Source organism: Tauraco erythrolophus, chromosome 6 (genome assembly GCF_009769465.1).
Source record: "Tauraco erythrolophus isolate bTauEry1 chromosome 6, bTauEry1.pri, whole genome shotgun sequence".
NCBI lineage: Eukaryota > Metazoa > Chordata > Aves > Musophagiformes > Musophagidae > Tauraco > Tauraco erythrolophus.
The window spans coordinates 7,543,738-7,609,102 of NC_141470.1; the positions used below are offsets into that span (position 1 = coordinate 7,543,738).

A 65,365-nucleotide genomic window follows, 5' to 3' on the forward strand; every position below is an offset into this window, starting at 1 on the left:
CTATGCCATTCTATGATTCTATGATGCAGTTGTTCCTATGGTGCAATCCCAGGCAAAAGCAGGCTGGGTGATGAGTGGCAGAAGATGCTGAGCTAGGGTGCAGGAAAGCCGTGTCTCAAGTCTTTCTCCATTTAAGTGAGCTGAGATACACCTCTCCAGGTTCTGTTCTCCACCATGGTTTTGATGTGATGAGAAGTACGGTGGGGAGGAAGGGAACCCTGTCCTAGCATTTGCCTCCGTTTTCAGCTTGCGTGGTGAAGCAGAGCGCAGTGCTGGTGCGTGGCAGCACCGAGGGACTTGCTTGGCTGCTCTTCACAAGCATCTCCCCATGGCGTTATGGTGGGAGCCCTGGTCTGCAGGACACTCAGCTTTGTGCTGAGGTGGGTTGGTTTATTTGAAAGTTTGGCACAAGGCAGAGGTGCTTAGGGTAGTGGTTTTATTACTATGGAATTTGTAATACTGGGTTAAGGACGCATCCCTGCAAACACAGGAGCAGGAGGGCTATTTGTTCTGGTTACTCTCCCTGCTGCCAGAAGCCCAGCTGGTAGGAGGTGAGAGAAGAAATGAGAGGAAGGGTTGTTTTAGCTGGATGCCAAATGTAAAGAGCAGGTACAATATGCCCACAGGCTGCATTGTCGGCATGTGGATCTAGTGAACAGGAGAGGGGACAGACTGCTTGTATTGGCACTGCTGTCAGCTCTCATTTTCTCACAGCTGGGGGACCATGAATACACAGACCCCATTGATGTGATGTCCTGGTTTTAACCTTCTCAGTGAAGGGATTTGTCTGCCCTGAAGCATAACACATTTCTGCATGTGCCTTTCCGATAGCAAAGGGTTTCACGTCCCTTCGCTGAACGGTCCCTGCCAGCCCCGCAGGTGGCTAGTGCCATGTCGCTTATCTTCACCTGTCTGTGGAGCGAGAGATGCTTGGCCCAGACGTCTTAATTGTGATCATCACTGTCATTATTCTGTCCGTAATGTCCATAGAGCTTAGAGTCTTTTATTTAACCAGCAACTGGTGATATAAAATTTTAGTAACCTGTCATTTTAATACCTTAAAAGTCTTGGCTCATTGTGTTGAGGAGTAACCTGGTGTGAGAGTGCCTGGTTGCTCGTAGTGTGCATGAATGCTTGAAGCAGCTGTTGAGAGTGGGAGGTACAGGAGGAGTGCAGAGAAACAGGAAGATTTGGTCAGCCTGCTTGGAAAGTAGCTGCTGCAGGAGCGAGCAAACGCTTCCTCTGATGCGCACACGTGATTTCTGACGTTGGGGCAGAAGGCTGACAAGGTGCCTTGACTTGGAGGACAAGGTGAATGATCTGTGTAAAGTCCTTATGATTTCTCTTCTCGAGGCAGAAGTGGCTAAAAACCTTCAGAAGAAGAAGAGACCTCCGCCTGGTTTCTGTTGCTGCTAATCTGTGCTGGATAGTTGGTTGCCGCAAGGGGAAGGATTGCTGATGTCTCAGCTCTGTGTTACTGCTGGTGCATCTGCTCCTGGTTCAAGGGAGACGGACATGTCCTCTGCGTGAGCCATTAACCCATTTCATGGGTCTTGCTGCGTTCGTGCATCCTCTGACAGAGCAACCCTGAAGTGGGGCTGATCAGCTTCCTCCCTGCCACAAAGGTTTCCGCTGTTAACGAGAGGCGCTTTCGTTTTGGAGGAAAAACACACCCAAAGCTGCCCTGGCAAGTTTGCGTGTGCCAGGGTTCGACTTGGACACTTGGTCAAACAGAGGAACAGCTTGGAAACAGTGCTGTGGTCCTTCAACTGCCAGAGGACAAGTGCAGGAATAAAGTGGCTTAAAAATCCCCTTTATTCATCAGTATGACACAGCACCATCTTCCTGTTCTCTGTGTGTGTACTGGTTTTTACAGCCATCCAGCGTCATCCACCAGTTAAATGGTTTTGGTAAGTGTTTGCTGCGGAAAAAGCTGTGGTGTAAAGAGGAGATCCTGACGTGTCTTCCTGGAAGCTGTCTGGTGGCCCAAGAGTTTTGTAACCATGATCTGCTTGTTGCAGCATCTAAGATTGGCAGTGGTCAATGTGACAGGGATGTCCAGGGCAGATGGACATGCCTCTTGCCCTCAGATTTCCTCCGTGAAGCTTGTGGCCTGTTAATTGTGAAAGCTGATGCCTTTTGTAATGGACTGATGGTTCTGGATGCTGGATAAATTTTGTGCAACTCATTGGGGATCTCAATACTGGCGTCTGAGCTGCCTTTGAGCTGATGAAGGGTTACTGCACGTGTTCTTGTCCATTTGAATGCTTGGTTTCTGTTCCAGAGGGACGCACTGTGGAGAAGACAGGACATGCTGTGTCTCGCTGCTTGGGGCTCTGCACCAGAGAAAACGACATTTCCCTTCTGAATCCTCTGCCCAAGAAAAAGCAGGTGGTGGTTCTCTGCAGGGACAGTTAGAAGTACCTGTGATCCCTCCTTGGTCTGCTCATATTGCAGAGATGATGTGTCCCCTGGCAGAGACGATCTCTCAAGATGCCAGGACAGAGGGAAGGAGAAGGAGTTGCTGGGTTTAACAGCTGCAGACCAGTCTTGTTATCCTGCTGTTTTGCATGTTACTTTGCAGACACTTTCTATACCTTGCTCTGGGTAGCAGAACGTGCCACAGCCCAATTGTGGGGTCACTTGAAAGAAGTATTTCCTCCTTCTGTTTGAGTTTTTTAATCTGCTGTCTCATGGTCTTTCACTGTGAACAGTTGTTCGTTGTTCCTAATACGATTTGCATGACACCAGTGGCTCTTGCAGGTTGTTTTGTTTCTTGTGTTGGTACATCGATGCCTTTTTTGTGATGCCTGTGGCTTAATATTTCATGACAATACACTGTCTGCCTTGACTGCGCTGCTCTGGAGTCTGTGTTTTAGGCAAACGCTTTATGGATACTTTGAAGAAGATTAGAACTGGCCTTCTAATTGGAGAGAAAATAGAGTAATTGCAGACTTAGTTAAAAAAGTGTTCAGTGCTTCATTGCTTTGGACTTTCTTGTTGGAGGAGTTGTTGGTTGTGCTGAAGAGAAGGAATTTGGAAACATGCCCACATGACCCCACATCTATTACTCAGCAGGTATTTTTGTTGCACATCTTGCATTTATTCTCGTGCTGAAATGTGCAGCAATTTATCAGTCTTTCCATTCTGTAGCTGGACACCCTTTGCTCTGTCTGTCTTTCCAGCTAAAATGAAGTGAGAGTGATGCTTACTAACAGCATGATCTCAGCGGTTCATCTAGAGGAAGACAAAAGTTGGCTGCTCTCTTCCATTTAATCACTCAATTACAAGTACTGAAAGCTGCAAACGAACTCGTTTCAGTTTTCCAAATGCTGTGATAAGAAAATAACCAACCCTGTTTCCTCAAAATGCCAGAGTTGAAGTCCACACACATAAAAATCCAACACATCCAAAGCCCATCTTACAGTTTGCTATGCAAGAGCACAACTGCTTCACATGGCTTGATGGAAATGATAATGCATCCAGTGGGATCCTCATGCCCCACAGTAGATAGTATGCTTTATAGCAGCTTAATTTTACTGTCGTGTGTGGGGAGAACAGGTCTGTGTTGACTGTGGGTTTTTCTGGGCTTCCCTCAGCACGGAGTTTTCTTTGCATGTCTGTGGATTTCTGCCTTGTGCATATAGAGGTATTACTTGGTATGGACTTAGGAGGCAAAGGGGAAGCTGTGCCAGTTACCATGAATAGTGATGGCTCTTGCTCGAGGTGACTGATGAAGGGAGCAGGCTAGAAGTTAAGCCTACAAATCTCTACTACTGTGCCAAGCCTTGTGTTCCTCTGTTAGAGGATTGGAGATCCATCAACAGGGTAGAAAATGAGTGGTGACTGGTTGAAACTTTCTAGTGTGTCTTGGGTTTCTCTTTCCAATGGGATTTCCTTAAAACTCTCCCCTCTTCCCCATCTGCTGGTGGCTGGTGCTGGATCAGATTGAGAAGGGCCTTTGTCCATGGCAAGGACTCCCAAACACTAAGATGACTAATTTAATTGACGATGGATCCGAGCAGAGGAAATCTTGGCTGCCTGGCTGAGTGCTGATGGTTTGGTGGGATTTCTCTCCTCTTGCTTTTTGGGTCGTCCCACAGTACCTGTCATGGTTTTCTGTGAGGTTGTATTTGCTGTGTGTATGGGATTTGTTCTTCACCTGTGACCAGAACGTGACTGTGTTACTTTAGGAATAGCAGCAGCAAAATCAGGCTGCTGTCATCTGCTCTCCAAAAAGCTTCTGATTGCTGTTTTCCCCTATGCCACAACAGTGCACTGCAGACTTCTCCATCTCTTGCTCCAAATGCAAGCAGCTTTCTTGGTCTTTCATGTTCCTGAAGAACGTTTGTGGCAACACAACATCAAAATTCTACTGTACAGGTTGAGTTGTGCCATGGATGTCCTTTCCCTGAAGGGAGGAGGAGAGCATGGACCAAAGATGACAGATGTTATGTGTTAAACAAGATGACTTGCCACAGTGTAGTTGGCATTAATGGTCCTGGGAGCTAAACTTCCATGAGGCTTGGTGTGCCCGTGTGTCCTTTCCACTGTGAACACGGAACAGTCTGGCTTTGCAAAGCAGAGCCAAACCGCTGTTGGAAAGTTTTCTCCTGACCTGCTGGGCCAGCTTTAGGCCAATGTGAGGTCAAGGGGCTGGTGTCCCGCGACGTGCATGGCAGAGGGGATGGAGAAGCCTTGCGGCAGGTTGGGAGCTGTGAGCATCTGCGGTTGTGCCAGGCGTGTTGCGTACCCATGTGCCAGAGAGCGTGTCTCAAGGCTTGGGTTTACAAACAGAGGATCTCTTTAGTTAGTGCAGCCGGATGACGTGGCAGGGGGCCCAGGTTTGAGTAAGCTTTTGAGCAGCTGCTTGAAGAAGGAGGCAGTTGCTGAACTGAAGCATTCATGAACCTGATGGTGAGTAGACTCTTCCCAGTTGCTTCATCCACGGAGGATATGAGGGAGCGCAGCCAGAGCTGCCATACTCATCCCAGGGGAGGTGGCAGGGAGCAGCCCCTCTGCGTTAATTCTCTTCATTAATTCCCATCGTAAATTTCTGCCTTCAAAAGCCTAATGAGCAGAGGTCTGCCAGAGCAATGCCAGGAGAGACAGCTTTTCTATTTTATTTTTTTTCCCTCCCTCCTGTAAGGTTCATATGAAGGAGAGTGCTTTTACAGTTTCAAGAAAAATAGCAACAAAACAATGCTAAATATTGGCTATAAAAAACTTACTTGTTTGCTGCCTGCATGTTGCAGTGGCAATGGGGCGTCTCATGTGAGCCCCTGGTTATTTTAGCTTTTTTCTTTCCTGCTTACATAAGTCTAAGACTCTTTTTAATATTATTCCACTATATTTAGAAAGAAGGGCACAATAGTTCAGCCTGTGAACACTACCAGTCTTTGCACGTCTCACGAGATGGCTGGGAGCCGTGCTGGTACCTGGTTTTACAGCCCCATGTCCAACACGAGCTAGGCTGACCCATCTGGTCGTGAGCATTTCCCACGTGTTGTTGTTTTCCTTTATAAGCTTGCTCCTGTTTTCCTCCTGAAAAATAATACAGTGGATGGCGGCAGGAATGGATTCGGGGAATTCCAAGTTAACTGCTGAGCTTGTCCTCACTTCGCCCCTCTCGTGTCCCTCGCCGCAGCAGGCTGCGCTGGCAAGGATGACCTTGTGTTAGCTGGAAGAAATAAATTTTCTGCTGCGTGAGGAATTGGCTAATCGTTACGTGCCTTGTCTTCCCCGTTTAAGAATATGTGCTTTAAATCTTATAACTACCTGTCTTCTCCTAAGCTTGCATCTCCGTCAAACAGGCATGAATTTTCTTACAAAGTCCTCTGCAGCAGTGCTATCGCGAGTCTGATGCTGCTTCCTACAGACAGGGGCAAAGTGTCTTTCTGTGCATCGTTAGGGGAATAGCCTCCGTAACAGGATACCACTTGTTGTTTTCCTTTTTTAATTTTTTTTTTTTTTTGCAGGGTATTTTTGCAGATATTGCGGTTAAAGGCTTCTATTTTTAAAACCTTAAATCTGGAAGTGGCTCTGTAACAGTATGTAGTGGAATTTAGAAAAAAGTCTGCTAAAATTCTATGTAAAGTATAGTACAACAGTTAGGTCATTTAAGGTTTTAGTCTTCTGCTGCTGCTGCATGTGATTTTTTTTTTTAAATTGTATTTTTTAAGGAACACAGAGCTATGAGTGTTTTTATTGTTTATAAAAAACAAATAATGGCCTTCCATTTTAGACAAACGTCCCTTTTTTATGACGGTTGTTTTTTCTCCAGTTAATGGCGTTTTAGCGGGAGCTGCCCTGTTCTTTCCATCTGATGTCTGTGCCTGCACCCCTGAATGTTTCCATTTCAGAAAGGAGAAGGTCACCAGTGCCAGCAGATGGACTCAAAAGCTGCCATGCAGGAAAGTGTCACAGTTCTGAGCATTAGGAATGAGCAAGAAAAAAGAACCGCCTTAAACTTTTAGTGCCATGCAGAGGTAACAGAGAACTTCCTGCTTGGGTTCCTCTGATCCTTGCCACGTTAAAATACTGGAACTGAATAACCCCATCACCCCCTAAAGAGAATTGGAGAAATTTAGGAGCACTCAATAGTTTTTAAAGAAAACATGATGTTTTAAACCGATTTATTGAATGCTGCAGTTGCGCTGTCACCTCGGTGAATTCAAACGGGACTTTTGGGTGCTGCTTAGCTGCAGTTGGGGTACAGGCTCACTTTCTCCACATGCCATCATATTGCTGGTGTTTGTCACACCGCAGGCCCAAGTATCACGCTTGCCCCATCCCGAGTGCCCAACTCAGCCGTCCTGGTGGAGCCGAGTTTGAATTAGGCAATGTGTTTCTGTCCAAGCCTCCCAAGAGCCTATTGAGAGGGAAGGGGGATGGCTTTTTTTCAAGAGCAGCTGAAATGCATGCCCCCTCGTTACCATGGTTTTTAAATGGAGTACTTCAGAGCATGTACAAAAGCATCTTTAGCACTTGCAGCACAAGGAGAATGAAAGGACCTGGATTATGTCAGCACTGCAGAGGAGGCTTAAATGAGTGTCATTCATTTATTGTTAAGAGATGACCCAATTTGGATTGTATTTATGGAGTGGGAGGGGAGAATGGACCTGTTTCAGATGAACTTTTGAGCATTAAATGTGCTGACAGACGTTGTGTAGGGATGGCATTGGCTCCTGCTGGGTAAACAGAGCCCTTTGGAGGGTGTTCCGCATGTACTGGCGCGATGACGCATCCTGCCCTTCCCTGGCTAGACGTGTGCTGCCATAATGGGTTGATTCATGCCACGTCTCTCCGCGTGGCATTGCATTGCATGGGGAAAAAATGAGTTGCCAGACAGACCTGCCCAGCTGATTCGTATTTATTTTATTGCATTTTCTTGCAAGGCTTTAAAGCCTCCAGTTACTGTATAATTTGCAGACTGGTTCCAGCCAAGCAGATCCTTAGCTGAAGGCTGCGATCTTGGCAAAGCAGTGGTGAAGGTAATAGGTCCATTAAGTCTGCACACAGTGGGATGCTTGTCTTTTTGCCCTGCAGCAGCCCCCCCCGCCCCCCCAAATTACAGGCAGTCTGTTTTAAAGGCCACCTGTGTCACAGCCTGCTGTCCTCCTCTTTTCCTCCTGGCTGAATGCAATGAAGGTCTTCCTTTTCATCTTAAAGGGCTTTGAGAGCTCCTTTCTCAAAGATTTCTCCATCTCAGTTTGTTTGTTTTTTTTTTGCTTCCCTCAACCCCGGCCCTTGCAAGGGTTCCTGTAGTCATTACAGCAAGCTCAACCTTGATGATGCAAACTGCTTTGAGAAGCGTCTAGAGCAGAAGCTGCTGTGGGCTTAAGGTCCATCTGCAAATTTGGGAGGGGGAAAGGAAGACGATAGCAGGAAAAACTCATGAGGAACCAGAGCCTTGAGAAGCTCAGCCTTTCCAGCAAACACTCCTTTCTAGTTCATATGGGCCTTGTGTGAAGACTAGTGGGAAATCTGGGCTTCATTGTAGATTCATTAGCAGCATCCCCATTCATTTCAGTGACCTCCAGCTAAACCAACGCTGTAAAGCCCATGCTTCTTCCTGGAGAGTCATGTGTGCCTTGCATCCTCTGCAGCCATCCTTTTAAAGGAAGCTCTTTCCCCATAAAGAGGGGAGGAAGGCATTCATCCCTTCCTGCAGCCCATCCTCAGCAAGCCACAGGCTGGACTGCTCCAGGGGAGCTGCACACCCAGCTTCGGTGGGGTTCAGCAGGCTGGTCACCAGAGCACCTCGCCAGAGGAAGAGAGGGCTGCAAGGGCTTGGAGGGCTGTCTGGATTTACTCCTTTGGAGATGCCATCAGCTGCAAAGCCTGAATGTGTCCAATTGTGGATGCATCCAAGCCCAGGCTATGCTGGCACTGGCTGACTTCTGCATTAAGGGAGGTTGTTGCTCCGTAGGAATCGGCATCTGATGCTTTTAGGTTTGCAGAGAACCTGCTGGCTGGGAAACCTTTCTTGTTTGTGGACTAAAGTATCAAAATCATATTAAATGCAGGTGTACTGCAGAGCTGGAGGCAAGGGTGGGTGGATGGGCTCGGTGGGGCAGGGTTCTTGGGGTCTGCCGGCACACCAAGGGCAGAGTGGCACCACGTCGCCTGCAGCACTGCAGAGTTTGAACATGTCGGGGCAAACTGGCATTTCCTCCTTGCCCTGGCTTTTGCAGGGGTACAAATGGGCAGCCTTTGATAAGTAAAGGCTTCATACAGTGAGGTCTTTCTGGCGTGGGAGATGTGAGCCCGAGTTCAGGCTTGGATGTGTCCCTTCTCTGTCCGTAGGAGCTTGAGGCTGTTACTGTGTTCATTTTGTTTTCTTCCTGTTTTGTTCTTTAGGGGTTTTTTTTTAATCACATTTGATAATGCTTGTCCAAGTACAGGAAAATGAAAATTAACTTGCCCTACCTCTTACGCAGCCACTGCTGTGCGTAGTTAGTAGTTTCATGATAAGCGAGGCAAGTGCAGAGCTCATTCTGCTTTCCTGTGACCAAGCTGGCTTCTGCAGGATTTAGGAGTAAGATGGGTATAGTAACTGGCTGGAAGTCGTGTCGTTGGGGGCAAACTACGGAAAATTCAGTGTATTCCTTTGAACAGGATGGAGCCTTTCACGTGACTGTTGTGGGTTTTTTTTAAACTTTAATTCTGTAATCTCAATCCGTTATCTAACAGCAGGAAGACTCCCTAAACTTGGAAATGTATTTCGTCTGCTCGGGGGAGGGGGGGGGGGCAACAGACCCCATCTTGGTGTGTCTGGGTAGCAGTAGCTGTCCTTCTGCTGGGGGGCATCTTGGCTGGCAGATGCTGGGGGTTGCTGTGCCCAAGGCGGTGCATCGAATCGCCTTTTAACTTGCATTAGGGCTGGAGGGTTTTTTGTTGGCAGCGCGTCTGCTGCGTGGAGAGATGTTGTCTTTATGGCTCTCCTCCAAGATATGCAGTGGGCTGTGTAGTGCTTGCTGGCGCCGACCTCCCCTAAACTTCCCCTCTGCTGTTCCTCTTGTACCTGAGAATTCTCTCCAGAGCAGTTTTCCACTGCATTCTTCTGCTCAGTGAAATCTGTCTGTAGGGCGGTCCTGTCATTCCCCTGCCCGACTGGTTGGCTGACTCCTTCCAGAGCTCACTGGGATTTCATAGAGAATAAAAAAATATCTTTAGTGTCAGTGGCTTTGCATCAGGAGGATTGATTACTGCTTTTTTCCTTCATCCTGATAGCTTTTCCTCCTAGACTTTTTAGGCATGTGCAGATTCTAAATTCAAGAGGAAATTAAATTAACAGTTTTAAAGGGAGTAAAATCAGTGGCTGGTTGAAGTTGTTGATTGGGTTTGCAGAAACTTTTATGCCCTTCTCTTCTAAAGCAGATTACGCTCAGGGCAAAGGAGAAACAGAGAGCTGTCCCATAAAGCAATCCGCTGCACATTGCAACCAGAGTCCTGTTTCAGGCTCTATGGGGTAATGTTTGGGATACTCTTTTAATCCCATGTGTGACCCTCAGCTTTAAAGAGCACAGCTGAGTCGGCATCATTATGTTGCCAAGTTTGAGTTGCACATGCTGATGGTCCACGAGCCCAGAAGAGCAGCTTTTCTACCACTGTGCCTCTGCCTGATGCTTTTAACCTGGTTTCAGTGCAACTCCCCTGCCTGCTTTTCCCTAAGAATCTCTCGCCCCTGTTTCAGCTAAATTTTCATGGGGTAGAAACCCTACAGAGTTTGATTTTCTACTTTCTGGAGAGATTCGGTCCTAAGTTAAGGGCTCCCCCTGAGGGAAGACAGATGACTTGTGTGATCTGATCTAGGTGGTCCTTGCTCTGGCAGGGGATTGACTAGATGATCCTTTGAGGGTCCCTTCCAATCCCTAACATTCTGTGATTCTGTGACTCTGGCAGCCCCTGCCAGCTTCATCAAGGGTAGAAATTGTATGTCTGGTGGCTGGTTGCTGGAGATGATGAAAAGGTCGTTAGAGTATTGCCACAGGGTAGTAAGGACTCAGGGTACTCAGGAAATGACTGCCAGCTCTGTTGGCTTCAGTGGTTAAGGTGTCCACAGAATATCTCACACCCACGCCCCGCTCTTAGGTCTGGTTTGGAGGTTGTGGGGTGGTGAAGCCACCCAACAGGTGACCTGCGGCATGGATGGGAGAGCCTGCAGATGGACGGAGCAGGTGGCATCCTTGAGCATCCCTGGTATGGCCGGGCGAGGAAGTCCATGGAGTGGTGGCGTTGGCTTCCTCATCGCCTGCATGGGCTCCTCGCTGTTGTGTCCTGAAGCACCGAGGGAGCTTGAGCACAAACGAGCTCTTTTTCTCTGAGGCTCCTGCAAGACAAAAAGCAAGTGCTACAAACCGCAACAGCTTCCACTCTAAAAACACCATAAAAGGCTGTGTCCTTAGAAGCTGGGCATGGGAGCAGTTCCCACCCACATTGCTGCAGCATGAGTCACTGGGCTTTTGCAACTGCCTCTCCATGTGGATGCCCAGCTGAAGATGCAGGGAGGAGCAGAGGGCGGAAGGGGAACCGCTCCGAAGTGCTGTGGAAGTGACGAAGAGGAGGAATGATACACAGACACACGTGGACCTGGACTGAACTGCTGGAGGGTTTGCTTTGTTAGTGGTTTTTGTTTTGAGAACTTCCAGTAAGTGCTGCTTGCTGATGATTCGAGCTTAAGGTGTTTGTAGCCAAGAGTGTTCTGAATATGCAGAAACCCCAGTTTAGGAAGCATGGTAATTGCCACATGAATATACAAAGCTGGAAAAACCCCTCTGACATGGAAGTATGTTTTATTTACTCTCTTAAGCAAAATTTTCTCTCCCTATCCTCCCTCCTTGTCTTCATCCTTTTTTTCCTCTACCCTGGTGCAGAAATAGGCTGCACTTCCTTGTGACAGATGGTGTGAAAACACGTCTCCCTACGTTTATGCACTGCTCTTCTCTGTGCTTTTATCCAACATGCAGATATTAGGGAGTGAATTTGGGTTTGTTTTGGTTTCTTTCCTGAGATGCTGTCCACCTGTTCTGGCCCTGGTGATGGTAGTATTGTTTTCCCTTTTCCTTCCCTTCTACTTGACAAAGTTTTGTCTATCGGGGTTTACCAGATTAAGTTGTCAGTGGGAAATTCTATAAAAAGCTTCCTTTATTTAGACACCAAACCCAGTAATGACATCATGTGGCATGTCTTCCAAGTTCCTCCAGGCTAAGTGGATGGAGTGAGGTGGTGGCCGTGAAGCCGAGCCCTGCCTCTTTCCCAGTGCATCTCTGTGATCCTGCTCCGTGGCTGTCCTTCAAAATAATCCCAATCCTCCTCCTCCGCGGAGAGTGCAGAGGAGACCCTCAGCAGACTGATGAACCTCCTTTAGCAAACTTTTTACAGTATAACATAGCTGCTGTTGGCTTCCCACTCATCGTTTTCAGGTTAGTCCTTTGAAGTGCTTTTTGGTGGGTATTGACTCTGACTTCTTTGGGAAGCAGGAGGCTTGCATGCTCAATATCTTTGATGCTATGAATTTTGCATCGGGCTAGTTTCAAATAGCTTTGGCATGGACAGGCAGAGAGCAGGGGGAATGGGCACGTGAGACATGCTGCTTGTTTTAGGATGGAGGGAAGGGGGCAGCTGAGGGAGGATAGCAGGGCAAGAGTTGGCCACCAAAGAACGGGCTGACAAAATTATTTTGTGTGTGTGTTTTTTTAAAAAAGTTTAAAACAATACCAATGTAAATTGCCACTATTCAGGGCATTTCTGAATAGTGGCAAGGTATGTATTTATTAAGGGTTAGAAAGTAAAGAGTATGACTTGGACAAGGTTTCTGGACCTTCTGGAGAAGTTATTCCTGGATACGTTATTATATATATTATACATATTATATATGGAAGTTATTCCATTTACGTCTTCGGCAGAAAAAAGCATGCCCTGGTGTTCTCACCTTCCCCTTGTATGTGCTCAATTTGTTAAAATGTAAGCACAAGCATCCCCTTATCTGGCTATTTTTCTATTTAATCAATAAACCAGAGCTTATTTAGGCAATGAATAGTACAAAACTCTCTGCTGGGAAGCTCCCATTTAATTGACTCCCTTTATTCTGCTCATCCTAATCGTTGATGGACAGCCATCAGGTTACTGTACATCATGGCTGTTTTACTGTCCACTGAACGTCGATTACACCTTTTAGAGCTGGGAGGACTTTGGGCAGCAAATTGTGTCATCCAATCTGTCCATAATGCAGATTTTTCCAGTCCTACCTGAGATTTGGGTCAGACAGGAGGTGGTTTCCAGCCCTGCAACCGACACTTGCTCTGCACTGCTGCTCCGCTTCTTGACGTTATCTCCTTCCCATGTTCTCCACACCGATACTCTGAAGTATTGAAAAATAAAAATAAATCTGTATTGCACAAACACTCTGCAACTTGGTGTGGGTGCCCAAAACACTTTCTTCTCTTTAGAAAGTTGTTTTGCAAAGTTAGGTTGTGCTAGAAGAAAATACAGATTTGCAAGTGCCAGTTTCAGACAGCATCTTACCATCAGATGGCACAGAAAAGTGGGATCTTTGAGGCAGCAAACAAGGTCTTTTCCCAAGGTCTCTTGTTGTGTTCTCTGGCAAGAAAACCCAGTGTTCAAAATACCACCTTAATTAAAAACAAACAAACATGTTTTTACCATTGGGAAGTGACATCTGATAATGTTTTCTCTAAAGAAGGGGTGTGGGGATTTGGTATTTTTAGCTGCAGCTATTCTAAAGTTGTTCTTTTATGACCTTCTCTAAATAACACATTTCTCTAACACTTTCTTTAAAGTTTTGTTGTTCCAGTTTTGATGTTTTCAGCCAAAAGCATGTTTCTGCGGGAGGAGAAGAGGGAGGAGCAGACCACAGGCAGGAGAAGTATTGAAATCTGTTTTCTGGTGGATTTTGTGCCTAAGAGGGTGCGATGTCAGTTGGGTGCATCTCATGAGGGACCTTTTCCAGGTCAGAGGGGGTGGCTTGTGCTTCAGCTTTTCCCCCAGCTGCAGCAACTGTAAGATTGCCACTGCTTACTTCTTAAGAGCAGTTGAGAATGGGATAGAAAAACCTGAATTTGGACAAGTTTAAAAGGTTGCGAGAGGAAAGCATGAATATAGCAATGATGTGCTGATGAGATGCTGTAGTGCATCCCATGGGAGGGCAGCTGAAATTTCAGGTCTTTGTGTAGTGATCTGGGCTGTGGTTGGCTGACTGGAGACACTTGGGACTTATCTGCAAATGTTGTTGTCTCTGAGATGGTAAGAGAGCCACAAATTCCCATGTAAAACTTGAAAGGCATCTTCATCAGTCCACAGGCTGCTGGGCTTCTCCTCTCCTGATGTCTACAGACTGAGAAGACAGCAGAGATCCTGGGAGTCACATGAGCTGGTCCTGGGCTTTTGTGGACACCAAAGTGGCCATGAAAAAGCTTCTCAAAGAGTGGTGGTATAAAAGCAGGGAGGAGAAGCCTGTTCAGGTTGTGTTGCTGGTGCCATCTGTCCTCTGTGGTTACCAGCGGAGACGGTCAGGCTTTCCAAAGTGAACCGTGCAGTGAGATGTCTCTCTGAGCTTGTGTCTGATGACATTGGGTGAGGAAAGCAATTAGCTGAGTGTAATCATAAGCGCACACCACCTGAACGCTGGCAGGAGGAAGGACAGGCACGAGGTGTCCGTGCTGCATGTGCGGCATGCCGCTGCATCACGGTAGGCACCGGTAGTGGGGCTGCAGCAGTGTCTGGCTTAGGCTGAGCTTGGGAATGCACAAGGAAGGTGTTTAAGTGGTTATTTACTTGTTTCTATATATTTCTTTTTCTCAGTGCCCAAATTGGTGATGAGGAGTTTCTGCTAATTGGCAATAAGTGAAATTAAGGAAACATTCCCTGAGCTGAGAATGTTTTGCTTGCCAGCAAGTCTTTTCATGCCGTGTTGCCTTTTTTAATGATCACAGGCATCGTCAGAAACGACAGCCCAGCCTACTGAGAGTGTCGACACCACTCGTGGTCACTGATCCGACCTTGAGTCAGGAAAAAAAAAAAGGGCCGCTGCTCCCCAAACACCGAGCCCACATCCTGCAGCTGCCAGAGGGGGCGAGCAGGGCTGCGGGGTTACGGGGGTGCTTGCAAACCTCACATTGCTCAAGGTCTGGGCAGTACTTGCCATGGTAAAGAGGATCTTACTTGGAAGAGGTTATGGATCGTTTAACACCGGAAACTTGCCAAAATGAGATTTTTTTTCCTACGTTCTTGGACCAATATTTACTTATTTGTTTATTTGAAGCTCATACTTTCAAAATCTGTTCAGTCTTTGGTAGACCCTCATGCCAAAGCAATTGCTGGTTAAGACCTTACCTTTCCTCTTCTGGATGAGACCTCCTGGGAGCTTTCACCAGCAGATGGTGCAGGACTGGTGCTGAGCTCCCGCAGCAGTGTGTTGTCTGCCACTCCACGTTTTCCCGTCCATTGGTTTCAGGGTACAGAGTGGCTTCTGGGTAATGTTTAGTTGCAGGGAACCACCACATGTGGGTGAAAGCTGTTTGGGCTTGGCAACAGCCATGGTGGGCAGATTTCAGTTAGGAGCTTGCAAGGCGTTGGCTTGGGTTGCGGTAGTTGACTATTTCATATCCTGGATAACACTCGGACTTTTGGTGACCTTCTTGGTTTTAGGACCTGACACTTGATACTCTGGTTGCTTAAAAAAAAAAAATTGAAAATAAAAAGTGACTTAGTGTGTGCATGCATTTAGTGCTTTCTGGGGAACTTAAGCGTGGCACCATGTTCTCGTGTGACACGTGTTTAATTCTGCATTGCTCATTGGCAAGAGCCCCATGGGCATAGTGCCTGGTGCAAGAGCGTTTCCTTTGGTCACCGAATAAAAGAACAGCGTCAGCAAGAGTGGAAGATTCATCCAGGTGGTTTTGGGGTGAAATGTGGTGATAAGGGATGTGTCAGGAAGGAAGTGCAGTGCGCGGTGAGAAGAGAGAAACAGCAGATACTCAAAGTGTGATACTCACAGTATGATACAGCAGATACCAGAACGAGCGGAGTATCTTCTGGAGATGGTCTGCACCTGGAAAACAGGGACAGCCACTTGAAGCCAGGTCAGTGGTGCAGAGTTGGCCCCGTCTCTTCAGGCCATGCAGCTGGAGCATCGTCTCCTCCATAGGACCTGTAAGGTGATGGAAGAGGTGCTGGAGTGTGTGTCCCCAGCAGGGATGGGAAGGGCAGGACCAGGTCACACCTGAGTCTGGGCTGGATTTGCAGGGTGGCTTCTGAAGGGCCTCTGTCCCACATCACTCCCTGCTGTGTTTCGTTGGGAGCCAGCCTGTTTTTCTACTGAAAACCCTTCCGAAACAAGGAGGGGAGAAACAATCTGGGAAAGCAAATGTTTTCTGATAACGTTGAGCAACAGTACAAGCTTTTGTTTCTGTCAATGGAAGGAAGTGGGAGAAACACGTAATAGCTTTAGCACAGCGCAGGCTTTACTGCTGCAAAAGAGATTTAGTGCTTGTCCTCTTGCAGTGGGTCCTAGGAGAGGATCTGATGGGGAGGTACCCATAAGGAGATGACAGGCTGCTTAGAGCAAGTGGGAAAGGTGTTGCTTTTGCGTACTGCAGCCGTGCATTTGTCTGAAGCAGGTGCTAAAGGAAGGTCCGTGACCAGTGAGCCAAGATGGGAAGCCAGGTCTGGGTTTCCATGGGAAATGGGAACCAGGAAGATAAACTCCTTGGTTTGTACTCAACCAGGACAAGACTGAAGCAACTGTGCTTTAAATTAAAGGGTGGGCTCACAGAGGCTTCTCTGTACTCAACTAACGGTGATGATAAAGAGCGAACCAGTTGTGATCTCTGCTCTCTGGAAAAATCCTTCCTGCTGAAAGACTTGATGTTTTGTAAAAAATAAAATGCAAAAATCTCCTGTGCAATTACTATTCTATTTGAAGCCTTATCTGAAGGCCTGCAGGCATGTTATTACTCGAGCAGGGATCTTATTCTTTGTGTTGGCTCCACTCTTTAGGAAAAAAGTGATTTTATTTTTTTTATGCCTTTGCTATCAAAACACCCTTCACTACCCTCAGATGCTTATTTATTGACAACTTCGCTTTTCCGAGCCTTCTTACAGTGCTGAGTTCCAGCTGCACTTTAGTAGTATGCATTCAGTTCTCCCAGGTTTTGATTTTGGAGCAGGAAGGTTCCCATTTCCCAAGCTGCTGAGGAAATAATCATCCTGCTTGCAAATGTCTTTTGTAGCAATTAACTGAAATTTTGTGTTTATAGGTGAACTGTTTTCAGTGAACTGTCTAGTCGTTGCTTTGGTGGGTGATGTTAAGCATTTTTAAGATAATGCATTTTTCAAGTTCAAATTATGTTTTTTTTCCTCTTTAGCCGAGCATGTCTTCAGATAAGACAGACTGCATCTTGAAGCACAGGTGATACTTGAGTAGTGTTTGTTTGTTTCCTGGGGAGAACAGCATCTGCTGCTGCTTTTATGGGCAGCCTTGCGTGGGTCTCCATCATACCAAATGCTTGTCTTTATAACACTGCCGCAGGCTCTCATCTATGTAAACTTCTCCCTCTGCTTTTTGTCTCATCCGAGAAGCTGTTTTGTAATTTTTCTAGTTTTACCATTGGCACTGTCACCTTACCCATGTGATCTTCAGCTTTCACTGGAAAAACTCTTCTCAAACACTCTCATTAATAGGCTTGAGCCTGCTGTTGTCCCGTTTAACTTGCTTTAATCATGCTTCCATTGCTGTCCGTTACTCACATCAGAAATACTGAGGACATGGGAAACAGTAATTGTACGTAATAGATCCATTACGGTTTTGAGCATTGGTTTTCTGAAGTTCCATGTGTTGCTTTCTCAAGCATGTTTGATCAAAGATGCTGCCTGAACATCTCCGAAAAACTTGAAAGAGAAATATGACATCTGGTTTGATGTCTGCCCATGTCACCTGGCTCACTGGGTTGTACATCCACATGGGTACTGGGCTCCATGGTGACACCCTGCAGGTTCGGGTCCACACCTGATCTGCTTGAGGCTCTTCATGCACAACGTGGAGCTGGGCTCCAAACGTGGGGCTGGCTCAGGCCGTTCGCTGTGCCACCCTTCCACCTTCAAGTCCCTCCTGGGGTAAAATGAGGGATGAGCCAGATGATGTGCTCGGGCATAGCATTCTCTCCCCAGAAACCAAGCTGAATTTGTGCCTCCTCCCGATGTTGTGATCATTGCAGGAGGTTTCCAAACCAGGAGTGGGGGAGACACTGAGTCAGCAAACCTGAATTTCTGGTTCACGCTGGTTTGAGGTGACCTAGGGATGCTGGAGGTGTATGTCGTTACATGGTGGCAGTGCCACGACCGTGGCAGCGCTCTGCCATCTGCCATCAGCATGCACGGCAGGGTGCATGCCAGGGGCTCGGCCTCGCTGCTGCAGGCTGAGGAAGAGCACTGCCATTGTACTCTGCTCTCGGGAGACTCCACCTGCAGTACTGCATTCAGCTCCGGGGCCGCCAACACAAGAAGGACATGGAGCTGCTGGAGCGAGTCCAGAGGAGGGCCACGAAGATGATCCGAGGGCTGGAGCACCTCTGCTATGAAGACAGGCTGAGAGAGTTGGGGCTGTTCAGCCTGGAGAAGAGAAGGCTCCGGGGTGATCTTATGGAGCCTTCCAGTACTTAAAGGGGGCCTACAGGAAAGCTGGAGAGGGACTTTTTACAAGGGCATGTAGTGATAGGACAAGGGGCAATGGATTTCAACTGAAAGGCGGGGGGGGAGACTTTGATTAGATGTAAGGAAGAAATTTTTTAAAATGAGGGTGGTGAAACACTGGAACAGGTTGCCTGAAGGAGTTGTGGCTGCCCCATCCCTGGAAGTGTTCAAGGCCAGGTTGGATGAGGGCTTGAACAACCTGACCTAGTGAAAGGTGTCCCTGCCTATGGCAGGGGAGTTGGAACTAGATGATCTTGAAGGCCCCTTCCAACCCAAACCGTTCTATGATTCTGTGATTGTGGTAAAGCCAGCGAGATGGCAGCATGGTGATGTAAGCAATCCTTGCCAAGCCCTTTGGAGGCTGGTGTTTAGCTAATTAGGAAATACTCCAAGTGCTGAGGGTGCGGTTGCAAGGAAAGAAAGCATCATTGGGGACTTCAGGGTGAACGTGGGGCTGGTGGTGGACAGGGGAAGACTCATTTTATCCCCCAGTCACACGTGGAAAAGCACCAGCTGTTTACACCCACTGCACCAGGGACCGGTGTGGCTTTGCTCTGGGATGGGGGACTCCATGCTGCAGTGACACAGGTGGATGCGCTCCACCCTTGCACAGGGTTGTGGTTGGCAGGGTGGACTTGGATGGTGTTTTCAGAAGCGCTGGTTCAGCTGCTGTTGATGGCCAGGAGCTGATGCTTCTTGCCGCTGGTGACTGCCCACCATGGCACCTCACCAGCTGCCCACTACCAGCACGACGACTTTGCCAGTGACCAGAAGATTTGCATCCTCTTCCCCCCTTAGCTCTTACCAGCACCAGCCCGCCCGCTGCGTTTCCACCTTTCCCCTCAGCATCATTTCATTGCACTTATATTCTTTCAATAACAATTTCTGTACTTTAGATATGGCTTACTCCAAAACATCAAATGCTGTTTTGTTTTCCCTGGCTGGAAAGTTGCGTGTCTGTGTTTCAACCCCCAGTCTCAGTGGATCCATTTTTAGTGTCACGTTTAGTTTTACATCAACCATCGTAAAGTGATAACAGCCATTGTGAATTGTAAGATGTATTTTGGAGCCCTGAATAAATAACACAGACGTTAATTTAAACGCTATTGAAAAAAAAAAACCAAGAATGCTGGAGTTCTTTTTGTATTGACTCCTGAGCTGGCGAGCTGCTTTTAACAGGGTGTCCTACATGACCGTTGCTGTTTCGTAAGCTGAAGCATTACGTCTGCCTTAAGTCTTCGCCTCCGGTTTGATTTTTATAAACATGTTTTCCACAAAGAGAAGAGGGGAGGACTACTTGTGTGAACAATTTCCTCAAAGGGAATACAACCATTAAATTTTCTTGTTTACATAAAATGTTGCTTTTGCACAAAAAAAAGTAGCAGACATTCCTGCGACTGTTCAGTTGGGGTAATTTTAGGAGTTATCAACAAGCAAAAAGGAAGGGAAAGGTTATGTTGTAATTAAAAAAAGATTCCTCTCATGCTCTTTAAAATTTTGTGTATCTTAATGCTGTCCTGTGCATGGTTCGAGCCTGTAAAAAAGCTTTGGAAGACATTTTCTCAGTGCTTCCAGTGTCGGATCCGTATTTGTTGTTTCCCTGAAGTTTTTCATTACTAGATACGCTTGCATGGGGCTCGGTAGAAGAAAAGAAGTTAACAACAGCTCACCCACTAGCGTCTGAAGATGCTATTTGAAGGTAATGCAAGTCCAAGGTACTGCCAGCAAAATGGTCAGGGAGTGTCCTTTGCACAGACTGCCAGATACAAATAATTTACTGCGTGGGGCTCTGTCTTTGGAGGCGGTGTGAGCTGATTAAATTCATTAAAGCGGTTCAAGGAATGAGGGTGGTACTCAGAGAACCTAATTTAAAATACATGTTTTCCTAGGGGATGGGTATTAGTCTGGGACTGGATCAGGGTCAAACTAATGGCGTGAGCTGCCTCCCCTCCTAAAAATGGGGTGCAGCCAGGGACTCTGGCAAGCGGTGCAAGACTCACATGGTCAGCGTAAGTCTCACTTTAACTTAGCTTATATATCTGTAACTTATAAATCATTCATGTCAATGATTATTTTGATTGAGTTTTCTATGAACAAGCTGCATCTTGTTAGTGGATTTTAACTTCCTACCTGTTTATTTAATTGGCTGTCCTAGTGACTTTATATAATGGTACATTTGTTATTTCCTTATTTGTGTTTTTAAAAAGATGCCACCCCTCTGTGCCAGGGAGACCACAGGCTGCTGGCAGCCCAGTAGCTTATTTTTGCCTCCTTGTTCCTTTGGTTTTGGCTAGTGACCATTGCTAGCTCCTCAGTGCTCAGAGTGATGCCTTGGGTATCAGCCAGGACTCGTGTCCTCACTCTGCTGCTTCAGGCATGTGTTAGGTGTGGGTGGCCTCTAGCTGGCAGTGGCTGCTGATCTGAAAAGCAGGAGAAGTTTTAAATAGCAAATGGAGACGCAATAAGAGCTTTTAGCTTACCCAAAATTGCTGTGTATAGCTGGAGGCAAGAATGACCATGGGGATGGAGAAAGGGAAGAGTAGCATGTCCAATGATGTTGCTACATGAATCAAAATACAGTATTTTGAGAGGAATGCATGTCCAAGTGGAGAAGACCATTGTTGTAGCTTCCTTTAGTTTATGGTTAAAGAAATGTAAACTGCTCTTCCAGTCTTAAGCAAACAGAAGAAGCCAGTTCCAAAGCTCCATGTTTATATAGTTGCTTTCCAGGTCAGTGCATCACCTGAAAAAAGGGGATTCCTCTTTCTCCTGCCCCCAGCTTTTCTGGCCTTTTTATAAATACTGGAATGCAGGAAGGAGGGAATGCAGAGAGAAAAGTAGTCTTCAATTCCCAAAGCAGCAAGTGGACTTTTGCATTCTTCAGTTTACTTCTCTTTTTTTAATGAGAAATCATTTGAATAATGATGCTTTAAAAAAACAAATACATTCATGCATCTTGAGTGTTTTGTGCTGGTATTTGTTTGGTTTTTTGCTATTGTTGTCTGGGGGAGATGACTTCCTGTTAAAAAGAGCTTAAAAAAATTGTTTGGATGCTCTTTTACTCCCTGTGGGGTCTAAAAATAGAAGCTGCTGAAGAATTGCTTGTAGATGCACTGTTCTGCTCAGGAGATTTAGGTTACCTCTAAAGCCACGTCTTCTGACATTGCAACAGCTGAGCTTCCCAGAAGCACTGAGGCTGAGCTTACCACCTGTAAGCAGGGAGAAGAGCAAATCTCTTTATCAGCCCTCCTGCTTCTCTTCTCCTGTCTCCATTCCTAGGCAGAAGACCTTAACCTGAGTGCTGAGCACAAAAAAAAAAAAAAAAAAAAAAAAAGTGTTTGAAAATGCGAGCAAGATGTAAGTGCTGGAAGGATGGTGGGGAGAGGGTTGAGGTTTTATTTACTGGCAGCACTGCTGTGCGTGCCAGTAGTGTTGATGGGGGTGAATAACATGTAAATGCAGCCTCACGTAGTTTTTTAACTACTATAACTAGAGTTATTACTATAACTAAAAGTCTCGGCCAGTGTATTTGGGTTTCATGGCATTGCCATACCAAGTGGCAAAGTATTATCATCGTGACCACAGCTTGCCATCGTACTTTAAAAACTTGGTGCAGATTGGGAGAACAGAGGGAAATGTGTGTAATCTGCATTATAATGTGTGTAAGCCACGTTATAAGCTACTCCGTGATAACGTGTGTATGTGATGTAATCTGTATTATAAGTTAATCAATGATAAAGGTGGCTGCCTCTGAAAGGGTGTGAAGTCTTCTGCACTTTGGGGTCTCTGAGTCATTGTGTCCAGGTGCTGGAGGGGTGACAGTGGGAAAATTCAGCACAGGACAGCCCAGGAACATGAGGAAAAGTCCATTCACAGGTGCTTGTGAAGGGAATCAGAACAGAGGTGGTGTTATTAAAGTGGCTACTCATGACAGAAGCAAGCTGTGCTTCCTCTCCTGGGCATCGGTGCACTTTTCCACTCCTGGTGCTTGCTGGTTTCAAACATAAGTGTTGCACTTTGGGGTGATGTCTTGATTTCATGCTTGTGAAACCAGTGTGTTGCTTCTCTGGGTTGCTTAAGGTGAGAATGAAAAATTTATTTTTAAAAAAGGATAGCTATATGTTGGGCTCTGGTGTCCTTCGAACTGCTTTAGCCGTTTGGATGTGTCGGGTAGGAACTACAAGTGCTGGAAAGTGGCTCAGGTGGCGCTGCCGGTGCCAACTCTTTGCCGTGTGAGTTGGTGATGTTGTGTTACTGGTCTTAACCCAACCAAAGTCCCATATGCTGCTTCTCCCTTTCCTCTCAGTTTGTTCCTAGAGGAACGGCCTGGAACCCCATTGCATCCCTTCTTGTTAGCAACGTGTTCTTGGATTGGCTGAAGTTGAGTGTAATACCATGCCTTTGGCTTGGGCAGGGGGCATGTTCTGCCTGCTAAGTTGCTGGTAGCACGTGTCTGCTGGTACAAAGGTGTGATGGACTCTGAGATCTTCATGGGAAGCCCTTCCATCCCCCGGCCCTCAACCAGGCCAGAAAATGGGCTAAAACACAGCCCTCCCCAATGCAAACCAGGTGCTGGGTTGTGACTCAGCTGAGCATCCCTGGATAAACACCCCGGACAAGATGATGTGCAGCTGGAGGTATGCAGGCTGGTTTTCTGGTACCTGGCACGTATGGTCGGATAGTTGTAGAATTCCTGCCCAACCCCAAACAAAATCCATGTAACGAGTCCTCTGTGTTAGTGCAAGTCCCTGCTAGGCTGATGCTGTGAGCTGAGTGAGGAGCTTTTCATTCTGAAAAGCACACTGAATCAACAAAATCTGAGCATAACCCACACCAAGGGTTTTCTTGCAGCGCAGACGAGTGTAGTTCACTTTCTGCCATCAAGTGCCCTCCCGTTACAGCCTGTTCCTTCCTTACCAGGCTGAGATGCTGCCTTGCTGCCCACTCCAACGGAACCTGCCTTTCCTCTGCGCGCACAGCCCCCCAGCACTGGTAAAAGATGGTGCCTCCGCTGTGCCAGAACTGGAAAACTTACCGACTTCTTGTTTCCTTTGCAGTGAGCACGGGGGAAGAGAGAGCCCGCATGCGGATTGCCTCCCACCTTGCCTTTTCCCACAGCCGCTCACGGTGAGCTCCGATGCGCTGGAGGAGCGAAGGGGACGGCTGCTGCACTGAGCCGGGGCAGCGCGAGTGAGACCACCGGGCGTCTGACCGTCCTCACTACTCCGCAGCGGGGACAACCAGCTCCTGCCAGGTAGATGCCCACAGGGGAGAGGACAACTCCAGCTGAACTGATGCATCTCAGCACCTGATACCAGGCTCAGGTAAAGGCATGTTGCTTGGAGCCAGGTTGCGTTTCCATGCTCCCTCCTCCAAACTCAGAAACTGGCTCCGGAGCACTCACCTCGAGCGCTGTTGTGGGCTGTGGGTACACATGCTAATAAATCAGCACCATCTCGTCTGTGTTGATGCTGGATGCTCTGGCTTGTTGGGACATGGCTGGTGGCGTCAGTGAGTTGCAGTGGAGGTTTTCACTTGGGTGTTCCCAGTGCTTCTGCTGATGGAGGTGAGTGTGTTTTTATCCAGCACAGCATCTAGCACAGTTTCGGATACAGTGCAAGTTTACTGGGACAGGAGCTTATCTGAGTTTTCTGTAATGCACCTGCAACTCATATAAAGTGATCTATGGGCAGTCGTTTTCAAAGACTCTGAGACAGTTAAAACAAAAACCTCCGTGCAATTCAGCTGGCTTAGTGCTCCTTATACTCCAAAAAAAAACCCCAAAACCAACTTGCTTGTGTGCTCATAAGTTCTTGTTGTAGTCAAGGAAATAAACATGCAGACAGGATCTCCTGTGTTTTGGTTCATCCTGCTTGATAGTAATTTCATTCCTGAAGTCGTAATTCACTTTGTGAGTGCAAGTCTGATTTCCTTCTCAGTAGCACGGTTGTAAGCAAGTGCCAGATTTGGGCTAAGATTGGTGATGTTCATTCTGCTGATGTGTTTTTGAGGAGCTGGTGCCTGGCCAGGCCGTTTGCAGTCTGGCTTTGTCAGAGAGGAGCTGCAGATGGGGAGCAGCAGAAGTCCTTGATGCAAGCACGTTGAGCCTGTTGTCCGTTTTGGGATTGAAATTTGGGTTTCTAGTAAAAAATACTGTGGCAGCTGCGACACCAGAGGTGGGGACACTGGCCAGACTTGTAGCAAGACCTCAGGAGCAGCTTGACTTCTTCATGGGGAGCCAGGTATCATGAAGCAGAAGCTCTGCCGGCAGCTGGCGGTGCGTGGCCGTCACTTCCTCCTGCGGTTCATCACCTCCCGACACACAGCCTTGCGTGCCGGCGCCCGCCTGCAACAACCTGCAGCTCCTCCGGGATGTCCTGGGAGGCTTCGAGGTTTCCTCGGGCCGCGGCGGAGCAGTCGAAGCAGACCCAAAGCCGTGCTCGTTTTCGCTGTGCTTTGTAGGTACGTGCAAGCGGTGTAACCCCGCAGCTTTGCTTTTGAAAGGCTTGAAGCACATGGGAGAGGAGTCTCTCGTGACAGCTCCTCTCGGCTTGCAACAGCCAACTGCGCCCCAGATTACACCTGGCAACAAGGGTGAGGAATTTGCTGCGAGCCGGTAGCCTGCGTGGTTCGAAGCATGTTGACGTGCCTGTTTCGTGCACTTAAAGAAACCCTGACAGAGTTTATTTGACTTTCTGCAGGTTGCTTTAGCCGCTTTGTAAGCAGAGTGTTGCACCGCTTCGCGTGGCTGGGTTTATTCCAGGGCAGGCAAGCGCACTGTTACAACGGGTAGTAGCTTTACGAGTGAGAGCAGCATTGTGCTGGGAAGTGGTGCCGACTGCAGCCGTGCCTTGAGCGAGGGTCTCACCCCTTAGCAGATGTCGTGTAAGCGTTTCCACTTGTACAGATGCATAAGCAGTTCCTCTAAGCCTGTTCCTCTAAAGGAAAAATTGCAGGCTTATACTGTAGACAGCTAAAGATATAAAACACTGGGTTAAAATATGCTTTTAAAATAGAATGTGAAACAGGAACGGCAACTTGTTGAGTTTCGGCAGTGGTGGATGTGGTTGTAGTAAATACGTACCTTTTTGACTTTATTCCACAGCAGTAGTTTCAGTCTGATACAAGTCAGCGTTGTGTTGAAGTATGGTGTGTCAAATTTGCTTTTTTTTTTCCCTGCTTTTTTTTTGTTTCCTCCCTTCTAGCAGCAGTCTCTATTAGTAGCTAACTGGGCACATTTAAGACTCCAACACACCTTCACCTAAACTCATTTCTCCTTTTTCGGTGACCTTCTGCTTGCAATAGCATGCAGGAAAAAAAAATCATGTATGTTTCCATGGGCTTGGATGCAGCTGAGCAGGACAAACATATGATGCTGTGAGAGGTTACTGCAGCAAAAATGCAAATTTTACAAGTTTTGCCCTGGAAATGAAGCATGCTGAGAAGGGGTGCAGTTAGATGAGATGACTCTGCTTGGGGGAGGCAACCGTTAAGATTTTGTAACTCAACTGTATTTAACTGTACGCCTGCACCGTGCTCGCCTTTAATTTGCTCTAACTGGTGGATGCATGCAGCGGGAATGGAGAAATAACCAAAACATATGGTCTGTAATCTCAAGTGGCTTCAGTACATACTTTTCTACAGTATAAAATGTTTAAAGTTGGGTTCCATATTCTGGAAAATCCAGATTCCCAATCCAGCCCAAGGTTGAGAACATGATGCTATGCTGTACTTCCTAAAAAGAGGAGACTTTACTGATATTTTCAAAAGCCCTTCTGCCATGTGACACCGGATCTACGGTTCACCTTGCAGCAGTATGGTGAAGATGAGCAATCCAGTCTGATGCTCGTGCAACCTGGCAGTATAAAGCCTGCGTAAAACCAGTAGAAAAGCATGTAAAACTTTTGTACTTTCCTTGTAAGGAGGCAGAAAGGGCTCAAAGAGACTGAAAATTCAGCAGCTTTGGCTCAGATGCTTGGTAGCATCAGGAGAGCTACTCTGTTCAAAGGCTGGGAAGCTGCTTTCTGGCCAAGGTCCTGACAGCAAAGCCACTTTGCGAGGAGGGCTCAGAGGAGTCAGATCTGGAATCATGGTTGCAGTGAATTTCTAGGAGGGCACCTCAAGATGTGCTGATGTGCAACCCTCTGCAGGGCCCATCAGCTGAGCCTTTGATGTCTCAGCTCCAGTTCTTAGACCACATCCATTTGCATTTTTGATTGATTAAATTCTGTGTACAAGTCTCATGTCCTGGTGGAGTTTAATCGAAGCTTGTCCTTGTTTTGTATAAATTGAGCAGTGGAGAGAGAAGGACCTGGTGGTGAGCAGAGGGCTGCAGACATGGCCTTGGCAAGCAGCCTCTGTGGAAAAAGGTGGTGGCATCTGTGTCTTCTGCAGGGTGATCGCTGCTGGGTTTATAAGCAGGAGACGTTATGTCGTGGTTGAGGGAACATGTGTGTACCCCTCACCCCGCCTCGGGCCGTGGCACGAGCATCACTGCCGCCGGGCCGTGGGAAACACTCGGTTCCTCTTCTGGGCAATGAGCAGGGTTGCAACACGCAGGTTGGGTGGGTGGTGGCCAAAGGTTCCCATGCTCCAGGATGGTGGTCCTGGTGGGTATTGCCCTGCGTGGGGCAGTGGGAGCTCGACAGATCTTACCGAAAAAATACAGGACTTTGGGGGAGGTTTATAACAGTAAACCTGATTTATGGGTAACAATTTTTGCACCAAGTCTTGGATTTTGATGTAGACACCTTTCTGCTGCCAATACTTGAGATATCAGCGAGTGAATTTAATTTCAGGCAAGCTGTTCTCATCCAAAACGTGGATATTTTATTTCAGGTTGTATTGGGTTTGTGTGGTGGGGCTTTGGTAGCAGGCGAGGGGCTACAAGGATGGCTCCTGTGAGAAGCTCCTAGAAGCTGCCCCGGCTCCAAGTCAGACCCACCTCTGGCCAAGGCCAAGCCCATCAGCGATGGTGGTAACATGTATGACAACATATTTAAGAAGAAAAAACTGACTGCTGGGAGATCGCAGGCGGGGAGCAGGCTGGGCATCGGATTGTGAGTGGTGAGCAACTGCATTGTGCATCGCTCGCTTTGTGTGTTCTTTTATTAGTAGTGTTGTTATTATTATTTCTTCTCTCCTTGTGCTGTCCTATTAAACTGTCCTTATCCCAACCCATGAGTTCCACCTTTTTCTTCTGATTCTCCCCATCCCACTGAGGGGGCATGGAGCGAGCGAGCGGCTGCCTCGTGTTTTAGCTGCCAACTGGGGCTGAACCGCGATGTAGGTTTGCTGACGGCCAGAGAGTGTCCAGCACGGGTTGGCAGTGGCGTGCATTTTCCTTAAGCATCTTTAGGCTTACTGTTGCTGGGATTAATTTTTACTTCCTTAAATCGTAAGCTGCAAGTTTTAGTGTGAGATGGCAGACGGTAGGGTTTTTCAACTCATTCTTTTTAAAAGAAACTAGTTGATAACTTTGTTTCCCAGCTGAATTTAAGTGTGCATGGCTTGAGGCTTTCTGTTACTTATATCCTGGCAAATGTGTCTAATACTGTTCTTGCATTCTTCACATTTTCTTCCTAATCCTGTTCATAGCTCCTTTACCTTGTGTGTTCATCATGGAAAAAAAAACAGTTTGCTGAGAAAATACAGTACTCAGAGGAGTGAATTGGGTGGCAGGCTTGAGAAAGTCATTTGAGTAGTATATTAAAAAAAAAAAATTCTTCAATCTTATATAGGTATATAGACAAGCATGGCAGGTACTCATATTTATAGCTAGCCTATTTATATCAGGGCAGAATGATGTGTTTTGTCAAACTTCATAAACTAAATGTCTGTATTAAACTAAATGTCTCAGTAGTTTTCACATACACAAGGTATCCTTTCCCTCGAGCAAATTCTATAACTTCATGGTGTCAATCTACTTTGGAGTGCAAGTATGCACAGAATAAATAATAAAATTATCCATATTCAATATCTATAGTCAACATAGGTGTTATAGAGCTAAGCTATATTCTGTGCCATCTCCAGTGTACTTTGAAAACCACCTAGTGAGCATAGCATTGCCTTTGTACTCTGAAAAGCAGCAGTATTGCAGTCAGATGCCGAGGCCAGTGCAGCTGCTTGCCATCTCCATCCCTCCCACTGCCATCAACTATTTTCTCTGCTCTCAAGTTTTTTTCCTAAATTTGGACTTTTGCACTGTTTTGGTAGAAAGAGAAAATGTGCACATTCCAGGCATGAGATGTGAAACTGGCTCCTCTGCACCAGTCTGCCTTTCCTGGCTGCAGAGAGGCTTTCACAGAGGCGGATGCCAAAATATATGTGGTCTTGCTGCTGTCTTCTGTTGTGTAAACCCTCCCATGTTACCGAGCTGCTCTCCCTCTGGTTGTTCTATTACAGAGCATGGTCAGAGATAACTTCTACTTTGTAAATGCCTTGAAAAATTGCCCATTTAATTTGATGTACAATTTATTTTTCCCTCCAGTCTGCAGAATATTTGTATTTTTAGCAGCACATAAAGGACCTCATTTGAATTCTTTGGCTCCATAACAACCAAAAAAACGACGTCAGAAGTGGGGGAGCCTTTGAGTTAAACTTCGCAGAAGAAAAACGTGAGGAGAAGATGCAGATATATTAGATGACATTGTGAGACAGTTACTCAGACCTTGCTACTTTGAAAAATGAAGCTGTGATTAACATGTATTGAGCAAAATTCATGGGAACATTTGATGTAAGAGCTGCAGCTTGGAAAAATTAGAACAAAATACACTTTAATGTTTGTATCCTTGCTCTGCTTTGATTGTGGAGTCAATAATGGAGAAAGATTCAACCATTCCTGCCATGAATTTGAAGAGTTTTGCTTTTTTTCCTGTGTCTGTATAGATGAGTGTAAAGCAGTTGGCTGATGATGTGTGGCAGAAGAGCTGCCCTGGTAGCCCTGATCACTGCGTGTGATTTAATATTTCTATCACACCGCTGGCAACCGGGACCAATGGCTGCTTTTGAAACGAAGAGTTAGGGAAGGATGGTTCTCCCAGCTGTCTCCATCCACGCCTGAAATACACAGTGGCAGTGAGCAGGTTGCATTAAGAAGTTCGTAAGATGAGACAAATAATTGCTTAGGGGTGTCTGAAGGTGCAGTCAAGAGAGAGCACTGATGCTTTTCTTCATTGTATCGCCTCTATTTTCTTTTTTTATTGCTCGTTTTTTCCCCTCAAGGGAAAATAGCATTTTTCAGATCATCTCAAGTGCCATGCCTTTGGCTGCTCTGGCTCAGCCAGGGCCAAGCACTGCCGCAGCCGGCTGCACGGTGGCTCACTGAGATGCAGCTTCACCCAGAAGCAGAGGTAGCATGTCCTGTGACAAGAATTCTTCAGGTTCCTCCTGAAGGGAGGTCACAGTGGCTCCTGGTGTCCAGTAGAGAGCTGCAGTGGCAACTTTGAATTAACTTGTTCTTGAGCAGCTATTGCGCAGTGTTTTAGCTGTGGGTAGCAATGCTCGTCTTCTTTGTGAGGAGGTGCTCACCAGCACTTTGGGAAAGGCCCAGAGCTTAGCAACACAGGATTTACTTTTCCAGCTTTAGATGCAACACGGGAGTCAACCTGCTCTTTTTTATTTCAAAAGGCTTTTCAAATTTTCTTGTGAGAGGCTTTCAGATCTGTTCTGCTAGGGGGATCCCAGATGCTCTGAGGAGCTCCTTTCAAGCCCTACAAGAAGCCTCTGGACTGTATTGTTGAAGTTGTTCAGCTTCCAGTTGTTCTGGGTAAATCACTGGATTGTTTGCAATGTGACAGTGGAGAAGATATTTTAAGGCTGTGGTGGCTCTCAACAGTTTTTTCCCCAACCCTGATGAATCTTTTTACAGCAGGCAAAATAGGCAAAACCTCCTTAGTGAAGGCAAAATGCAGTCTGCCTCTATAACAAGCTATTCTAAGAGGCTTCATGCTCTTAAGTATTCAAAAACTTTTCCAAATGCTAAGCCGCTTGCAACTGTGGAGTAAAATTATTTTACCTTGCTCTTCTTGAAATGCATAGTATCCATCTGGGACTGCTGGCAAGTCAGCAGGACTCTGAAGGACAAAGCCATGTAGGTGATAGCATGACTTCCCAGAACTTATCCTGTCTGCACCGAGTAGGGTTTATAATTCGTAACAGAAGTATAGGAAAAACTTAAAACTATTTTAAAAAGCTTTTTAAAAAAATAAAAGGCAACCAAGTACTGGGGAAGGGGAGGAAGGGGGAAATACCAGGAAGATGCATAGCTCTGGGACTGGCTGGAGTTTGTCCATTTACAGAGTGCTTGAGAATGTGGTCAGTGGGCTGGAAACAAGGCCATCCCTGTTGGGTGCCTGTCTCTACTGCCATCCTCCGTGCCTGGGGACAGACACGGCTGAGACTGCGCTGCAGCAGCATCACTCCCCTAACCTGAAGGTTTGGGTAACGTGACTTGCAGTAGCCTGGCTTTAGCTGGTGTCGTAGCTGTTGTGTGGTCTGAGCTGGGTTGGTCGTGGCTCCGTGGAGTTTCGGGGGAGGAGGACTTGGTAGACCTTCCCACTGCTCTCTTCCTTGCAGCCACCTCTGGGGACTGTGGTTCCCTGGAGATTTTTTCTGCCTGTGTTTTCTCCTCAGTGTGCTAGATCAACCTTTTCCTTGGATGAACAGCGAGAAGCTACTTACGGCTTGACAGGAAGGATGCTCCTTTGCGCGCTGACAAGACAATGCTGAAGTCGTGTTTGACATGGGAGGTTATCTTGCTCATATATATGTGTATGGGACAAAGCAGAGCAGTGGACACAGACCTCAGGGAGCTAGAGACTGGGTCTTGTTTAGACCAAGACTAGTCCGTCTCAGAGTAGATGGGAACTCTGTGGTCATCTTGCTGCTGTGTTGTTTTTCTTTTGGGGGTGTGTATAGAAGGTAATCATCTAGAAGCCAATTTACTTCGTGTGTGCATGCTTCAGTAGGCAAAAACTTCTCCTTTTAGTTTCTCCTTTGATGTTAAATCTGCCTTCGAGTGCCCCTACAGAGCATCTCATGGTGTCACATTCATAGCTGAGGGCAAGAGCATGGTAGTTTGCCGTCATCCACACGAACGCTGTGCTGTGCAGCGCCCAGCTGGCGTGTGACATGTGCAGTGCAAGGGCTCTGCGGCAGGTTTGTGCGGCTCGATTTAAAAGCACCGTGTCTTTTGTACAGGCACGTGTGTGCCTAAGAGCAAAGGCACAGCATCTTGTTTTCCAGCAGGCAAGACTCCCCCTTGCTCAGATGCGGTTGTGTCCCTGTGCAGAAGGCGGGAACTTGGCAGTCCTGCTGCATGCAGGAAAGCTCCATGCATGCTTCGTGCAGGGGCTTTTCAACCTTGGCTCAATTTTAGCTATGGGATGTGGCTGGAAGCTGAAGTTGTCAGCAAAGGCTTTTTCTATTAGCACTTTCCCGAAATATTTCCCATGCTGCGTACATGTTTACTTATCTCCTTTCCCCCCTTCTTTTTTTTCTTTTTTTTTCACCTTACAGCTTCTGACATGAAGAAAGATATAGAGTCTTTAATAGCCCAGGAAAAAGCGGAGATCATTGCCAAGTATGAGAAGGTACCAACCTCGTGTTTCTCCCCAACATGCTGACTAAGGCTGAAGCTATTCAGTTGATTAGGAATGCTTCGATAAGAACTTTTGCCTCCCTGCAGGCATGGCCTCAGTAACTCTCATGCCATCAGGTGTTGTGCCAGCTCTCCCTACCTGCACATCCCCTCTCACCATGTCCCCAGAGTTCCTTGTGGAACCTGTGTGTGCTCAGCACAGATACCAAAAGGTCCTGGGCTTCTAGTGCTTCAGTGTTCCCTTACCACCAGGATGGCTTATGCCCGACAGCTCTGGTTTCTCTGCTGTACAGCCCTTCCCAGCCCATAGCAGAGGCACACCAGAGATGCTGGATAGGCTGAACTTGTGCATTTTTCTGTTGCCTGTGTTGTATTTGTCTCTTTAGAGTGAGTTTTGGTCTCCTGGCTCTGTGCCTTCTAGCATGTGGGAGTGAGCACTGTGGGCACTGGGGGTGGGATGTGGGCACTGGGGCATTCCCGATGCTGGGGCTAGCTCACCGGTGTCCTCTCTGCTTTCAGGGCAGGCAGGAAGGAGCTCCGATTGACCCATGGGAAGATGCCAATTTTACTTTGTATAAAGTTACAGACCGGTTTGGATTCCTGCAGTAAGTCCTCGTGCCCTCTCCTGTCCTCCCTGACCTGCGTGTCTGCGTGGACCATCCATCTGCACCAAGCATGGCAGACCCAGCATCTTCCCTATAAGCTCCTCTGTGGCTTGGCTTGATCGATCCCAAATGTAGAAGGAAAGACTAGATGTAGCTTCTCCCTCAACCAAACATGTTCAGATGCTCTGATGCTTGGAATCTGCTGCAAGGCAAGGCTCAGAAATGGTTTCCCATCACGAGCCCGGTGTCAGAAGGTGCAAGCCTCAGTGGAGGCCCGTGGTGTGTCACAGAAGGAGAGGTTCTTGTGTTTGCATCTGATGATTCAGGGAGGTGTAGGAAGAGATGAGACAAGATATCTGATTGTTCTCGGATCCCTTAGGAAATCTCCATCCTAAGCAAGGCGCAGATGCATTAGATGCACACCCTGTGCCTGGGAAGAATGCTTAAAAGAACTACTTTTATTCCAAATCTGAACAGAAGTTATAATAGTAGATGTTTCATGTGCAGGAGGGAGTTCTAAGCAATTGCTGTCCAGAAATCCCCCTTCTCCTTTTAACTGCTGATCACGTGTGTATTGAAGAGGAGCTTTATGCCCAGGATTTCCAGCAATGTCCCATGCTTGATTACCCCCCAGCAGCTCTCATGGGGTGGTGGGGTTTTGGCTGGTCCTCCTTCTGTGTCTTCCTTGTCAGGGACAGCTGTAGGAAAGGCATGAGGCCCCTGAGTCGTATCTCCTTGGGTGCCCGAGGTGGTCCCTGACCTGCCGCACCCCGCACTTCTCCGCGCCCTTTCTTACCCACGAAGTAGTAACTGGTGACCCCTTGCTTTTCCAGTGAGCAGGAGCTGCCAACCCGCACAGCCTTGGAGGAGAAGGTGAGAGCTGCCAGCTCTGTTGTCCTGGGTGTTGGATCCATGTCACACTGGCTGGGGAGGGGACGGTTTTTGAGGAAATGACTGTGTAAGCATGAGCGAAGCAGCCAGCACTCGCTGGTACCTGCTGCTCGCGCGGAAGCGGGAACTCCGTGCCATGCCTGGCTGTTGGAGCTTTTATTTTTATGGAGTCAGGCATCTCCCCTCCTGAACTGAAATCGCACCTTTTAAAGCAATTTTGGGCTTTTACATCTGCTTTGACAGTGCTCAGCAGCTGCGGCTTGAAAAGGGGTTTGCATGTGTGTGGGAAAGCAGTGGAGATTGTAGGTAACTGTCATCTCCATCCTCATCTGCCCTGAGCTGGGAGTGTGTCCTCTGTTAGAGTATCTCACTTCTGCCAGTCTGATATGATGGTATGATTTTGATTTGATTTGCCAGTCTGATATGATGATATGATTTGAGCCCAGCTGAACCTGCAAAGATTTTTGTTGTCAAGGAATACTCCTCTTGGAAATGCTTTCTCTGCGTTAAGCCTGTGTATCTCGTCATGTTTACCAATGCTGCTTCAATTACTGTGGGTTGAAATTATCAGATCCTGCAAGCTTCTGCGGATTATTCCCCTCCCCAATGTGAGGTCTTTGCATAGAAGTTTAAATCTAAAGAGAATGAAGTTTTGTGTTTTCAGGATGTATCTTCAGGGGCATTTTTTCTTAATTTTGTCTTGTCTTCTTACCTTGCACCAGCAAAAACAGCAGGAGATCGAACGCGTGGACAAGTGGCTAAAGATGCTGAAGAAATGGGGCAAATACAGAAACAGTGACAAGGTAAGGAGGAAAAGAAAGAGCACGTGTCTGAAGGAACGGAAATGGCGCATCCTTTGAATAAGTCAAGCTTTTGAAAAGTTGATAGAGAAACCAGAGGTCACTGGAAAATGTTGCCTAATTGTACTTGTTAGTCTTGAATATTTTACATCTTTCCTTGAAGTCGCTGGGCTACCAGTCAAGGGGAAAGTCCTGTCCTAACTAACAATTTAAAAAATTATTTCCTAAATGCTGCTGGCATGTTTGCACTTCTGCTTCCATGTACAAGCAGGAGCACAGCAGAGATGTTCATGTGCCCAGCTGGGTCCCTGCCCTGAGAGCAGGGAGTGTTGCACGCCACAGATCACCTCTGTGTTTCCTCCACCTGGGAATGGCATAGGAGATGTGACTAATATGGCCCAACTGATGTTCCTGATAAGTACTTCTGCCTCCAGGGAGAATTATCTAGGATATCACCTAAATTTTGTATTTTGCTCCTAGCTGGGCCTGTGAGAAGCTTCTCAGGTGCTTCTGTGTAAGATTGTGTGCACCCATCTGTGGAAATCAAGGATGGAGACACCAACAATGTGTCTTGGCTTTGGTGTTCAAAATAAACTCTGCACCAAACGCCACTGCAAAACTGAGCTGTTGTTAATAGATAATATTTGTACTATGTTCCTATTACAAATCTCTTGAAATGAAAACCCCTTGAACTTAATGACAAGACCTTTGCTGAGTAAGGAGAGGAGCATCACACCTGCCCTGCTCTGCTTACGGCACTGCGCAGGAGAGGGCTGAAGCCCAGCATTGCCTTGTCACCATGGCCTCTGCAGCCTTGTTGCTTGGCAGGAGGAGCAGGGGATTTGGCTGTATTGCTCCTAGCTCCTGCTGAAAGTCCTTGGGAGAAACTTGAGCTTGTTTAAAAGGTTGTGCAGAGGATATCTGCATAGCTGCTGGTAGGTCACTGAGCGGAACATCCCCCTTGCCTGGCCATCCAGAGTGATGTCAGGTTCACCCAGCCAAAGACCAGCTGTAGTCTTGTCCTTTTTTAAAAAACACCCAAAATCTTGTCTTCCTTACAGCAGGGGTGGGGTGGAAATGGACTTGGGGTTTTGTAATCCTTCTGTTCACTTCAGGGTGGTTCTAATTATTCTGTTCATCGGTGCTGCTCCACGGGCAAAACCAGAGGCTCTCCTGTGGCTTTAGTTTTTCTAATTAGACATTAGCACTAATTGGTTAGTGGCCTTGTAGGTAAAATACCAAATTCCAGCAGAGTACAGGGAATTTCTTCAGGACCTGGAGGATGTTTGGGATGGGTAATGATGAGTGTATTTAGCACACCTTGGCTTACCTGGGTCAGCCCAGTGGGGACAGACAGGATCTGGGTGGGGGTTATGTGGAGCAGTAGCGATAGCCGTCTGTCTTTTGGATTTACCCTGGTAATTAGCGGGTGCATTAAGCACACTGCAGCTGACATTGCTCAGATCTGCTGGATGGCATGGGGCTAGACCGGCAAGCAGGTTTTGAGGGTCTTTGGGTCAGAATATCACAGAGCTCTCGTAGTGGAATAAATGGTGTTATTTATAACAGTGTGTAAACGGTCGATGGCTCTTGGGCACAGATGTGGCATTGTCCCTGTGCTGGGGAACTGGCAATGGCCGTCTCCCCTCCCAGCAAACAGAGAAGCAGCGCTTGCCCCAAGCAGGGAAGGAGCAGTCTAGTGACCCCAGAGAGTAGAAAGGAGCTTTAGTTTCGGTCCCATCCAGCCTAACACTCTTGCGCCAGTGCAAGTGCAGGCAGGAAGGTCTGTGCATCAGGACAGCCATGCAGCGTTAAGTGCAAAGACCCTGAGAGACACTAAAAAAGTGCTTTAAAAAAAGTAATAAAATTAGGTTGTGTCCTTCACCTGGATGTGCAACCCCATGCTCTTGTATTAAGAGCGTGGAAGCTGCTCGGAGGTTCCTGCTGCCGTGGCTGGATGCAGCTCAGACATGACGTTTCAAGGACCTTATGCTGGGATCACAGTCATGCCCTTCAGACAGTTATGTTTTTTTTCTGGCCAAAGTAAATGTGACAAGCTGTTGATCTGATTTTTGTAAAGCAGAGCGGGTTGGTTTTGTTCCCTCTCTGAGCGCTCAGGCTGTCACATCTGCATTGCACGTTTCCTTCAGGTTTGTTTTCTGCACTTCACTGGCGTGATGGAAGCCCGAGTGTCACAAGCCAGCTGCTCTGTATTATTTTAATAAAGACTAGGATGTCATCTTTGAAAAAAAACTCTTCCTGAAGACAGGAGCCTTCACTTTGGTGTTCATTTTGATAGACTGTGCTTTATTAGAGGAGAAGGAATCTTGTTGCAGGAACCCCAGGCAGTTTCACAGGGAAGCTGCCTTGACTTTGACTCTGCTCAAGTGATGTAGAAACCTGTATTAGTTTCCGGGCTGGGACTTTCTGAACTTCAGGGCCAACCTTTTGAGTCCCAGTTCATGCGCTGGAGCTGGCAGTCAGCTGACCGCATCGCGTGCTTGAAGATGGACTCTTGGCTTACCAAGCAGGCTGTCATGTTTTGCAGCATCTTAGTACCTGATCAGGGCTTAGGTGGTTGTCTCAGATTCTGTGTTGTGAAACGTCATCAGGAGGAGGGAGGTTGTGTACCTGTCCAGGGCACTGGCCCCAAAGCAACTACCTGTCAGTGACCAAGAAAGCAACTTTTTCAGACCCCCAGCGTGAGCCATCGCCAGAGAGCAGCAGGTTTTGCTTTCTGTTCCCCCGCCTGCTGCCAGTGTGCATCCCTGCCTGCTGCTGGTTGCAATCTGGGTGTTGTGGCTGTCATAGATTACAGGAAATAAGACTGAAAAAAAGGGGCCTCTTACAGGAGGGCCTCTTATAGTCCCTAGCCCAGGATGGCTTGGCTATGCCTAGTGGAGGGTTTTCCTGCCCATGGCAGGGGGATTGGAACTAGATGATCTTTGAGGTCCCTTCCAACCCTAACCATTGTATGATTCTATGAAAATCATTCCTGGCATAACCGGTTTCAGGATGAGCAACACATAGGATTATCCTAATTAAAGTGATGCCCTGGGGTGCCTCATGCTGATCACTACATCAGATCTGTCTCTGTCTCTCTTCTAGACACGTTTCGTAGTGATACGATTTAATTTCAGTGGCATCATCAACAAAAAGTGACACCAGCACAATGCCTCAAGTGGATGGGGTTAGACTGATGCAATGGTGCCTTTTCCTGGCTGTACTTCCACAAGGGAAAGGGTACAAAACTAAAGGAGTCCATCTAAGGACCACACTGCTTTGCAGAGTTAAAGTATGCCAAACCTGCAAAGCAGTGCTAAATTGTGTAATTCAGGGTTCAGCACAGGGAGGCTCAGATGGTCTGTATCCTCTTCACTGCTGTTTTAAACCCAAGTTTAAATCCCAGCCTGGCTCTGCTTGGGAAGGTTAGGAAGTAGTTGGTGCTATGTAAGAATATGCACAGTTCCGGCATCGCAGTTTTGCAGAGAAAAAAGAGGCTGTGCTGCGTGTGCTCCAATACCAATTTATTCATCATAGCCCTGAAATAAGTGAATTTCAGCCAGAATTATCGGTCCTAGGAAAGAGGATATGGCCTCTACATCGTTTGCAAGCTGCTTCTTGCTGCTGGCCGTGTGGGATGGGACCTTTAGAGAGGAATGTCTTCAGACAGAGATGTCTGGTTTTTAGGCAAAGCCTGTCTTTGTGCATGGGGGTAGCTCTGTCTCTGCTAAGGTCACGGGAGTGCAGGGTGCTTAATCCAGTGCATGCCAGCAAAGTGGTTCAGGATGAATTGGGGCTCTGTATGGATGGACACAGACCCCCCACGAGGGAATAATTTGCTAATGCTGGGGAGAGCCAGCAGACATTTGTCATTGCAGGGTCGGCTAAGTCAGGGCTCCTGCCTGCAAATGCCATGGGAAAGAAAGGTTGTTCCTGGGAGCTGCAGGGTGACTTCTGCTGCTGTTTTTTGCCATCTTGAAAAGGCAGGTAGCATTTTCTTCTCACCCAAATGTAGCCCTGGTAATAAATGTAAATGCCCACCCACGATACATCAGTTTTGGGATTTAAATTTGCCCCCTCTTTGCTGCCGAAGCCCCTGCAGACCTGCTGGCACCCTATCCAGCATAGCCAAGGCTCCAGCTGCAGGGACAACAGCTGAGTTGGGAGTAACTGTTATGCATACAGAAATAAAACCATGCACAGCAAAGTCCAGGCTGCCAACTGTCTTGCACGGCCACATCATCAATCATCTGGCTTCACGATGCAAAAAAGAAGTCCTCTTCTCCGGGGTGGTGGTGGTCATTGTGGTGGTGGAGGCTTCACCCACCGCTCCTGGTGAAGATTTTCACAGCTCAGCTGCCCCAGCACATCACTGGTGGAGGAAGTGAAGGAGTCCTTCCTCTCCAGAAGGATCACTCTTTGAGCCCTAAAGGAACTAAGGAAGCGGGGCTGCGCCCCACTTCAGGGTATTGGAGGCGTATGGTGGGTATACGGAGGGGCTTGAAAGTGAAATTGCCATGCATACTCAAAATTTGGGCATTACTCCTGCAGTCTCTTCCTGGTGGACCAGGCACATGGCTGACAAGCTAACAGTGACAGGCTCCAAAATGTGAAAATGGGCTGAAATGTGTATATTCTGCTTTAAAAAAACAACCCGCCTTGCCCAAACCCTCTTTAACTTCCATGTCTTGGTTATTGCAAAAAGATATCCTGTGTTTAAAGGCAGTGACTGCACCCCTCTGATTAAAGACCTGGAGCACTTCATTTGGTACTTATCAGAGGAGATCTCTGATGCAGGAAGATGGAGCTCAGGTCTGTACTTCTGTAGTCTTCCTCATCTCATCTACTGGAAAGAAAGTACATGGGGAGGAGAGAGATGGGGATGGGGTGACAATGGCCTTTGTGCTGTGGGCTTTGTATGTTAAAGCCTAGAGAGGGAAGATGATCCGATGGCAAAAACCCAGAGCAAGTTTTACATGCTGTGGGTTCGGTCCTTGGCTCTGATACGGCCTTTCTATGCAGCACCTTGAGCCATCGCTTCAACCACCAGCATCTCCATCTGTGAACTGGGATGATGTCCATTCTTCCTGCTGTGCATTGGTCTATCTGCCAGTCTGCATGGGACATGGTCTGGGTGCTCTCTTCCCATCTGTAAGGGCTGAGCAGTTTAGAAGAGACAAAAGATGGTGACCTGGAGGGTTGTTTTTTCTTCTCACATGGAGCAGGAGTTGCCATCACCTGCTGCCTTCCCTCCGTCAGTTCATCCCAGTGTAAATGCTGCTTTTAATGATAACTTTCCTGTTCTCCTTCAAGTTTCACGATGAAGCAAAATTGCTCATTTTTCTTCCGCATGACTCACAGCACTGAGGTTTTATCACTTTCACGTCTGGAGGCGGTGGGAGGAGGAAGGCCTTTGGATAAATAACAGGGAGGCATTTCAGTTCAGTTCAATCTCAGCATGTTTTGTAACTCCCCCTGTTCCTGCCACATTCATGTGGAGAAAATCATTAGAGATGTTTACTATATGCCAGTGAGGGTTGTGCTCATTCAAGTACAACAATACCAGCTCTGGGAATTCAAAACAAAATTATTTTCTTCCCACGAAGCTGAGCATCATCTTCTATCTCGGCAGTTGTCTGTCCATCTGTCCTAATCCATTGGAAATAATTTTTTCTGAATTGGTGATTTTATCTGAATTAGTGCATCCTCCAGTTTCTTGATCCTGTCTCAGTTTTTGCTTCGTGAAGTCACAAGTGCTTGTGGGAGCCAGGCTTTCATGGGCACCTTACGCGTACCACTATGGGATGTGGTTCATCTAACCCCATCGCATTGTGTCTCCTGGTGCATTGCACTTCTTTCATACTGATTTAATGACTCTTGGGGAATGGGAATCTCTTGTTCACCTCCTTGATCTTCCAGCCATGGGGATGAAACTGTCCAGTATGGTGCAAAGGTTTGCTGTCCTCCAGAAACACCTCCTTGTGTAAGCATGGACAAACAGGAGTGGCTCCCCTGGGTGTGCAGACAGTGAATTAGTGATGTCCAGCTTAAAATGCAGGATGCCGTTGAACAGGATGGTGGCCTTCTGTGGGCACGTCTTAGTAGTGAGATGCTTTTTAGGGGGCAGCTCTTACTTCGTGCCTACAGAGGGGAGGGCAGGATCTTGCAAAGGATTTCTGTGGGTTATGGTCCTGGCTATGCATTGGACTTTCAAAGCTGGTGCTAAGCAACACCTGGGGCAGAAGAAGCACTTGGCAAGTGTGGAGAATGGTGTTTTAAATGTTGAATGTCCATTACACTTATAGGATCAGGATACGTTGCACTGACGCTTTCTGTGTCAGCAGAAATACGGAAATATTTACCATAATGTGGTGGAAAGGTGTTCTAACACACATCTAGTTCTCCTAGCACTACATGGCAGTCTTGGCATTTATTACATAGCTATTTTAACCAGGATAGTGGTGTTATTTCTTTGCTGTCCTCTAGCCTGTCTACTTGAACCCAACCTCCTATCTTGTCTCCTGCTGGCTCTTTGGGATAAGAGGCGTCGTTGCCGTGTTTTGCAGTTGGTAGGTGCAGTGCTGCCGTGCAGATGGTAACGACACAAGGAGCATGGGTCTGTGCTCAGTGGCTGTGAGCCCAGGTGGGTTGACAATGCAGTGCCACAGTTATTCTTTATAACCTTGTGCATAGGCTGGCATTAAAAAGTGAAGCTGGAAGTGAAAAAGCTGATGATGCAAGATGGGAAAGGTAACAGGAGCAGATGTTCAGTTTGGTGTAAGAGATGCAAAGGCAACACAGCAGGACCACGTCCAGCAAACCTACTAGGGACTTGGTGCTTCCCTGTGAATTGCAGCCCTTCTTTCATCAGCCTGAGACACGTGAAGCAAAACACCCTGTGGAAAGAGAAGAAGGACTTTGAAGGAGGTCAGATGCATTTGTACCAGGCAATGCCAGTAGCTCCAGTTGATTGCCTGGTTGGGCACTGCCCTGCTCAGCCCCAGGCTCATTCCCATGACCAGGAATCTGGCACCTGTGTCCGCTCCCATGGAATTGCCTGGTATTGAGGGATTGCTGTGTTGCAACGTAAAGCCCCTCCACGGCTGGGGCTTAGGCACATGCAGCCTAACAATACCCCAGGGTCCTCAGGAACCTGGAGGAGAGCCACGGTTGGCTTTGTAGTGCAGCTGCAAAGTGTTTCACAGGTGGGATGAATGAAAGGGTGGAAAATACTCAGAAATTAGGCTTTTTTTGGTTTTATGAAGCTTTTTCTTTTAATGGGAGAAGTCAGGAATGGAACAAAAGCTCTTTTTTCTGTTTTCCATTGGAATTTAATGGTCTCTTTAGAGAGAGAGGGCTTTATGACAAGAAAAAAGGCAAGAGGCATCTGTGAGATGAAGTGCCTCATCTCACAGATGAGGAGGAGTGCGTGGAGGCAGGAGGAGGCACACATGCACATTTGTCCCCAGTAGTCCCCCTCCTTGTTTGAGGAGTACCTTGGACATTCAGGGGAGAGCCCTTGCTGTAGCCCTTAGTCGCCTTTGCTGCTTGTCAAGCCATGAGAGTTGCTGTGGACATGTCCCTGTGGTTCTCCTGGTAAGGGCTCTCCTTTCCAAGGGGAAATGTATTTTTCTTCCAGTCCCTGAGGATCCAGGTGAGAACAGCCATGCCAGGTCAGATCAAAGGCTTCAAAACCAAGGGTGCTGCGTCTGGTCCTTGGACAGGAGTCCAGGCGCAGGCTGGTGTGCATGGAATGTGACCACTGTGAAGCACCTGAGATGTCTCCATGTATAAAGGGAATGGTCCGTGTCCAGCTCTTCAGCAAGGTTAAAAGCATGAGATGTGGCATGATTTTTACTGAATAGGTGTCTTCGATCGATGCAGGTTCTCAGCTCATTCGTCAGATCGCAGATGCCCTCTGCACCAGTGCAGGCAGAGGAAGTGATCGGTTAGGGTCTCCACTCAGATTGCTGGTGGTCCACAGCAGCAAACCATGGAGCAAATCTGTTCTGCCACCCTCAGGACCAGCTAACCTTGCATGTGTTTCCCTCCCCACAGATGTGCCGGCGAGTGTACAAAGGGATCCCGCTTCAGGTGCGTGGGCAGGTCTGGTCGCTTCTGCTGGATGTCGAGAAGATGAAGAAGGAGAATGAAGGAAAATATGAGGTATGGGGTCTTCCTGGCAAAAACAGTGAGAGCAAGGTGATGGGGAGGCTGGTTTGGTGGGGCTTAACTGGCCAGGGCAAGTCAAACCCATGGTGGATGCAGGTGTCTCCATCTCCACCTGCATAGCCAGGAGGGAAATGGGAGTCTCTATGGGGATTCTTAAAGGGGCGGGGGGACACACCCAGGCCTTGCATCCTCCCTCGCGGGGAAGCAGCATGCTGAGCACCCTCTGATGCGTGCTGGTGGTGGGGTCCAATCCTGTCCGTGAACTGCTGCGACCTGTGAGAAGGAAAGGCTTAACATTAGTGAGGACTGAAAATGCAAAGCGGATAAACTCTTTATCCGTGTCTGTATGTTAGGCTGGGCCTTTTAGCACGTTAGCCAGCTGCTTTCCCTAGTATGCTGCTTCCATTTATTCTCCTGGAAGCCACAAGCAAAGTTGCTGTCAGTGTTACTGCGTCCTTAGGGAAAGATGCAGGGAAGAGGGAGAGGAAGCTTACCAAAGTTCCCCAAGCTCCCTGGAGCGATGCAGAGTAGTCACAAGTACTCTGAAGCCGGTAGGTGCTGGATGGGGGTATCCCAAACCTCTCTGTGTGATTGGAACTTTCACTCAGGGCATTTTGAAGTGTGCAACAAGGTCAGAAACCTTAAACCAGCTGACAATGGGTCTTTAGTTGGGAAACACAATTACGGCTGGGTGAGGGCAGGTCTCGTAAGCTTGGGGGTTGATTTCTGGGCACGTGGTCCTGGCTTACAACTGGAAGTTGACTGGCAGCTTGGGAAGAGCTTGGCTTTAAGTGGCTTTTTTTATCTTCCATCTTCCATCATTTTATAACTGTCTTGAAAGTTTCTACTAAAAAATCACTATTAAAAATCAAATAAAAACATTTTTTTTCTGTTAAAAATCACTCATTTTTTTTTGCAGATAGGAGAAATGCCTGTCTTGTACTGTTTCCTACCAGAGCACTGCATGCTGCAGGCTTGGATTCCTTGGTATAAAATAAGCGATTTCTGGAGCATGCATTGAACAAGAACCTGAGTGGCGAGGCTTGCTGTATTTTGTTATTTTTTATTTCAGTCATCTTGGCTCCTTTTTGCTGCCTCTTTCCATAGGCAGTGTGTGAAAGCCCTTAGTTGACAATTAATTTGTTTTCCAAACTTGTGGTATGATTTAGCTTACATCACGTACCCAGGCGAGGATCTGGGTGTCGTGGAGACAGTTATGTTTCGGAGGCAAGAGGTTGAGTGCTGCTTCCAGCAGGTGTTTCTAAAGATCCCTGCCTATTAAGCAGGATGATGCTAATGCTCATTATGGTTAGTCAAGCGTGGATGTTAATAGCGAGATGCTGCTGGGATGGAATCACGTGCAGGGGCTTGGGGAAGGTGGGCTGGGCTCACGGCAGTTAGCAGAGATAACGAAGCTCTCCCAGCACGCTGTGCAGGCAGGGAAGCAATCCAAACAAATGAAAGTCACAAGGAGTTTATCTGTGCTCCAGAGGGGTCTGCGATAAACAGGAGCTTCAGGGCTAATAGGCTTTGCTGGATGCAAACCCTCTACAAGGGCATCTTAATCCTCCTCTTCTTTGGTGCCACCTGCTGCCAGTAATTAGCTCTCCCCTAATTTCCTCCAGAAGAGGCCCAGTGCAGGTCCTGGATGAGGGGGTTTGTTTTCCAGAAAGGACCAAGCCTCCAGTCCCAGCCCTGTGTCCTAGAGAAGCTGGTCCCAAGGCCACCCCATTTCTCCTTGGGCCATGAACCATGACACAAAAGCCTGACTTTTGCATGTGCTTTGAGTTTTTAGCGTGCCACCTGGCACATGCCAGGTGATCTATCCTTTTTTTTCTTCCTTATCTATCCTCCACTGCTCCTTTTGTAGAGATGTTGTCCCCTGTGCTACTTTTCCAGCTAAACGGGATACCTTGCTCTCCATATCCATGTTGCCTCCGGAGTGATGCAATTAAAGAGCCTGGTCCAATTGCTTCTGTAGCGCTTTGTCTTATCCCAGCTGTCCTTCCAAGTCCTCTCCATGTAATTTTCCGAGTCTTCCTCAAAGCCATGGCAGCTCAGTTGTCCCTGATGCTGCAGGAGCTCAGAGGCTACCATGGGATGTGCCACGCTTGGTGGCGTGATGCTCTGCCTCCCTGGGGGTTAATAGGAACAACCGAGAGGGCTTGAGGATTACTGAGAAGGCAGCAGGAGAAACGTGCTGGTCATGGGGCAGAGCGGAGGGATCCTGGCCCTTACCCACTGCTTTGTAAAAGGTCTCTGGGACGGGACCTCCAGCTACCCAGCCTCTGCTCTACTGCTGCCTTGCAGGACTCGCAGCGCTAATGAGCTCCACGGAGCATCTGTGGAGTCTCCAGGTTGCTTAAACAAGGGAAAAAAGGAGAACGACCTGTCCTGGGCTTCTTGTTTACCATCTGCAGAATTAATAAAGCCTCCTGAGTGCATGGAGGTGACAAAGTGCTGTGCAACCTACCTGCTATTCAGGTCAGTGATTTAAAAAACCCCCAAAGTAGCAATTTTTATAGACTTTAGGAGATCTCCGTGTTGTTCTGGCAGGGAAAACAACAGGGCCTTGAGCAGGGAAATTTGAACTGAAGTGACCTGATGCGTATGAATAGTTATCTTGTCTCAGGTAGTCTGCCTGCTTTGCAGAAGGCAAGGAGCTCTAGGATGCAGAGAGCGTGGAATTTACAGCAGGGAAATTATGTCGTTCATCAGATCTCCATTCCGTCGTCACTTTTATCTTCCCTTGTCTTGTGCAGACAATAATTCAAAATAGCCCCTGCAATGTTGCTCCTCCATATAGCTACTTTCAAGTTTGGAGTTAATATTCCCAAGATGCTGTGACTGCCTGAGCGTTGGCTGTGCTGGACACATCTGGGTGCTAATAACCTTCTGGTGCTCCCCAGAGCTGATGTAGCCACCTCAGGAAGTCAACAGCAGCCTGGAGGCACCTTTTATCAGGTTGACAAGTATTTGTAGGACTGCAGCTGCTGGAGCAGATGATTGTCTGTGCAGATGTGCTATTTTCTGTCTCCTGTGTGAGTAGGGAGGGGTTCTGACCTTGGGCTCCAGGCAAGCTGGGCTTGCTGCTCATCTCCACTGCCTCTAACCGGCCGGTGGATCTCAGGCTGCCTGAAGACAGTCACAAAATGTATTTTATTAATGCAATTAACCCTGGAGATATTAAAGAAGGAGGGCAATTGCATGATCACAATTGTATCTAAAGGCTGTGAGATGAGATGCTTGGCTATAGCATAATGGTCCTTGCCGCATGCACAAGACTGAACTGTGGGTTACAAATGGGACTGTGGTGGGATTCATCCGTGGAGCATCTTGAGCTTGGGAATCTGAAGGTGCAATTGGCTGAGGTGGGTTTAGCTTTGGTTTGAATTTCCTTTTTTTGCAGTGGACTTCAGTACTTTATCTGAGAGATGTTGCCTTAAATGACTAGACAGCATGAGGATTCTTGGGTTTGAGTTTGGCTTCTGTTCTGGACTCAGCCAGTTCCTTAAAATTTGCACCAGTCCAAGGGAATACCCCAGAACTGCTTTTCTGGTGGAAACTCCTTAAACCCAAGATGATTCTCTTCTGCAGGGGAAGAAGTAGCTGGAGATCACTTCATAGAGTCTGTCGTAACAGTTTGGACTTTATTATGACTGAGCCTCTGAAGTGCTCAGAGACTCGGTGCTTACGCCGGTGTGTTGGTTATAGAAGTGTATCTTTCCTTAAGAGCCAACAGAGGCATCAATGCTTTATGACAGCCAGGCTGGGTACTGCAAAGAAATAAAGAGAAATCAGAGTGGAATTTAATTGTAAAGGTTTTAGGTGCTGAAAACTTGATGTCTGCATTGGAAGACAGGCAAGGGCTGGGTTGGCATCTGCTGCTGTCGTAGCATGTGAGCGTGGGGTCGTCCCCTTCTCCCTGGGCCAGCAGCTCAGCCAAGAGGCTGGGGATTCACCTCCGGGCTGTAGATCGTTGCTCACTGCAAGACGACAGTGTCGTGACTCACACTGCATTAGCTCTGTGCAGCTCACGAGCTGCCACTCCTGCCGTAGGACGCATGCCTTGCTGTGCGGAGAGGAGTGGGTGGAGATGGTGTCTGACTCCTTCCTCTTGTCTGTCCCTCTCCCTTCCAGCAAATGAAAGAACAGGCAAAGAGCTTTTCATCAGAAATCAAGCAGATAGATTTGGATGTTAACCGCACCTTCCGAAACCACATCATGTTTCGGGATCGCTACGGAGTGAAGTGAGTATGGGAGGCCATACGGGCATCGGTGCTGGTGGATGTGCATGGGATGAGATGGATGGGGTGACCAGCAGCCTTCTGACTTGGGGTGACTACCAGCCCCCTGGCTCACAGCAGCTCACAGGAGAGCAAAGCCATCTCTGCCTGCTCCACAGAGCAGCTGTTGGGCTGCTGATTCTCTCTTTGAACAGGTCCACGCTGGACCACGTTCAGCCTCGGTTATTGAGCCAAGCATCAGGCTCTTGTGGTGCCTTGTCCCCTAAGGTGCTGGGGTTGCAGTTGCAGAGGGCTTGGTTTGGGATGACTGGGATGATGGGGTGTGTCTGTCAGGAACTGGGTGGGATGGGGCATACGTGGCCTCCAGAACAGACAGGGTTGGAGAGATTTGACAAAGAGGCTTTGTTGCTTGGATGAGTCATACCTGGCTGCCCTACATGGATGTACAGTCTGCAAGCCTCCACTGTGGATCTATATGGTGATGACTCCTTTAGCAAGGAGGGAAGACAGAAAGGAACCTACAAAACAGTGGCAGTGCCTTCCCCCAGGATGTGTAACACATGATGCCTAGGTGGCTGCAAGTCTATCAAAAACCCACCACCGCTCCAGACCTGAAGAGCAGGTGTGTTGAACACAGTGCAGGTGGGTACATGCATGTCTCTCCAGGAGACCTGCTGATGGAGCAGACTGGCTGGTGACTCCCCCATGAAGGAAGAGGTCCCATCCCACCTGTCCATCAAGGTGCTTTCTGGTTCTGTGAGCCCTGCTCCTTGTAAAAGGCATAAGTACCAGTTGGCTGGGTGTTTTCAGAGCCTTTGCTCTCTGTGCGTACGCGTTGGTGTGCACACAAAGCTGAGACCTCACACTCAGGTGTTTTAATGTCCTTTTTTCTCCCAGGCAACAGGCACTCTTCCATGTCCTGTCAGCATACTCGGTTTATAACACCGTAAGTACTAAGTTAGTCCAGTTAAAGTGGATAGTGTTGTGCTTTTTTTTAAAATATATATATATATACACAAAGGATTTTTTAAAAGTGTTGTATTTCATAGAGATATATATATCATTCATATATGATATCTATTTCATAGATAAGTATTTGTATGTGTGTGTATGTCTGTGTAGCCAGAAGGTCTGTCATGTTTCTGACTTCTTGTCATACACTGAATGGCATCCTTGTTGAAAACACTGATTTATTACAGTGAACCAGTCATTTTTAGCTCAAGGGCATGGGCAGAATAAGCCTAAATTAGCAGCTGAACCTACTGCCTCCATCTCCAGAAGGAGAGAATTACCCCAGAAGGCACAGAAGATGCTCAAGGGGGGTAGTCAAGGAAACAAAGACCCTGTTTTCCCTCATAACAGATAAATGCTTACCAGATTTATTTATTCTTTAATTGCTTCAGTGCTCACGTGGCTGAAGGAATGCAAAACAGCATTGGAGCCACATGTTGTTTATCATCCCATCTCCTATTCCTTGAATTAGCTGCAGGTACCTCTTATGTTGGGGTTTCTGTCCCTTGCCCTCCAGGCTTGAGCAGGGCTGGTGCGGCATGGTGGAGGCATTGCCTGCAAGCCCTTCACCTCCTGCTGGAGGACCTGCTTGAATGGATCTGGAGGAGGGCCATGAAAATGGTCAGAGGGCTGGAACACCCCTCCCCATGAAGAAAGGCTGAGTTGGGGATGTTCAGCCTGGAGAACAGAAGGCTCTGGGGAGACCTTATTTTGGCTTTTCAATATATAAAGGAGTCTTATAAGACAGACAGAGACTTTTTACTAGGGCCTGTAGTGACAAGACAAGGGCCAAGGCTTTTAAACCAAAATAGGTTAGGTTTAGATTGGACGTTAAGGAAGACTTTTTTTACATTGAGGGTGGTGAGGCACTGGAACAGGTTGCCCAGAGAAGCTGTGGATGCCCCATTATTGGAAGTGTTCAAGGTCTGGTTGGATGGGGCTTTGAGCAACCTGATCTAGTGAAAGATGTCTCTGCCCATAGCAGGGGGGTTGGATAAGATGATCTACAAAGGTCCATTCCAACCCAAAGCACTCTGTGTGTCACTGACACAGTAGGTGCTGTAGACATATGGGAGCTGTGAATTTGGGCATAAAGACCCTGAAACAGGACAGACCTTGAAAGAGGAGAGGGAAGCACAGGCAACTTGACCTGCTTCTGCAGCTTTAGCACCATGGTGGTGTCTGACAGTGTGGCAGCACATCACATGTGCCTCTCTTGGCTCTTGCAGGAAGTGAGCTACTGCCAAGGGATGAGCCAGATCGCAGCCATCCTCCTGATGTACCTAAACGAAGAGGATGCATTTTGGGCACTGGCACAGCTGCTGACCAACCAGCGGCACGCCATGCACGGTGAGGCGGGGGCAGGGGGACTCTTGTGACGGGAGGGAAGGCTGTTTAGGTTGGTCGGTAGAGCCTTGCCCTCTTCACATACTTGTTTAAAGTGGGTAAGGCTTAATTATGTGCCAACACGACCTGACTACGGAGCTGAACTTCACTCTTGGAGGCAGACAAATTCATCAAAGAAAAATGTGGTTTATCGGCACTGAGCTTTAGCGCTCAGTAATTAACACTTCCAGAGAGGTGCTATCTTCCCTCTGGAGTGCCTTGCCCTTGGCAATCAATTAACTCAAGGTTGCGAGTTCTTAAGAAGTCTCGCATTAGTACGTCCAAGAGTGTCATGTAATGCTCCGTTTTTAGTGTGCCACGAGCTATATGTCTGTGTGTTTTTAGGAAGATGTAATTCCACCAAATGTGCTGTGTCATTTTACTTCAAACACATTAAAGATCCTTCCATCTTACTTGTGGTTAGCAGTAGCCTATGCACAGAGGGTTGTTTTATAAGCGGAGGGCTAAGCCTTATGTCTTGATAACTCGGGACTGTCTTAAACACGTCCTGCTAGATTACGGGGCACTGCACAAGCTTGTGGTGTTCAAACGCCTTCAGCTTTTCTGTGAACCTTGGAAAGCACTGAGGTATGTTCAGAGAGGTCTTGGCCAAGCCAAGTCTCAGGCGGGCAGGCAGTGGGGGGGTGAGTGGGGGTGAGAAGGACCAGCTGGGGTTGGTGCTGAGGGTGCTGTTGCCCATGTAGGTGAAGGGTGGGCTCTGGAAGGGATGCCAAGGGAGGTAGCTGGGCACGCTGTGGTCCAGCTGACTCCAGCAGACAACACGGGGGATGAGTTTCTAGAAAATCAGGCTGCCTCCATGACTGCTCCAGAGCTTTTCTGATTATTTTTTATTTCTCTCATCTTTTCCCATTAAGGTTTTTTCATTCCTGGGTTCCCGAAGCTGCAGAGATTTCAAGCTCACCACGAGCAGATTTTAAGCAAACTGTTTCCCAAACTGAAGAAGCACATGGTATCTCTTTGCTATCAGTCTCCCCATACTAATAGCACGTTTTAATGCTAAAGCAGTTAGTGTAACGTTCTGCGAAATAGATGCACAACTGAACATATTTCTAACCATGTAGGACTGCTTCAGCCATCAAGAGGCAAGTGTTTATTGAACGAGGTGCCTGAATCTTGCTGAGGCAAATGGTTATCATTTGCTTGCTGGTCATTAGTGTAGGGACTGCTAAAATCTAAAGGAAAAAGATTTCCTAAGGAATCTTAGGAAAGCCAGGCAGGAAGGCTCACGGAGCCTGCAGCAAAAGAAGCTGTTGAGTACATCAGCGAGGCTGGGCTGCGTTCCTAAGCCAGCTGCAAACCCTGAAGGGTGACGCTGGACTGTCCAGAGGCTTAATTCGATAATTATTAGTCCCACATGCTTTCATTTAACGCTTTGCTGTTGTTTAAAGACAGGAGGCGCGTGAGATTTGCTGTGCATTTTGTTACTTGGGCGCGTCCAGTTGTTTTTCTCTCTAGCAGATGGTACAAGCCCATTTGCTAGCTGGAGGAGCATCTGCAGGACACATTGACTGCAGGCAAACGTCTAGGTGACTGTTTTGCAACACCTGCTCCCTTTTTTGTTCCCCCTTGCATTTGCTGTAGACAGTTGGTATTCAGTGGCCAGACGCCTGAAGGTTTCTTATGCCCCCAAGGGGCTTGGTGGCCTGGCTCCAGGAAAAGCTGTTTATGTTGCCATCATGTACATCTCTTGCTTCGTGCTGCCAGCGAGCCAGCCCTGGCCATATAAGTGAAAGAGAGCCTGTTCTGGTTTTCATTTAATTATAGCCATGGGGCTGGGGAAACCTGGGCAGGGAGGATGGGAATAACTCTCTGAAAGCCGCTCATGTCTCCTGGCTCTCAAAGGCTCCCAGGCTTGCAAGGTGCTCAGCAGCAGCCGAAAGCAAAGACCGGAGCCAGCCATTAATCCCATGGGCTTCTTTCTCTTCCCATCCCTGCTGCTTTGCTGGCTTTGCAGCAGCGGTCACGTCAACTTTGTGCACATGCGGGGCACTGTGCATCACAGCACCAGCCGTGCCACGCAGGAAAAAGCAAAGCTGTGCGAGTGCTGTGCCGGGCACCAGACAGGGATGGAAAAGAGAGAACCAGAGTGACAACGAGGGTGAGGTTTTTAAGAGTTTTCCTTAGCCTGCTAGGCTGTCCTGCTCCTGCAGCCATGCCATGCAAATGAAGTCGTGCTAGCAAAGCTGGCTTTACTCTGCAGGTCTGGATTTACCTGTGGGATACTAGGGGTTAATAATTTTTGTGGTGCTCCGAGAGGCTCACATGGGAATTGCTATGGAAACAAAAATGGTAGTCTGCAAGGAGCACATGGTTTGGGTTCCTGGAAGGTTTTTGAAAATCCCTGGAGTAGATATTAGGCCAGAAAAGCTTCTAGAAATCCCTCTCCAAAGTTGTGACTGAAGTCTGGCCACGTTGAGGATCACTTTCAGTGAATATCTTTGGCAAAGGGCTAAAGCAGGGCTTCAGTACTGGTGATTAAAGCAGGGCCTTTGTTGGGGGACAGACCGCAGCCACATCCTGCACCCAGACCCCAGCGCTAACCAACCAACCAGCCTGCCCAAAAGCCCTGTGAGCTGCTTCAACCTCCAGCAGCCAGCCTGGTGAAACACCTGTCTCTCTTTGCTCTCTCCTCCTAGGACAAGGAGCAGATGACTACGGGGATTTACACGACCAAGTGGTTCCTGCAGTGTTTCATTGACCGGGTGAGGATGCTCTGCGGGTCATTCGCTGCTCTGCTGCTTGCGCACACGGTTAATCCGCCTGGGTTTTGGTATCATAATTTGAAGGAGGTGTTAATATTTTATAAGACAGGATACTATGCACACTCTCAGAAGGGAAAAAAATTAATAAAGGAGAAGCTAAAAATAACTGCATGTCACTGATGACAAGCCAATTTCTGCTGCCTCGTCACAAGCGGTCGCTGGGAGGTGGCTCAGCAGCAGCAGTATGAGCTTCAACGTCGGGAGAGATCTTTCTCTTGCCCACTGGCACTGCTGCAACGGCAATTAACCTCACTTTGGCTCTGGAAACAACGTAGGGAGAAGAGCTGGAGGCACAAACCTGAACAAATAGCACTGCAGCAGCTGCAGCCAAAGGAGTGGACTGCAGGCTGGAGACACGTGAAAGCATGAGAAAATTACCCTGATTTGTCCAGAGCTAATTTGCCAGTCCCGAGCCAAGACTATTTTTAGGGGCAGCATTGTGCTTGCACACTCGAACACAAGATTCAGACTTGCTAATGTTTAGTGTGTCTCCAGTCTCAATTTTCTTCTGCCTCATCTGCTTCCCCTTGAGAGGGAACCCAGTGCTTTGCAGTCTGTCACTAAAAGCTGTGTAAAATGCAAAATCCCTTTAACTGCAGTAACGTGGTAAAAGAGGTACCCCGGCCAGTCGTGCCAAACTCTGGAGAGTAAGCACAGCATCCCAAATTTGAACTTAAATGTGCTGGTGAGAAGACTCAAATCTTCGCTGGGAGATGATGGGCTGCTCCATCATTTTGGATATCGGTTCACTCCTGTTTGTCAGGTTGGGTCCGGGTGCAAATGAAAACCTCTTGCAGAGGTTTTGCTAGCAGGCAGAAATAAGCCTGTGTATAAGGAAGACCACTTCTCTAGGCACCAAAGGAGTGATTTTTAAATGCTCGGTGAAGCGCCGTTGGGCCTTTAGACCTCTTCCACAAATAGCCCTTCAGCTGTTTGGGCTGTTTGGATGGATACAGGAGTGGTTTTGTGTGCTCATAAGGCTGAAAGATGATGATGATGCTTCCTCCAGGGTAGGGAAATCCATGTGCTAGTGTGCCTGTGTGGAAAGATTCTCCTTTTTCTGCATTTGTGACTGGGTTTTATGTTCTTTCTCCGCCACCCAAGGGTGATAACTTTAAGGCAAAACCATAGATGGTAAAATAGGGTTTTGTGTTCTAGATGAATCCTGAACATCCACTGCCTTGCTCTGTTGTGTGTTTTGGTGTGAGGGGAAGTAGTAATGCCACCAACCTCTCTATCACCATCCCATCAATCAGTGCTATGAGTGTGGTGCTAACTAGCTGGTTTTTTGTTTGTGTGTTTGAAACAGACCCCCTTCACCCTCACCTTGCGGCTGTGGGATATCTACATCCTGGAAGGAGAGCGGGTGCTGACAGCCATGGCTTACACCATCCTCAAACTGCACAAAAGTAAGGTCCCAGCAGAGCATGTCTCATATGGCCAAGGTGGCCACATACGCTTGGACTGCCGATCTGGAAAGCCTTGCTGGCCACTACCAGCCTGCTCAGTGCTCTGTGTCAGCCCCAAAAGGCACAGTCCCCTGCTGATGCTTTAGGGATGAAATGAGATGCCACAAGGGTTGAAATCCCATGCTCAGTGCACAGCAAACCCCACCTGAAATGCTCCTGGCTGCCTCTTTCTGCAGCACGCACATCACATCTATTCTCAACGCGCTTTTAGGGGCAATACAGACAGCAGCCCATCTGTCTGCAAAGCTCTATGTGGCAGGTCAGCTGGAAAGGCTGTAGAGGGAGAAATAAATCCATTAATACACTTCTAAAATGACCAAAACCTGGTTTTCTTACATAACATTAAGGCAGTGATTTTTCTGCCTCGAGATCTTTGGGACTTTGAACCCCTCCGCTCCCATAAACTAGCAGCCTTGCTTTGTCGCTGTGTTAGGTGTTTAATCTGGGACAGGAGCGATGCTGATATTGCATGCTGGGAACCTTTGGGCCAGTGGGATTTGTGGGACTGTGTGCGTTGGCTTCTGCAAACAGCCCCCCTGCTCTTCCTTCAGTTGAATGAAGAACAGGCTATCCAGAAATACATCTTCAAATATCCTGTTTGCTTGCAAAGACTGGGAAACTGGCAGGCAGGCAGAAGTTTCAGCTTGGCTGTGAAATCATCTCTCCTCCCTGAGGAATGTGTGGTGCAGATCTGCATCCCATCCTTGCCTGCATACCTGGCATGGCTCACCATCTCTGCCTGCGTCCCTGCCTGCTGGCTGGTGCAGGTTGGCCTCCCTGGCTGGCGGTGGCCACTGCCAGCAGCAGCTATTCAGCCTCATGCTCAGGTTCTATCTCATGGAGCTTTTTCTCCTCCTAGAGGTATTGGTGAGAACTTCCAGAAATGGCCCAAAACGTGCATCCTGGTCAGCACAGGTCCAGGCCCACCATCATCCTGCCATTGCTGAGCTACTGCCCAGAGCTGGCATAGTTATGTAAATGTATTGACAACCCTGAGCAACAGTGGGAAGGTGGGAGAGAGGCAAAAACGTTCGGGCTATCCCACCCTGGAGTGGGAACAGCAGCAGAATCCCAGATAACACCAAAGCAACGCAACCCATGCTCATGCTACCCTGCAGTTTGGCCATGCTGCTGCCATTACTCCTTTCTACCATCCTGCAGAGTGCTTGCTGAAGATGACGCTGGAAGATTTACGGGAATTTCTGCAGGAGAAAATTGCCGCTTCCCTGCAGTACGAGGACGATGCCGTCATTGAGCAACTGCAGGTGTCGATGACTGAACTGCGCAAGATGAAATTTGACCTTCCCCCACCAGGTGGGTAGAAGGGAAGGTGGGCAGCCCAGTGGGAATGGCCGGTGGTACTCCTGTCCCCTGGGGACCAGAGCATCCCTCTGGCATGGCTGGGAGCCAGGGCAGCCCAGAAGGGCTGGCACCTGCTGAGTGCAGCATCTGCCTTCCCCGCAGCTGGGGCATACTGGATGCAGAAATGAAGCGATGCACAGTTTGGATTTTATTTTGTTTTCTCTGCTTCCAATGCAGCAAAGCCTGAGGAGTTCCCACGGAAACCCCTGGGCCTGGAGCTCTCCCTCAACCCAGTAGCTATGAAGGGCAACATGGCAGCCAATGGCCAGAACGGCCGGGTGAGCGAGCTCCCCCTGGACAGGGAGCCCCATCCCCACAGAGGTCCCGGGGTGCTGGGAGGAACGATGGCGGTGGAGGCAAGGATTCCCACCCTCCAGGGCAGTGAAGCAGCTGAAGCAATGGACATCCACCAGCGTCCTCCTGGCAGGGGGCAGCTGGGAGAGGAGGGTCAGATGGAGCCCACCAGGGATGGACAGCAGCCGTCTCTTCTGAAGACCAGCAAGACACAGGCTCATCATCACCTCCTGCCCACGGCCCTGCCTCCGGAGCAGCCTCTTTTTGCTCCCGGCTGTGCCATGGTGGACAACAAGTCAGTCTCCCTTCCTGGCCCAGCCGAGCTCGGCTCCTCGGACTCTTCTCTCCAAAACACACTGAGTCCTCCTGACTCGAGCACTGCTGAGCTTTCTGCTACAGATCACATGGTATGGCAGCCAGATCCTGCTGCCCTGCCAGTGGGAGAACAAGCATCTTCCCTCTGCAAAGGGAACGCACTCAATACACCCCCTCATCCTCTGCCGGGCGGCTGGCGGCGGCTCTCTGGCACGTCGCAGCACGATGGCTCCCCCGAGAGCGAGCGCAGGGAGGAGGCGACTGAGAAGCACTGCAGGGTGGCGCCGCGGGACAAAATGGACTTGAAGCGCTTGGCATCCAAAGCTGCTTCCATGGGGGAGCTCACCAGCCTGCCGCAGAACGGGCCAGGGAGCGCCACTGGCACCGCGCACTGGCCGGAGGGCTTGGGCATGCTGCCCGTGCACGGGCTGGTGGGCGGCAGCGTGCCCGTCTTATCGGGCAGCAAGCCGGAGGCAGTGGGGCCGGGTGAGGGCTGCCACTTCCAGCAGGCACCGTCCCCTATGGTGGAGGGGAACAGCCCCTACACCGTTATCAAAACCACCACTCCCCTCCACCTGGCCCACGCAACAGAACAGGACTTCTTGAACAGAAAGCAGGTGGCACTGCCTCTGCCGGAGACTGGATGTCTTCTGCCTACCGCCTCCATGCCACCACCTCCTGCGCTGGACGCGGAGGAGGTAGATGCCCAGCAAAGCCTCCAGAAACCATTAAACACACTGAAAGCCCCACGACCGCCCCTGAGCCCCAAACCAAAATTACCGCCACAGGTTGCCAAATCCTGCTCAGAGAACAGTTTCCTTTCAGGCTCTCCTCCCCTGGCAAAGCTGCCCAAATCGGTGACGTTTTAGTGGGGATGGGGGCAGGTGAGGGAGAGGAAGCGGGTGCTGGAGCAGCACCCTCATCCCTGTTTTCGGGACAGCCCCCCACCTCCCCTTCAGCAGGGCTGTGTCGGGGTGACGGCACAGCAGCCGTTGCCTGTTGAGCTGTGCTTTGGTACGAGCGGTGGGTGAGGAGATGGATAGTGGCCACCGGTGCCAGGAGGCACCAGCAAATTAGGTCTGCATCTTTCCTATGGACAAACGGGGAAGTGCTTTTGTTTTTTGTTCCTCGAAGCTCCCCGAGCCTCAGCATGTTAGGGGGAGCAGAGGCAGGGCTGGTGAATGCATTGGGTTTTCTTCTGCTCCCGCCTACTGCAGGTACCCGTGGCCATGGAAGCGGGTGCAAGGCACAGGAGTCCAAAATGCTTTCCTTAACATGCCCATCAGTGCAGCCAACAGCGTTGCTTTCGAAGGCTTTCGTAGCAATAGACCTTTCTTTCTTTTCCCAGCCCCGCCACTGTAGGCAGCAGCACCTTCAGGCAGGGCCATGGTGTTCCGGCAGGGCGCAGGCAGCCCTTGCCTACTCCGTGCTACTCCAGAGAGCAGTGCCTGGCTGTACCCCGCTCCTGCCACGGCGGGTGTCCCGGAGGGGAGGTTTAACAGCTGGTGAGTCCCTGGGTGGGGGTCTCCGTGGTGTGACTCCAGTGGAGGACCATCAGCAGGGTGGTTCTTTCTCAAGTTCTCAAGATGACAAGGACAGCAATGAAGGTTGAGCCTGGTCTCGTGGGCTGAGTGGCCCTTCTCTCGCAGGTCCAGGGCGGTGAGCAGGCTCACTGTCTTTCCGTTGGCTGAGCAGGAAAAGGAGCTGCTGCCTTGGGAAACCTCCTGCCTTCACTGGCAAGCTGCTAGAGGGGTGATGGTGTCTAATCACAGTGCCCAAGCTGAAACCTGCTTTTACTTCAAGCAAGTTAAGTGTCAGGGTGGAAACAGCATGGGAGTTGGGGAAGGGCAGCACGTTGCCCAGAACCTGCTCTCAGCCCTTCTGGTTTAGCCCACCCAGAAGTCAACAACGAAGGAAGGAAACCTGGGCACAGAGGTTTGGAAGGTGATGCTGTAGAGCATCAATGTCACCACAGCCCACGGCTAAGGAAGTAACACGATGGGTGCCCACATATACCCACTTGCCCTTCATGCACCAAGTCGTGGTGGCCTGTCCGTCTCCTCCCCATCCCAGGGTGCACAGCCCAAACCATTGGCTGGAGGTGTGCAGGGAACCAGAGCTGGCTTACCCCACTGACTTCCTGACTTCATCAGGAAGGAAGATCAATTGAAGCAGCAGGAAAAAAACTAGTCCGGATGTGCTGTATTTGATTCTGCTGTCCAGAAGGGGTGGCTGCAGATGCCACCTTAGGTGGGACTGCAGGTGGGATTTCTGTCCCTTCAGTGGAGACCCTGGGCAAAAGCTCCTTTAAGTTCTAAGGAGACTTTAAAAACTGGGTTTATCTCACAGGCTGCTTCACTAACAGCCTGATCTGAAGCCTACCTGGAAGCCCAGTGGAAAACTTGCACTAAATTACTTTGTGCGGGTTATCAAGGTTTTTTAATCTTGTGTGCATGTGGTGGTTTCTGTTAGCAGCAGGGAGAGTGTCAGCAGGAGTACCACATCTTTCTTTGGATGTAGGCAGCCAGTCCGTCGCACCCTCAGCTTCTGTTGTAACCCCTGCTCTGTCAGAGACTGCTGAGTCTCCAGCCTTGCCTGTCGTCGCTCCCTCTGCAACGCAGGGATAACCCTACTCAGCTACCTCGCAGGGGTGTTGTGCAGAGTCAAGAATTGCTCTTTGAGAAGTGCTGTAGGAATGTTCAGTATTTGGGTTCTGCGACACCACGGGTCCTTTCTAGGACAACGGTGCTTGAATTGGTTTTAAGTTGGAGTACGATTTTCCATAACTGTGCAGTAGTTTAAACCTATTTGTGTTAAAATACTTGGGCAGTATTTCAGGACAAGTATTGATTGCCTTTGGCTAGCAGCTCGCTGGCCTCTGGAGCTTGCTGGGAAGCAATGAGAAACATCTGAGGGCTAGTGGTCACCTCTTTGCTTGGTGTCTGTAGCTTGGCAGTCTGTCCTCTCCTTGAAGCAAACATAAGACGCCTGCTAATGTGTCTGAGTGTTTGGCTCACATGGGCAAGAGCCGAGAGCTCGTTCCCCTGACTTTGACCTTTTTCCCCTCATTTCGGGCACACAGCCTTTACACATCATGTTGCACATGTGCCTGGGCTCCTCATGCAGCATGTGTCTGAGATGTTTTGCAGTATTCAGATTTAAAAAGGTGCTTTGCTCTAATCTTGGAGAGCTGTCAAATGCACAGTACCCATTGCGTAGCATTTGGTGCATGGTGTTCAACAAGAATTTGGGAGGTTTCCTCCCTTCCAAGCCCTAAAGGGAATGAGCAACAAGGTCCTCAGTCACCTCCAAGCCTGAGGGTAGCCACCGGCTGTTTTCAGTGACCTTTGGACCAGGCAGATACAGGCTCCCTGTGGCCACCAGTGTGCTTCTCGCTGGGAAGGTCTCCAAACTCCTCACTGTGCCACCCAAGCAGCTCTTTAACCTGCAGCCCCAGAAGGGGCAAAGCAGCCCAAGCTGTCTGGGATCCAGCACTGTGCAGTGCTTTCCTTGAAGCGATGCTCTCACTTCAGCACATGAGAGCGTAATACTAAGAGATGACCAATCCTCTCTCCTCCTCTGCCTCTTGCTGCAGACGAAGGCATGGCCATGGCAGGTCTGTGGCAGCAGAGGCTGGCAGGACATGGGCCTCTCTCAGCTCTTTTGCTGAGAATAGAAAGGGAAGAGGGTGGCAGCTCAGCAGGTCAAATAACTGGCCCGAGCCACTTGCCCCCCTGCCCCAGCCTCTGCTCCTCAGCAAAAGCCACTCCTACCACCAGCAGACTCAGGAAAGCAGCTCACCCTGTCCTTGCCCTCGCAGCCCTGACACGGCTCTTGCCTTGCTGCCCTCCATATAGTTTTAAAGACCAACGTTGTGGGTTTGGAGGTTGGTTTTTTTTGGTTTGTAATTGAGCACTTTGAGTGGCTGTGGTGGCCGTAGGCAGCAGGACCTACAGGGACCGGCGCTGGGGACCAGCTCCAGGGTGGGATGGAGGTTGAGGTCAGGGTCTCTCAGCTGTGCACTTGGAGAGCCCCGGCTACCATCTGCTTTTCTTTTTAATTGCTATTCTTGTTTACAGCGTGGAACGCTTCTTCCATGACTCTTTCTAATGTATTATAATTATTACTTTAAAAAAAAAAATTTATGTCTGTGTTTTTTTTTCTTTTGGGTGTTGTTTTTTTGTAAGGAAGTTTGGGAGGGGAAAAAAAAAAGTCAATCATTCCTTTTTACGTTGATCCAACCAGAGTATTTGATGCTGTGTTTTACATAGTTGTAATGATAACAGTTAAAGAAGTTTAGCACAAAGTCAGACTCCACGAGGTTTCTTATGGCAACAGATGCAAGACTGGGTCCCTTCTGCTGGCTTTTAGTTTGGTTCACCACGTGTGCTTCAACTGTGCTGAGTCCAACCCACTCCATCTCTGCCTTCCTGCTTTTCTGCCATGGTTGGGCATCCCCAGCAGAATGCTCCTTTCTACATACCACTGTCCTCTTCTGGCTCACTGAGCCAAGGGCAGCGTCCTGTCCCCAGCCCCTGTGCCTCCCTTCCAACAGAGAGCCAGTGACTGCAGCTTGCTTTTTTGGTGAGGTTTCAGGTTTGGTTTGTTTTCCTGCCCACAGGCAGCGCTGGGAGGGTTGGATGGGATGGGACAGGGAGCGGGTGGACACAGCTCCTTGCTCAGCAGGTTGGGGGGGTGGGTGCTACTCGCTGACGCTATGTGAGTCAGGACTGAGTCATGCTTACACCAGTCACCGAGAGCATAAGGTGGTGTCACTCATCGCTGAAAATGCATTTTAAAAAGCTGTGTGTGAGCAGCACCTCTGGCACACCCCAGACTCGTGGCCAGTGCCTCTTGTGCTTAGATGGCCATGGTGCTGTTGGCTTTGGGGTGTTAAATGTGGGCAGGATTCTGGTTTCCCCTGAGAAAGCTGCCAATCGGTACTTAAGCAACACGGTTACAGTAAACGCAGGGTCATCTGTCTCTACCAGAGCAGCACAGAAAGCACAGACTGACAGCAAAGCAGAGAGGCCAGGAGTCCCTAAACGCCACCCTGGGATTTAAGGGCAGTGCAGGAAACGTGGCATCCCTGTGCATCATCCAGTGGGTGCTGTAGGCTGGTATTCCTGCTGCTAGCAGTGCTCTGCCTCACCTAAGAGGGCAAACAGGAACAGAAAAAGCTCCTACCTTGTTCTCCAGTGTCCTTAAGTTAGCTCATTTATGTTAACTGGTTAAAACCTGGTCTGCAACCCTGCGGGAAAAAAAGCCAGGACCAGTAAGCACCACAGTGGAGCAGCAGTGCAGTGGGGATGCTGCTCTCGGCACAGCACCCGTATCATTTCACGCTGGATGCCAGCCCAGGGATGCTCCACCGTGAGCATGGGTGGGACATCCATGGGTGGCTGGAGTGAAGCAAATCTCATCACTCCAGTTTCCAGGCGCCCTCAAGCAGCCCAGTTGCACAAGCTGCTTTGTGTCACCTCCCAGCCGACAGCCCCAGGGAACCTGCTGGCTTTCAGCCAGCGCAGAGGAAGTAGCTGGGTGGGAGCGGGTTGGAACGGCTGCAGTGGTTACCTGTGTGACAGGCACCGCAGGGTTTAGGATATGGCATTTATCCGACTGCCGAGACAGCTTCAGCTCCGTGCTGCTGGGGAGGGAGCAGAACTGTCCAGAAGGTCAGAGTTTCCCCCAAGGAAGGCGAGTCGTGCTGGGTTTGAGGGATGTGGCAGGCACAGTCCTGTTCCTCTCTGAAACGGCCTCAGTTCACTTGGTCATTGAAAAAAAAAAGAGTGAGATGTTGTTTACTGGCATCCTTGGTCCCCGCACCCCATGCACGTGCCCGGTCGTGGCATCCTGGCTATGGCTGGGTGCTCTCACACTGCCCCTGTGGGGACGGGGGACAGGCAGGGCTCTACCGTGTTCCCTGACAGCATCCCTCTGGCTAACAAGAGCTGCAGTGGTACTCAGCTTTGAATGGGTGCCGAACACAGGACAGGTAGGGTTTTGGAGCTCAGCTCACAAAGGACATGCCAAGCACCCACTGCAGAGAGTCCTCCCCAGGGAGAGGCCACCCCTGGGACTTGCCCACCAGGTAGGCCTAGGACCTCCATCCCTTACCAGAGAAGTGAAAGACCTCGAGGTGGGTCTCGGGGTGGATACAAGCCGTGCCTGGTGTCCAGCCTAGGCTAAATGCCTGGCCTCCAGCTGGTGCCAGGAGCAGTAGGTCACTGATGTGGTCTCCTGCTGCAGAAAGGTCCCAGCACAGGAGGTGCTGGTGTCTCCAAGGGGTCAGAAATGCAGACAGCCCCTGCACCTGTTGAACAGCACCTCTACCCCCGCCTGTGCCCCCTGGGGCCTGGGTGCTGCTCCCAGGGTACCAAGTGCAGGACAGCCATGTACTTCCAGGCTTACTGATACCCATTTGCTGTACCAGTGAGACCAGTGGTGAATGAACTCTGCAAAAGGTATTGAGGCTGCTGCTTAAATCCTAACAGCCTTGCCAGCTAGGGACTGGTCCTCCTGCTGCCTCTCCCTCCGTGCTTGGTGTTTGCCAGTATTCCCATTAAATCCCTCCTTTCCCTGCTGGAGCCACTGCTCTCGTCACGGCTTTCAGACAATGATGAGCAGCAGCTCTCCAGCTCCGAGGGCTGGTCCCTGCCCAGAACCACTCTGATGCAGACCCACGAGCTGCGCTCAGCTCTGCTGCCCTGGCAGCCCCTGACGGCTCCTGGCCTTCCTGGCTCACGAACAACCAAACAGCCGTGCCAGGAGCTGGGACAGGCAGGCGGCCACGTCTCACCCTGCCGCTCACTGGCTCTCTGCCGAGCCACGGCTGTGCTCCTCATCCTCCCTGCCCACCACCCACGGCTGCTGAGAGCTCGGCAGCCCCGCTGCATGCCCCTGCGCTACATCAGCCAGTCAGCACTGAATAATTGATGCAAAGTGGAGCCTGGAGCAGAGCCAAGCCGAGGGAGGGATCAAGGCTTTGGGCTGTTTCAGGCTCTGGTCCCTGCTCACGTGCTGCGAAGGGGCTGTGCCAGCAGCAGCTGGGAGCTGGGGAGCGGAGCGAGGGCATGTCCCTTGTCTCTGCTAAACCACAGACCTCCTGCTCAACCCAGAGAGAGAGAGAGCAAGGCTCACCTGCCCTAGGGGGAACGAAGCTGTGCACAAGGCCACTCCATCTGCCTGTCCCGGTTCCCACCAGTTGCTGGTGGCCAGGATGTTTGCTGTCACACCATCCTCTGAGCAACAGCATCCCCTTCCTACAGCACGTCTTTGGGTATTAAGCAGCACACGGAATAAATAACAGCCTAGCAGCTGAAAGACAGGTCTGAACCCTTCCCAAACCATGTCCCATATCCTACAACTTCAGCAGCCGAGGACACCCACAGGGTGTACACCAGCATCCTCTTGGTAGTAAGAAGTGAAGCACTCACACTCGCTTCACAGGACGTAGGCACGACGACGGTGCAGGAGATAAGCAAACCAGAGCTGAAACAACTCAGCTGACGTCTCACTAGGAAACACAGCAGCTGGTCCCACCCCACAAGCATCCCTACGCACTGGCAGCAGTTACAAGAGCCCAAGATGGGGCTGGAAATGGCTTTGAAGGCACACACAAAAGCACAAGTTGAGGGACTGGAGTCACTAAAGCCCGACTTATTTAGCCCTATTCTTCCACATAGACAGGCTCTTCCTAAGACACACAGAAATGTTAACTGTAATAAACTCCCATCCTCGCTCCAGAATGGGTATTAGGTCCCTAGATAATAGACAGGGTGCAATACCACAAGCCCCTGCTTCCAACCACCCCAGTAAGAGCCTGGTGCCCCGGAGGCCACTGTGCCCAGCCCCTGGCCAGAGCCCTGCTCCTGGGGTGTCTAAGCCTGTAGCTCAATCAGGCAGGCAGTTGCTTGGGGAAGCTGGTTCTTGGGTGGCTTGGCTTATCTTTACAGCTCCTGGTGGAGCCTAAGAGAAGTGATACAGAAGTATTGCTCGGGTTGGAAAGGTCTGCAGCAGGGGACTGGACGGTAGTCCAGAAGGGAAACCTGGTCTGCTCCTCCTTACCCAACCACGCTGTAAGTGAGGAGGATGAGGCCAGCATTTAGCCATGTCTGCTCCATAAAACTCAGCCTTTCCTTCAGCTACCCCTGCCCTTGCCTCTCAGGTCTCTCTCCAGCAACGAGTCATTGCTGCCAGCTCCTGTAAACCCAACCCAGATGCTTGCAAGCACCATGTGCTCATCTGTTTTGGAGTCACCATCTCTGCTGGCTTAGGAAAATGCTTCTGTGGAAGCCATCACAGCCCAAAAGGCATGAGATCTGTTTCAGCACTTAATCAGCATCTTTAAGGACTTGTAAGCAATTTTCTCAGTTGACTCAGCTGTGATGTCTCTGGAGCTCCAACCCCTCTGTAATAGGGTGCGGGGCACTTGAATGATGTGGGAGAGAAAAGCTTATACATCATCATAGAATCATAGAATGGCATAGGCTGGAAGGGACCTTAGAGATCATCTAATCCAGCCTCCCTGTCATGGGCAGGGACGCCTCTCAACTAGATCAGGCTACTCAAGGCTCTGTCCAACCTGGCCTTGAACACCTCCAGGGAGGGGGCATCCACAACTTCTCTGGGCAATTTATTCCAAAGTCTTACCACCCTCGTACTGAAGAATTTCTTCCTAAAATCTAATCTAAATCTGTTCTCCTTCAACTTAAACCCATTTCCCGTTGTCCTATCAGTGGACACTCTTGTAAAAAGTCCCTCCCCAGCCTTCCTGTAGGTTCCCTTCAGGTATTAGAAGGCAGCTATTAGGTCCCCCCGAAGTCTTCTCTTTTCAAGGCTGAACAATCCCAGCTCCCGCAACCTGTCCTCGTAGCAGAGGTGCTCCAGCCCCTGGATCATCTTTGTGGCCCTCCTCTCAACACGCTCCAACAGATCTATGTCTCTCTTATGGTGGGGACACCAGAACTGGTCGCAGTATTTGAGGTGGGGTCTCACAAGAGCAGAGTAAAAGGGGAGAATCACCTCTCTTGACCTGCTGACCACGCTTCTCTTGATACATCCCAGGATGCGGTTGGCCTTCTGGGCTGCATGAGCGCGCTGCTGGCTCATGTTGAGCTTCTCATCTACAAACACCCCCAAATCCTTCTCTTCAGGGCTACTCTCAACCTACTCTGTGCCCAGTTTGTATTTGTGCCTAGGATTGGCCTGACCCAGGTGAAGGACCTTGCATTTTGACTTGTTGAAGCTCATGCAGTTTGCACTGGCTCAATTCTCAAGCCTGTCAAGGTCCCTCTATATGGCATCTCTTCCCTCAAGTGAGACCACGGCACCACACAACTTGGTGTCATCGGTAAACTTACTGAGGGTGCACTCAATGCCGTCATCCATGTCGCTGACAACGATGCTAAACAGCACTGGACCCAGAACAGACCCCTGAGGGACACCGCTTGACACTGGTCTCCATGCGGACATTGCGCCTTTGACCACAACTCTTTGAGTGCGACCATCCAGCCAGTTCTTTATCCACCGAGTGGTCCATCTGTCAAATCCGTGTCTCTCCATTTTAGAGACAAGGATGTCACGTGGGACAGTGTCAAACGCCTTGCACAAGTCCAGGAAAATGACATCCATTGCTTTACCCGTGTCAACCAGTGCTATAGCAACATCAGTCCTGAGACACCTGGACCTGACCAGACCAAACGAGACCAGACCTCCTCAGCTATTCCGTCGTTTAAGTACAGGTTCAAAGGTGGCACTCCTCTATCAAAAGAGATGCAGCCTCAACAGATAATCAGTACGATGTTGCCTGAAGCCTTCTCAGAAGTGGTGTTCATGCTTGCCTAAGATCCACAGCACAGCAACAAGTTTAGTCCAGCCTTGCCACCACCAGCTGAAGAGATCACAGCAGCCAGACATGAGCTCGTGTGCCCAAATACAGCAAAAAGCTTACCTGTATGGACTTCTACAGCTTCCAGCTGTGCAACTGCAGTGGCTCTTCAGAATAACTGCATGTTCTGCTCACCTAAGGTTGTGCCACAGAAGCAGAACCGAGATGGGCAACAAACTCCTTGTCATAAGGGAAACAACTGCAGTATCTGAAAATCACATCTTCCAGTCCACATAGTTCTGGAACAAACACATCTTAAATAACTATGGGGAAAATCAACTAAATCAACACCAAACCCACCAATTTCTTCTCCAGACCTACATTC

At 48.8% G+C, this 65,365-nt stretch overlaps 1 protein-coding gene across 1 annotated transcript; it reads left to right on the plus strand.

The window, feature by feature from the left end:
* The first annotated feature begins 23,293 nt into the window (after positions 1 to 23,293).
* On the plus strand, positions 23,294 to 59,239 carry LOC104382068 (USP6 N-terminal-like protein). The gene is made up of 14 exons (XM_086613516.1): positions 23,294 to 23,537; positions 31,732 to 31,805; positions 32,333 to 32,418; positions 33,252 to 33,291; positions 34,032 to 34,112; positions 42,171 to 42,278; positions 46,425 to 46,534; positions 47,429 to 47,477; positions 48,772 to 48,892; positions 49,804 to 49,898; positions 51,586 to 51,651; positions 53,021 to 53,120; positions 54,342 to 54,494; positions 54,720 to 59,239. The coding sequence occupies exons 2-14, from the start codon at positions 31,740 to 31,742 to the stop codon at positions 56,018 to 56,020; spliced, it is 2,376 nt and encodes a 791-aa protein (XP_086469642.1). The 5' UTR covers positions 23,294 to 23,537; positions 31,732 to 31,739; the 3' UTR covers positions 56,021 to 59,239.
* Positions 59,240 to 65,365: the final 6,126 nt, after the last annotated feature.

What these genes read in the sequence shown, in the direction of transcription:
- LOC104382068 (XM_086613516.1), top strand. Translation starts at nt 31,740, where the DNA reads ATGAAGAAAGATATAGAGTCTTTAATAGCCCAGGAAAAAGCGGAGATC. An exon ending in AATACAGAAACAGTGACAAG is followed by an intron (nt 34,113 to 42,170) that starts GTAAGGAGGAAA and finishes CCCTCCCCACAG; the next exon opens with ATGTGCCGGCGAGTGTACAA. An exon ending in AGAATGAAGGAAAATATGAG is followed by an intron (nt 42,279 to 46,424) that starts GTATGGGGTCTT and finishes TCTCCCTTCCAG; the next exon opens with CAAATGAAAGAACAGGCAAA.